The 72089-nt window shown below is 35.8% G+C and overlaps 1 protein-coding gene and 1 pseudogene across 1 annotated transcript; both read left to right on the forward strand.

Annotated features, from left to right (window-relative positions):
- Positions 1–17443: 17443 nt before the first annotated feature.
- On the forward strand, positions 17444–29087 carry LOC149191194 (transcription factor TGAL1-like; annotated as a pseudogene).
- An 18324-nt stretch (positions 29088–47411) lies between these two features.
- On the forward strand, positions 47412–51256 carry LOC149191195 (anaerobic nitrite reductase Glb1-1-like). Its single transcript, XM_089412353.1, has 6 exons — positions 47412–47594; positions 47699–47863; positions 48643–48796; positions 48905–49019; positions 50269–50385; positions 50689–51256. The coding sequence occupies exons 1-6, from the start codon at positions 47531–47533 to the stop codon at positions 50965–50967; spliced, it is 894 nt and encodes a 297-aa protein (XP_089268479.1). The 5' UTR covers positions 47412–47530; the 3' UTR covers positions 50968–51256.
- The last annotated feature ends 20833 nt before the right edge of the window (positions 51257–72089 follow it).

Consider the following 72089-nt stretch of genomic DNA (forward strand, 5'->3'; position numbering starts at 1 on the left):
GTACTTCACTCTTCTTAAATGATAAATGAAATCCTCATCTACTACAGACTTCGCACTTTAGGGGGCAATCTGTTACACAAAAATATTGTCACCATGATTATTTGCAGTCAGTATGGGTCTATCATCACTTGTACTGTCCTCCTAAGCAAGCCTCAGACCTCAGCTCTTCAAGTCAATATTTGAAAATGGGAGAAAGACATTAAAAATCATCAAAGCTCTAGTTCCGCACTTTCTCTCACTATTGCCTGCGGTCCCGCACCCCCTGTTTACAAAACTGCGGACCTGCCCGCTCTGTCCCTAAAGGAGTGGGTACAGACCCATGTGAAAGTAAAAAAGGCACAAGTTTATTCTAGAAAACTCACTTTGGGTTAATTCTAGATGATTCTAGAAGGAATTTTGATGTGGATTGGTTGCTCTTAGGTGGCTCATGCATCCCAAAAGAGAAGGAGCTAATCCCTTGATGAGAGGAGCTATCCCTTTGAAGGAGGGCTTTATCCCTTTGAAGGAGGACCTAGTAACTTCCCTCCATTGCACTATAAATTAAGGCATTGGGCTGGTTGCTAAGGAGGTTAGAAGCTGAACATTTTTTAGGGTAAATGTTGGTGGAATTGAGACTTCCTAGTTAAGCTTGAGAGGAGAGATCACATACCTTTTTGGCTTCATTGGGAAGAGAGTGAAACTTGTCAAAGTAGAGGAGACTTCTTGTTGGACCCTGGGAGGATCTTGTACAACGTCAAGGCACAGGTTGTAAAGTTCTTCTTTGATTTGAATTAATACAATCAGATTCATTTTTCTCAACAAATTGTCTTATGTCATTTGTTTCATGAATTCCTTGATCTTCATGTTAAATATGTTTTATGATATTGGATTTTCAGGTGCTATTCAATTTGTTTGCTTGTTTGTGTTTGCATATTCGCAATGAGGGAGCTCATTTGGATCGAAGGAGCGAGGCTTCCACAAACTTGCATTGGACCCAAGGTAGGCCTAAATCACTTGTTTGCCTTTGTTTATAAATGCATATTTAGAGAAAGATAGTTTTTTATTGGCTTGCTTGTCACTAGGTCTCCTTAGATTCTAGGAAGGTCTATCTAGTCCGCAAGATCGACTCATTCCGTGTGACACAGCCCAATTAGTTATGGTTGCGTTTACGATTGCATCTAATAATGGCAGCCATTCTGGGGAAAATTTAGTGCTATCGGGCTTGAAAAACATCCTACATAGCATGGCTGCTGCAAAACTATGGGGAGGAGAAATAGATGCAGTAGAGTACATATCTGCTTTTTCCTTTTCGATTTTTCCCTCATTATTCGACCAAGTCCAGGTGACATCTGTTGGGTCTTCATTCTCTTTGGCAAACTTCTCAAGGAACTATTTTTTGTAGATGGCTTGTGGCTCTGGTAGGTGGTACATAAGCCATAGGTTGTCTAGCAAAAAAGATTCCATAACCTCTTGGCTTCTATTATTAAATTCTTTGTCTGACATGTCAGCCTGATCGATAATCCACTTGACCATATTTGTATAAGGGATTATCTTTGGGTGCGCGGCTATGCGATGCAGAAATGAGCATGCCATCTAAAAAATGATGGCACCTGAGAAAACACAACTATTACCTGTGACCTTTGTTTCCAGAGGTCTTGGTTCCTCTTCTTCTAAGAAATCATACATGGTTTCCCATGCAAAGGTCCCTCCTTCTATGCTACATGTGATATCTGTGAATAAAGGAAGCATTTCTGATTTCTCAAATGCAACTGCCTTGCCCTTCTTTGCCATTTCTCCCAAAGACTCCTTCTGTGGATTTTTCTTGAAAATGGAGAAAAAAAACACCTATCAGATATACAGAGTTAAGAATGAATGTAAGATGGAATAATACAGATAACTTGAAAAGATGATAAGAAAGGAGTTTTATTTGAACGCAAGTGAGAAGATATGGTCTCATGTTGGATGGCTTTTCACACATAAATGCCATTAACCTTCACTAAATGCCCACTAATGGTTTTTTATCTCTTATCTTTAATGCTCATTAATGTCTGTGTCGTAATTTGGGAAGAAATATTCTAGGGTGGAGAACTTTTAAATTGCGAAAATGCCAATTTTGTAATTTGCGAAGCAATATCGCAGATCACATTATTGCATTATGTTTGTATTCTTTCCTTATTGTTTCTTTTGTTTCCGTGAGATGTGAGATTCAGGCTGACTACTATTGTTTCCAAAACATAGCTCATTTGTCCGACTTTCTTGTGTAAAGCACTTTTTATTATGCAGCGAACCTAAATACTTGTCTGTAATGTATCTCAGGAGTGGGTCTAGGTTTCAATCACATTTCGCAATCTCGACGGATGGTAAGTTTGTGGTGTTCTTGTAAATGTTAGAAATTCGATGCGATAAGGGAAATGTTGTCATCACAATTTCGCATCTCGCACATTTTAAGGTAACTTGTTAGGGTGCACCTTCTAATAATAACGATATGCGATGCGGGCCTTAGTTTTAATAAAAATGCCTTAGGACTTAGTTTATATAAGAAACATACTAGTTTCGAAGTGTTATAGCACGGAGTCCTCTTTTGATCAATTTTCACTAGATTTGGTGGATTAGCAAGGCTTTCAATCACGTTTGATCGTGTGATATGCGGGAAAGGAAGTCATTTACTAGTTTTTTGAAAAGGTGTTTGATTGATATCTCATTTTATTTGTTGAATTTAACCTCCTGTGATCCATATCAGGTTTTTGAGAAGAATTTTTAGCGTAAATCACATTCGAATGCATTTGTCAACGCATTTCAAACCAACGAGTGTGGTTCATCATCATGACAAGTTGAAGAATCAGATCCAGGCTACATCTCGTTTTATTCCAAAATTTAATAAGAAAAATGCCTAAATGATAAACTTATTTTTGTAAGGCTTTTTTTAAAGGGTCCCCATTTATTAATGTAATATTGACTACTACTATTAATAAATGATGGGTTGTTGAATAGCACAACAAGAAGGAAGGAATATATACTCCTATGCCTACTCCTAGTCTACCTTGGGAATCCATCTCCATGGATTACATGTCAAGCCTTCCTTCTACTAACCATGGTAATGACTGCGTTTTCATGGTTGTCGATAAATTTTTTAAGATGGCCATTATGGCGGTCTGCAAGAAAAGTATCATAGAAAAATCCACTACTAAGCTCTTCTTTGAATGAGTGTGGGTGCACTTTGGGATCCCACAATCCATTATCTTAGACTGGTACAATAGGTTCTTGAGTACATTTTGGTCAATCTATGGCCGATGATCGATACGAAGATCACTAAGTCCAAGACCTTCCACCCCCAAACTGATGGCCAAACATAGGTCATCAATAGGATGATCATGCACATTCTTTGCATGTACAACTCGAAGCATACACATAGATGGGATGAAATCCTCCCCTATGTACGACACAATTACAATTGAGCCTCCATAGCTCAACTCGCCATAGTCCCTTTCAGGTGGGGTTGGGATTATAGCCATTATGTCCCATTAATGTGGTGATACCATTTGCAAATACTCAGGCAGATTCATCTCATGTCCAAGCTGAAGATGACAAGACTAACATTTTCATTGAGTGCATTCAACACGTCCACTAGTAGGTCCATGACGTATTGGACTGAGCCAATGCTAAGTACAAGTAGTGTCATGATCAACATCGGGTGCTAGACAAATTCCAGGTGGGCGAAAATGTTTGGTTACATTTGCAAAAGGAGTGCCACGTTGGGTCCCATTGCAAAATTAGCCCACTTCGATATGGGTCGTACACCATCACCAAGGTTTTAGGGGATAATGCCTTTGATCTCAGCATTTCACTGTTTCTTGGCCTCACCCAATATGCAATGTGGACTGATTACAACCATAATTTCCCCCATCGTTGGACACTTTGACATTTTTGAGCAGCTAACACCAACAAAGATCAACCAAAGCTACATCGAATAAGCCACACTTGATAGGCTCATGGACACACATATTAATAACACTCTCCAGTAGAGGATCTAGCTATATCGAGTTGTCAAAGTAGGACAACTCCTTCACTAGTGCAAGTGGTTCACCAAGGTTTAGTTTCAATATAATTTTCCTCACCTCATAGAGGCTCTACACACTATGGAGACCATTGCTTCTTAAGGGGGGATGACTAATCCAGGTGGATATTGGTGGCCACCCACTTATTCTACCTAGACCTCCAGTCAGTTTCATATGTTTCCTTGATTATAACAACATTTACTATTTTTAGCAGCTTTTTTGGGTCCTCAACTTCTGGACTTTTTTTGAGGTAGGCAACGGGCCCACAGCCATAGGTAGGGACCTACCATAATTCCTATTGTACTTAGAGAGATATTTCTAACAAGGTATCATACATGCAAAATGGAGATCATATGACCAAAGTTACGACCCCATGAAGTTGGCTGCCCAACTAACCCCAACTGTGTCCACAAACACTTGGTGTTCCATCTCCTGGGGTTACGGTTTTGGTTTTTTATGGCTTTCCCTTATTTTAAAATAATCAAAAAGCTATTGAGCCTCATTGTAACATAGTTCAGAGGCATGTAGCCTCCACATCTCATCTCAGAGATAAGCTACCATCGCTCGATCTAGTTTATTTCCATTCTTTATGTAAGCATATTTCAGTTCTTTGATATTAATGAAATGAAGTTTGTTTCTAATGCATCTCCATGTTTATGTTTGTATCTGTATTATGTTGTGTTATTGTATAATTTTAGATCATAGAAATCATATATATTTTTGATCATTTAAATATATATGGTTGATTAAGGGGCTTCATTCCATGCTACACCTAATAGGAAACATTTTTATGACAATGTTCAAGGATACTTTGGACATGTTAATTTGGGTGATAATAAACCTTGTAAAATCATTGGAATGGGTAAGCTGTTTATAAAGAAACAAAATGGAAACCAATGGTTATTGAAGGAGGTAAGGCATGTTTCAAATCCAAAGAAAAATCTAATTTCAATGGGGTAGTTAGGTGGTGAATTATGTGTATATACATTCACAGAAAAACCTAGAAGGTCACTAAAGGAGCCTTGGTAATAACAAAAGTAGGAAGGGTTGGTACATGATATTTATGCAAAGGTATTCCTTATTATGTTAGTGGTTTTACGTCCATAGGAGAAGATATGACATTGTGGCATCATAAGCTCGGGTAGATGAGTGAGAAAGAGATGCAGATTATTCACTCAAGAAATTTGTTGTCAGGTTTGAAGCATGTTGAATTGGATTTCTGTGAAAATTGTGTTTACATAGAACATAAGAGAGTCAAATTTATCATAGTTGGGAAGGAAAAAAGGAGAGAAAATTAGATCTTGTGCATACATATGTATGGGGACCCGCTCAAATATTATCTCTCGGTGTCTCTCACTATTATATTACTTTTATTTATGATGCAACTAGAAAAACATGGATTTATTATATTCAGAATAAATTTGATTTATATGATACTTTCAAGAAATGGAAAGCTTTGATTGAGAATGAGACATGAAATAATTTGAAGTGTCTCAGATAAGACAATGGAGGTAAATACTACAACAGAGAGTTTGAAAACTATTTTTCAGAGCATGGGATTCGTAGAGAGAAGATAGTTCGAGGAACACCACATGAAAATGGTGTGTCAAAAAAGATCAACAGGGCAATATGATGGAGCGTGCAAGGTGCATGAGATTGCATGTAGGATTGTCCTTACAATTTTGGGCAGATGTTGTAGATAGTTTTTTTTATCTAATAAATAGAGGGCCTTCAAGTCCCTTAGATGGTGGTATTCGAGAGGATGCATGGACAGGTAAAAAGGTAAACTACTCATGTTTAAAGACTTCCGGTTCTAAAGCCTTTATTCACATTAATAAAGAAAATAGAACAAAACTTCAGGGAAAATCAAAGAAATGTACCTTTATTGGATATGATGTTAATGTTTTTTGTTATTGCTTATATGATTATTAAAATAAAAAAATAATTAGGAGCAGAGATTTCATATTCAATGAAAAGGCCTTGTATAAGGATGAGATGGAGGGAAATAAATATGAAAAATAAAACAAAAAACACACGGTACTTGATGAGATCACAAAAAAAGTAAAGTTGCCTGAAAATCATCATGATCAACAACCACAACCACAACAACAATAGACACCTCAAACACTTGAAAGTGGTGTTACAAGATCTAGCAGGATAACCAGACCCCCTGAACGATACTCTCCTTCATTATATTATATGTTGTTGAATTATTCTAGTGAACCGAAAAGATATGAAGAAGCAATGTAGGTAGAAACCAGGAAGAAGTGGGAGCAAGCCTTGGAAGAAGAGATGGACTCCTTGATGCATAACCAGACTTGGGACCTAGTCAAGTTGCTTGTAGGTAAAACAACATTGCAGAATAAATTGGTTTACAGGTTGAAAGAAGAGTATGGAGGTAAACGCAGGTATAGGGCTAGACTTGTGGTAAAGGGTTTTGCACAAAATAACGGTACAGACATTGATGAATTTTTTTTCCTGATGTTAAAATGACTTCAATTATAACTATTTTAAGTCTAGTGGCAGCAGAATATTTGCATCTTGAGCAGTTATATGTAAAGACAATCTTACTCCATGGGTATTTGGAGGAAGAAGTATTTATGCAACAACCACAAGGGTATGATGTCAAAGGCAGGGAGAAATTAGTGTGCGTCTTGAAGAAGATCTTGTATGGCTTAAAACAAGCTCCAAGGCAATGGTTTTTAAATTTTGACAGGTTTACGTCTAAAGAAGGTTATACTAGATGTCATTCTAGTCATTGTGTTTATCCTAAGAAACAAAATGATGGAAGCTATATTATATTTATATTGTATGTAGATGACATGTTTGTTGGAGGGTAGAACCCACAGGAAATAAATGTGCTCAAAGGAAAATTGAAAAATTCATTTTCAATGAAGGATTTGGGTGTTGCAAAACAAATCCTTGGTATGAGAAATTATAACAAGAGGTAGGAAAAATCACAAATTAAAATTATCTCGGAGTGAGTACATAGAAAAGGTGTTAGAAATATTTGACATGCAGAATGCAAAAGTAGTTAGTACTCCTTTTTCTAGCCATTTCAAACTAAGGAAATGTGTGCTAAGACTCAGGAAAAGATGGATTATATGTGTAAATTTCCATATGCATCAATAGTTAGAAGCTTAATGTATGCAATGGTTTTCACAAGGCCCGATATTGCACATGCAGTGGGAGTTATAAGAAGGTATATGAACAATCTAGGAAAAGAGCATTGGATGGCAGTGAAATGGATTCTCAGGTACTTGAGAGGGACCAGAAATCAAGAATTATGTTTTGGTGGTTCAAGAATTTCTCTACAGGGATATGTTGATGCAGATATGGCAGGTGATAGAGATAACAAGAGGAGAACCACAGGGCATGTGTTTAATGTAGGTAGAACAACTGTCATTTGGGTTTCAAAGTTGTAAAACATTGTTTCACTTTCAACAACGGAAGTAGAGTTTGTTGTGGCAATAGAGGCTTTTAAAGAAATTATTTGGTTACAAAGGTTTATGGATGAGTTGGGTAAGAATAAGGAGATGGCCAGGTTATACAATGAAAAATAGAGTGTATTCATCTTGAAAAGAACTCATCATTTCATTCCAAGACTAAACATATACAACACAAGTACCATTTCATACAACGAGTGTTGGATTACGGATAGTTGAAGCTGGAAAAGATACACGCTAGCCATAATCTTACAGACATGTTAACGAAAGTTGTAACTTGGGAGAAACTGAGATCCTACTTAGTTTCAATTATTTTTCAAGTATGATGATGAATATGAGAAATGGACAAGTCAAAAGTGGAATCATTTTCTAACAAGTGAAGCAGTGGCAGAGTTGCTATAATCAGTCTCCAAGTGGGAGATTGTTGGGTGTGGAGCTTGATGATCTTCTTGATTGTTCAAATGTTTTTGTTTTAGTCACGTTGGATCTCTATTCCTAATGGGGAGGCATTGTTAGTAGTTTAATAATTATTAGGGGGGTCCATAGGGGGGTGAAAATGACTTTTATGAGCCCGCCCGGTAGGGGTTCGGGGGCAGCAACCCCAAAGCTAAAAATAGATGAAAATTTGCCTTGTAAAATATTGTAATTTTATAGTCAATCTGGTCTGTTTATTAAGTGGATGATATGACGATAGAAGTTATGTTAATTTAGGGTTTTTTCCCCAGAAGGCACCCCCTTGGTTTATATGAGGGGATTGTATTGCGACTGTGGATTATTATTCTCAGAGAGTGAGAGAGAGAATAATATGTGAGAGCAAAGAGGAACTTATAGCGGAACTATTATAGGTTGTATCTCTTCATTTTTTTGGATAATATAAAAAGAAGGATTGGTTGTTTCTCCGTGGACGTATCCCACATTGGGTGAACCACTGATGAGCACCAGAAAAGGGTAACTATATGGGCTCGTTCTGCATATTATTTTCATTTAATCCACCATTCTCCATAGTTTTGTGCATGTTTTTGAATATATTTATGTCAATAGAGTGAATGGGGATAGTCACTTTTCCACATAGTCTAATGAGTGTTTATTGCAGATTTTTGGACATTTTTGGACAAAGACTAGGAATTTATGAGTAGATTGGCAGCCAAACTCGAAGAAACAGGGCTGAGGACTTATAGGAGGGGTGTCTCCTTCATTAATTACCCCTTCCTCAAGTTCTCCATCAATAGCTCGGAGTACAACAGCCCACAAATGATGATTCCAAGGGGCAGTCGAGCAGGTCTAGTGAAGTTGTTGTTATCTGCAGTTTTAGGCAGCCGAGTTCCTAAAGTTTAGGAGGACTATTGGGATTCCTCACTTGTATAAATAAGAAGGCTTCAAGCCTCAATAGGTTAGCCATTTGATAGTCTATTTTCGCACTTTAGTGTAGCTTTGTACTTAGCTCATTTTCGAGCTCTTTTTGCAGACAATTTTGTGATGTAACTATTATTTTTTGATCAATGAAGATGAATCCAGCTTTGAACCAGCACTGATCTTTCCTAGGGGGCTGTAGCTCTTGGGTTTGGGCCCAACCCAAGTGCCCAGCACCTCCTTTGTGTATTTATATGCTTTTTCTTGCATTCATGAAATAATTTATGTTGTTTAGGTTAAATCTTATTTTGTTAATTAGGTTGCTTTTGATGATTAGAATAGTTGTTCTTGCTTCAGGTTGATTAGATAGTTTTCTGCAATAATAGAAAAAGATCCAAAAATTCTACCAAGCAAGCCTTGATCTCCTTTCTCCCTCCTTGGGACCATGAATTGAGACCAAGGCACTCTTACTACCACCAAAACATTATTTTTGCTTTCCAATATAATTGTCAGTGTGAGATCTCGAGTTGGAGAAGTTAATATCAGTCGTATTTACATGCTTCGATCTATTTTTGTTCAATTTCCATGGCTTTTCTTGCATAATTTCCTGTCCATAAAGTTTTTTTCAGCACATTTCTAGTTTTTAGGTTAGAATTAAGCTAAAATAGGTAAAACTCTGTTTTTTTAGTTTTTGCTTGGGTCAGTTTTGAAAAGTAAGTGTGCAGCTCACTTGTAGAACACTTTAGCTTATCATCCTTCCATCACACAACCTACTCTAGTTCATCTCCCAAGATTCCCCCACTTATTCGCCATACGTCCTCAAAATGCCCTAATTTCTACGTTTTTGTGTAAAATTGATTTTTTGGCCTTTGAACAAATCCAACCATCTCCTTCACTCCTGATCTCCATTTACAAGGTCTGAGACCCCTTAACATCTCCATCCAGCCTTCATTTCCCTTCTCTCACCATTTTTCCACCTCCAAACCTCCAAAAACCACTTTCGGCCTCCTCCTGTAGAACCTCCTGTGGATCCCCTGCAACCTCCTGTAGAAGTTCATGCGAGTGATTTTTCAAAGTCTGATCGCAATGAAGGTCTCTAGAAGGGTACTAGGGACTTCTTAGGACCTCTCCACACCTTCCACTCCTCCTGCAAATGCCAACTCCATTTCCCTTTGCCACCAAACCTCTGCAGAGTCACAAATAGTTAAAACACAAGCATAATAATTCTACACAAAATTGCTCAAAAGTATAAAAAGATGATTTCTTCTCATTTTCCTTTAGAAGTAGCTTGAATACACACATTTTACCTTTTCATTAGTCAATGGCATCCATTTTAGTAGTTTCCATCTCTTTTCTTGCAAAAGTAGAGTTAGTGGGTAAAATTAGGGTTTGCTAGGGTTTGCGTTTCCTTTCAGCTTTCATTATCATTCTGCAAATAAAATAGCCTCTTTTGGGTTAGCTTTCTTCCATCACAGTTAAAAGCTTCATCTGAGAACTCATCGAAGTTGGTTTAAGCTCCTAGCGAACTTGTGCCAGCTGATCAAGTGACAGCCTGCAGTAAGAGCTAGTACTTGTGCATATAGCACCATCGCTTCCAAGTTTGTTACGAACTACCGGGTTGATAAAAGTAAAGTAGGGAGCCTCAGGAGTTGTAGCGTCATTGCTGCAATAGTGAAGCTCACAATCTTTTTGGCACCGTTGCCGGGGAAGCATCGGAGTATTTTTTGATTTCTACTTTTCTTCTATTTTCTATTGCAACCTTCTACTAAGTAGTTTATTTCAGCAAGAGTAGAGTAGTTCTTTCATTCCAATTCTGCAGTTTCAATTCTGCAACTTCATTTCAACAAGCGTAAATTAGACATTTCCTGCTTTCATTTCCATTCTGCAATTTCATTTCAGCAAGCTTAAATTAGACATTTCCTGCTTTCATTTCAATTTTGCAATTTCATTTCAGCAAAATATATTAGTCATTTCCTGCTTTCATTTCAATTCTGCAATCTCCATTCCTGCAAAATAGATTAGTTGTTTCCTGCTTTCATTTCAATTCTGCAATTTTCATTTCAGCGAGGTTTATTTTAGTTAGTTGCAATTTGCTATTCAATTCATTTCAGTTTTTGCGGGTATAAGCAGAAAAAGAAACACAAAAATCACCCAAAAAGAGATTTCCTTTCATGCCTCGTAGGAACAGAGATAATTCAGGAAAATTCCTACCCAACACCCCCACCACATCACTAAGTCACCCTTCTCTCTTCTTTGGTGGCAGTGATTCAGAAGAACCTATAGGTGAACCTCTAGAGATATACGGAGATCCTAGAACAGAAGAAGAGCAAGAGACCATTCCTCCTGAGACCATGGCTGAAAACATAAACGTTAGAGGAAATGGGGAGAGAATAGAAGGTTCCTTTCCTATCCAAGATTCCAATGGGGGTATAAATATGAAAAACATAAGTCCCTTAGCCTTACCTCACTTCCATGGATTGACTACTGAAGACCGTGATACCTTCTTTTTTGAGTTCGATGTTCTTTGTTGAACCTATGACTATGCAGAAGACGAGAAAAAGTTGAAACTCTTTCCCTCTACCCTCAAGGATGCAGCATTATGCTGGTTCATGGGGTTACCTAGAAACATTATCACAACTTGGGCTCAGATGCAGCAAGCCTTTAACAACAAATACTAGGACTACTATAGGTCAAAGGATACAAAGGAAGAAATATTTCGAATGACCATGGGAAGTGATGAATCTTTAGAAGACAATGTAGAGAGGTTTCAACTTAGTTATAAAAGGGCCAAGTGCACACTTGACCCCAAATCTCTAAAGTTGCCTTTGCTCAGAGGAGTCCCTAACGACCTTCTAGATACCCTCCATTTACTAGCTGGGGGAGACATTTACCAGCTACCTTATGATGACATAAAGATTGTGTTTAAAAACCATTCTAGGGCAACCAGAAAGAGAGGTATGGAAAGTCAACCTTTAGCCAATACCCCCTTATCTAGTTCATTCCTTAAAAACGAATTTACAAATCAAATGGAAGATTTCAAAAGTGAGATGAGACAGACTATTGCCATGCAAATGGATACCTTGCAAATCCAAAATAAGCAAGAAGAAGCCGAGAGGGTTTTGGCCCTCTTTTGTCCCAGGTGCACTAGAAAGCATCCTAGGAACAAATTTCCATTGCACTCTGTAGAAGTGTGTTTTTTATGTGAAGAAGACCATCCTAAAAATCAGTGCCCTTCCTTACTCGGATTTAAAGCTATGTACCAAGGGGCTGAAGGAGCCACTGAACCACTCTACCTCATGAACCAAAGGAGGCCACATGGACCTAGACCTTACCAGCAGGGAATGCAAGGGACATCCCAGACTTATTACAACCCCAATCAAGCCACTTCCATGCCTTCTTGGGGTCCCGCTGCTCATCCTTCCTGGTCCACACCCGCTCCTTGGTCGTATCCATCTCAATACCATACTCAACCAGTTGCTCATTTGTTTCATTCTCACGCTCAGCCACAACCTCAGTGGAATGCACCTAATCAGGGGTGGAGGCCCCAACACAAATCTCCTTCCACTCTTTTGCCTCCACCACTTGCTCAACCACAACCATTACCTTCTGCTCCTCCAAGACAACCCCAAATACCTACTCAACTGAACCTGAAACCCAATAAAAAATAGGCCCAAAGAGTATATACTGGAGAAACAAAATGCCCTACCTATGTTGTGGAGATTCAGGAGATCAACCTACAATCTGGGAAGGTCCTCCCAGATAGCCAACCTCCTCCTAAGGAGGATGAGGAAGAGAAATAGAAAAGTGAACCAAAATCCATTCCACCCTTTCCTAAGAGACTAATTGGAACCACACAACCAACTCTAGAGGAAACTGAACTTCTGGGAGAACTAAAATAGTTATGTGTAAAAATACCACTTCTCCAGGCCATAAAAGATGTACCAATCTACAACAAGTTGATTAAAGAGAAGTGCTTCAGGCACCCAGGCAGGCGCAAGAGAGATGCCCCAACTATCAATGTCATAGGACAACTGTCCGACCTGATGTTGGGATAGGTAATCTGTCCAAAATATATGGACCCTGGGAGTCCTGTAGTTGATGTCCACATCAGTGGCACCATAATTTTGCACACCTTGATTGATCTAGGGGCTTCCATTAACGTAATGACCAAGGATACTATGCTCAAACTCAACCTTCAGGGTTCCCTAAGAAAGACCTCAACAGTACTGCAGTTGGCAAACCGCTCCACCGTGACTCTTGAGGGGATTGTGGAAGATGTCATGGTATCCATTGATTCTTGGGAGTACCTTGTTGACTTCTTGGTTCTTCACCCAAAGGAAAAGCTCACTGGGTATCCTCTCATCCTGGGAAGGCCTTGGTTAGCTACTGCAGATGCTTACATCAATTGTCGAGCTGGGAGTATGACCATCAAGAATGGGAATATGTCCAAACAATTAGTCCTATATCCTCCTACCCAACCTCTGCTAGAACATGACTTACCTATCTGGTTGGAGGAGGAATATGAGGATGAAGTCTACTCTGCACCATTGTGCATAGTGGAAGCTACCAATGGGGGTCCTCAAACTGAAGTGATCTTATTGAGAATTTGATTCAAAATCCGCCCCCTAGTGTGTTGCCATTAGAAGAGTTGGTGGAAGAAACCTAAGCTAATGATTTATTTGATATCTGTATGGCTGATCCGACCTCTCTTCGAGTTAAGAATGTGGAATTTGGCCCAGAAAGAACCTTGAAGATCAACTCATCCCTATCCACCTCTCAGGAGAAAGAACTGTGTAGCTTATTGAACAACCATTTGGATGCTTTTGCTTGAAGCTATAAGGAGATGAAGGGAGTCCAACCTTCAGTCTGTACTCATCAAATTTGCATTAAAGAAGATTGTAAACCAGTCAGGCAACCTCAAAGGAGGATGAATCCAGCCCTTAAGGACATTGTCAAAGAAGAACTGCAAAAGTTGTTGGATGCAGGATTCATCTACCCCATCTCTGACAGTGGATGGGTTTCTCCTTTGGTGCTAGTGCCAAAGAAAAATGAGAAGTGGAGTATCTATGTAGATTATCGAGAACTTAACAAGGCCACCAAGAAAGACCATTTCCCTTTGCCTTTCATAGATCAAGTGTTACATGGCCTGGCAGGGAAGAAATTATTTTCCTTCCTAGATGGGTTTAGCGGGTACAACTAGATCCAAATCAACTCGGAAGACCAAGATAAGACCACTTTCACTTGTCCATGGGGTACCTTTGCCTACCAGGTCCTTCCCTTTGGGTTGTGCAATGCTCCTGCCACTTTCCAGAGAGCAGTACTGAGCATATTTGCTGAACTGGTTCATGATTCAGTGGAAATCTATATGGATGACTTTACCCCTTATGGTTCTAACTTCCAAGAAGCTTTGACTAACCTGAGGAAAGTTTTAGCCAAGTGTATCGAAATGAGCCTGCCCCTCAGTCCTAGTAAATGTGAATTCTTAATGATTGAAGGGACCTTGCTAGGTCATACAAATTCTTAGCAAGGATTACAGGTGGATTCCAACAAGATTGCTATTATCCAAAGGGTCCCACCTCCTCAAAAGGTAAGAGATGTTCAAAGTTTTCTAGGCTTAGCAGGGTACTATAGAATATTCATTAAGGATTTTAGTAAGTTAGCCTCTCCATTGTTTGGTCTTTTGGGAAACGATGTTGAGTTCATATGGACTGACAACTGTTAAGAGGCTCTAGATGCCTTGAAAGGTAAGTTGATAACTGCCCCAATTTTGAGAGGTCCAAATTGGGCCCTATCTTTCCACATTCTCACATATGCCTCGAACAAAGCTATAGGAGCAGCCTTAGGACAAGTTGAAGAGAAGCTACCATATGCCATATATTTTGTCATTAAAAACCTATCCAAGGTAGAATTAAACTACACTGTAACCGAAAAATAGCTCGTGGTTGTAGTCCATTCCCTAAACAAGTTCAGACACTACATCACTGGCTATCAAACATTCGTACACACTGACCATGGTGCAATTAGGTATTTGATGAATAAACTGGATGTAAATGCTCGTATCATTAGATGGTTACTTTTATTGTAACAATTTTATTTTACCATTGTTGATAAGCCAAGTACGGAGAATGTTGTTGTTGATTTTCTGTCTAGAGTAGATCTACCTACGGGTGAAGAAGGAATGGTGGATGATAAAATGTGAGATGAACACCTATTTTCTATTTCATTACTCTCTCCATGGTTTGCTGATATAGTAAATTATTTGGTTTCAGCACAGTTTTCGCCACACCTGTCTTCAAAAGAAAAGAGCAAGATCGTGAGGAAAAGTGCCCTGTTCACTGGGATTAGGGGCAATCTTTTTAAACTTGGCCCGGGTCAGATTTTGAGGCAATGTGTCAGGGAGGAGAAATTTTTTGACATCCTCCTAATCTGTCATGATGGGCCTTGTGAGGGCCACTTTGCAGCAAAGAGAACTAACTTCAAAATTCTACAGGCAGGTTACTATTGGCCCACTCTTCATTAAGATGTCAGGGGATACATCAGCCAATGTGATCGATGTCAAAGGGAAACCTACTCCAAGGGATGAGATGCCCCTGCAACCTTAAGTGACTTTCGAGCCATTTGAGAAGTGGGGCATGGACTTTGTGGGTCCTATCAACCCTCCTTCAAAATATAAGTCTTACATCATTGTGTGCACGGATTACCTGACAAAATGGGCAGAAACATAGGAAATCAAAGCAGCAACAGAAGAAAAAGTAGCTGAGTTTTTGAGAGAAAATATCTTCTACAAGTTTGGCTATCTAAGAGAATTAGTCATAGATCAAGGAAGTCAGTTTACCTCCAGTCTGATTGAAGACCTGCTCACACATCACAAGATTAAGCACATAACTTCCACCCCTTATCATCCGCAAGAAAATGGATAGGTGGAAGTCACTAACAGAGATTTGGAAGGGATTTTGACTAAGGTAGTGAGCAGCCACAGAAAATATTGGGCAGACCAATTGGTTGAAGCTGCCTGGGCCTATAACACTACTTGGAAAACCACCACAGGTTTCACACCCTATGAACTGGTCTATTGGAAGAAGGATTTGCTGTCTATAGAATTTGAATATAACACATTAAGGATGGTAGCTCAACTGGACCTAGATCTCAACCATGCGTAAAAGGAAAGATTGCTTCAGCTAAATGGATTAGATGAACAAAGAATGCAGGCCCTTCTCCACTTAGAGGTAGTCCAACTTCAAAGAAAAATATGGCATGACAGACACCTCAAAGAAAAAAAAATTAGTCAGGAGATTGGACACTACTGTATGATTTGAGATACAAGGATTTGAAGGGCAAGCTGAGAACAAGATGGCTGGGACCATATGCAGTAGAAAATGCAATGACAATGGTTCAGTCCTTATCCAAACCATTGATGAAGAAGCCATCCCGATGCTCGTCAATGGGCATAGATTGAAGATCTATAGAAATCCCCTTTCCAAGGAGGAGTTCATTGAGAATCTGGATAAATTAGTGTTGGTAGTGGAGCAGGGCCCTGTCTCCACTCCACCCACACCCTGAAAAAATAAAAAAATAAAAAAAAAGAGAAAAAGAAAAGAAAAAGAAAAGGAAAAAAAAACAGAGAAAAAAGGAAAATGGAATAAAAGGTCCCTGGGTGAAAACCTCTTGGAGGTGCCTAGGGCAGGAAATGAGGGTGAAAACCTCCTGGAGGTGCCCCAACTGTCTCAAAAAAGAAAAAAGAGAAAAAAGAGAAGAGAAGAAAAGAAAAACCTAACTTCTTTTGAATAAATTGTAGGTTGCAGGAAGGTCATTGCAGGTTGCAGGAGGGTTGCAAAAGAGGAAAAACACATGGCCAGGCTGCATGCACCCTTCACAGTCCATCACCCCATCATCGTTATCCTTTCCCAAGTTTTGGTCTCATTTGTTCTGAAATTTCGCATCCTACAGGAAACTCTGTGTATTCTACAGGAGGATCCTGTAGAAACTACAGAAAGGCCAAAATCAATCTCAAAGAAGGACCCGAGGGTTGAAAATTTGTCTATGAGGCCTGTGAACCTCCTTGCCACCATCCATCTTCCTATTTCGCTATTCCATCCCTGTACACCCACATTTCCACACTTTTTTTTTGTCCCTGCACAACCACATACAGAAATTCTGTTTCTTTCATTCTGAAAACCCAAAAAATGATGACAAATAAAAGCAGCAACATTTTTACTCATTCCTACTTGATACCTTCTAGCTATTATTTCTTTTCAGTCAAGACCTTCTTCAGCAGTTTTAGCCCTACTCAAATATTAGCTTGAATTTCAGAAGGAGAAGCAGTTACAGGAAATCCTACAGGATTTCTGTAGCAATCGATCCCTTTGAAAAACATACTCTAGAGATAGGGTCAGCACAGCAGGATGTATGGAACATGCAAGGAGCAATGTTTGAATGAGAGATCATCAACAAAAGCCCAAGGCTGAGCATGCAGAGCGCTAACAACAACATCAATGAGGAAATGAAGCGCCAAAGTCCAAAGCATGCATAACACAACAACGACTGAGCAGGTAAGTGCCTAAACCTATTCCTCGATCGCGTGAATATTATTTCAAAACTGCATGAACTGTGGGAATGGTCATGATTAAATGGACTCGGTGGCCAGCTAACTGGCCACCCTCATTCAGTTACACACCCTCATGGAATTCAAATGAGCCCTGTCAAATTCAAACTGCCGATCAGATATGCAAACAGCACGTGTGGTATGTCAACTCGGGAAGAAAACATTCGGGACAGGTAGTGGTGGCAGCGTATAATGGGAGTAAGGTAGCTGATCACGGTCAGCCGGCATGCAAAAGCATTATGTCTGTGATGTAGGACCAACTGTCCGGATGGGGATAATGTACCCATTCGGCCACCTCACCTCCTCACCACGGATTATGCCAACAGTTAAAGGACAGTGCGGTCTAAGCCTCCGCCACCATTTTCTTCATTCTTCATTCATGATGTTCTCGACTGCAGTACTCACCTACGACTTCCAAAACAACAAACTAGTCATCTTCCGCCAGTTTTTCAAAACCCTCCCACCTATCAGGCTCTACAGGAGCACTGATGCATTCTACAGGAGCTGGAAGATTTCTACAGGAAGGGAAGAGAGCAGCTCTACAGAAGGAAAACCTGAGATTTTTGTCAAAATTCGAGCTTGAAATGAGGTAGGCTTGGGAAGCCTCTCTACATATGACTTATTTGTATAAGGTGGTGGATTAAAAACACAACATTAGGTTGAAAGAAAGGAGAGTGAAGCTTAAAAGTCTTCCTGCATATTTTCTTTGAGTTCTACGCAGTTCTCTGTTTTTTTCTCTGCATTCGAAGTCCATCTTCTTCTTTCTCACATTCTACTATAAATAAAACACATGCAACCGTAGAAACCAGCCTGTGAAAAGAAACCAAATTTTCATATCTGTCTACTCTCTGAAAAAACCCTGTGTTATTTATCCTCTGTTCTGTCAAAAAAAATTCTTTCCAAAAGCAGAGAATCAAATTTAGGATAAAAGAAGTTTGAAACAAGGGAAATATTGTCATTTGATGTTGTAAGGAGAAAGCACACGGGAAAATTCTCTATCTGGTTCTAGAAAAAGATAAAATTCAGCTATCCCTCTATTTTCAGTTTTTCCTGCTTTCTCACCTGAGGATTTTTAGAAATCACTCAACACCATGCCAAGAGGTTTCATGAGAAAAGAACCTTCAAAATCCAGCAAATTGTATGAACACCCTTAGGTGGTGGCCCTCTTCACTAGGGAAAATTGGATACCCTTCTTTGAAATAATTCATGGATATGATGAGGAGGTGACCGAAGAATTTTTGATGTCCCTAAGACCCCATTTGAAAACACATGCTACAGTCTGTTTTAGGGGTCTGACCCTAGAGCTTACAACTGATTTTATCATTAGAATCATAGGTCTTCCACTTCGGCTCCCTTGGAGCAAGGAGGAGAAAACATTGGGATAGGTTGCTAAGAAGACATTTTTTCAGCCTAAGGAGCATCCTGTAGAGGATAAAAATGGGGTCCGAAGGACAAGCTTGCCTCCTCCATGGAGTGAAGTTAGCTACCAAATAATGAAGTATATCACATGTGAAGGGAGGTTCAGCATAATTTATGGTTATCACTTCAGGTTGTTGCATGAATTGAGATATGGGATGGACCTACCTCCAGCTAGAAAACTCAGTCTCCCATATTTCCTCCTCCAGTCTTTGATAGAATGTGGCACCAAGCTAAATGCAGGGGTCCCAAACCAACTGGCCCAACGTGGGCTCATCAAACTATTGGTAGAAGATGCCTTACACACATATACCATCCCCATAGCTTGGGAAATTTTTCAGGAATATGTCCAGAGAAGATGACATCAAAACTTTGACTGAGGACATTAGCCCATCCAGCAGCGAAGAGGAGGAGCAAACTGAGGAACTTGAGAAGAAAAGTAATGAGGAAACACAAGACATTCAAACAGAAGGAAAAACAGAGGAGAAATAGAAAGAAGAAGGGAAACTTGACAAAACTATTGCTAAGCCTAAGGCAAAAAAGAAGACAGCCTCAAAAACAGAGAAGAGAAAAAGGACAAAGGTTGAGAAGAAAAAGCCCAAGAAAGCCCAAAAGAAGACTGCCATAGGCAAGGCAGGGACCCAACAAGAAAAAGAGAAGACACCACCAGAGATAGCAGAGACACAAGCAAAAACAACAGACATAGGAAAGGATGCAAGAGATGAAGGAAAAGAACAACAAAAAGAAACATCCCCTGAAACATTGGCAAGGGAAGTAGCAGCTATGCTTGCTGCATTAAGCACTCCAGAAAAACAAAATGGATAAAGAAAAAGGAAAACCTCTATATTTTAAAGCCAGAAGGAGCATCAGGATTAAGGTGGGCAAGCCCCAGCCACCATCAAAGGAACCAATTGTCATTGAGGATGCACCAACTGAAAAGAAGGCAGAATCTCCCTCCAAGATCTCTATCACCTATGAGAGAGGAAGTCCCAAACATCCACCTGGAAGGAAAGAATCAAGTTGATGGACTCCAAAGCAGTCCTACAGGAAGCTGAAACGTCTCTACAAGAAACACCAGCCAAGCTTAAAGAAACTAAAAAATTAGAAGAGAAAGTAGCAGAACAGGCATAAGGGGAAGGCAAATCCAAAGAAATACCTGAACCAAGCCCTCAAACTAATTTAGGCTCTTATTACAATCTACTAGAAAGTGGGAATATCATCCCACAAAAATTCGCTATGCCTCTATTCTTTGAATTAGAAAAAGAAAGGGTCAGAACCCACACCTGGATGCAAATTGCTAAATCTAAATGAGTTGAATACATAGGGCACATGGAGGACAAGCTGAACGAATTGAGAGGGGAGTTGGCCATGGTAAGGCACATAGAGAGGAGTAAAAGAGCCCAACTACAGGAAGAAAATGAACTGCTGAAAAAGCAGTTACAACAACGAGAAATTTAAAAGGGAGACAGGTTGCCAATCCTGGGAGGGAAGCAATAGCAAGAAGGTCCCCTAATAGACAATGAAGCAAAAGAGAAACAATAGCAAGGGAAGAGCCACAGACTGATGTTGAAATTCTAATGAAACAGCTGCAAGAAAAAGAGTCTCAGGAAGCAGATGAAGTGCAGATTTTGAAACAGCAGTTACAGGAAAAAGAAGCCCAAATGGCCTGCATGGCCAGCTGGGAAATGGAAGCCTTGCAATGTAGACAACCAACTAAACCTTATGCACTATATCTTAGAGACCAATGGCTCCAATTCCATATTAAAACATTGGCCCAAAGGGACACAATCCCATTCTAGAATTATAACTAGTTTATGCATTTATGTGATAGTAGCTCAGCTGAAGATAAAGCCAAGTTAGCAAAATTCTATTTACACAACCTGGAACTTCCTAATATGAATCTATGGGATCCAAACGCTGCATTAGGAGACCTACAACTCATGGCTATGGCTTCTTGTTTGAGCCATGAGGAAAAGAGAGTAGTAGAAATTCAGAAGATTATGACCAGGGAGCTAAGTGAGCCCCTCATGATAAGGGCAGAACCAGAAGATCCCTCAACTCTCATATATTCCCACTAGCACCTTGAAAACAATCCTTAGGTTGCCCCTGACTATGTTGAAAGGCAAGCACAAGTTATTGCTCACTTTGAAGATATGGAGAGACCGTTTGGTGATAACTGCCTTCGTGCTTGCACAAGAAGATGGAATACCTTGTCCCATAGCCTAAAGATCAGGGAGTATCACTCCCCAACTAGAATGAGGGAATCTATGAGGAGATTGCCCTTATATAAAAAATTAATGGAGAACTTGAAAGCTAACTAGATTGGTCTAAAATACAGTCCTCCACTATTTCTAGCATTGTTGGAAGGAATTAAGGAGGAAGAAGAACAAAAGCAATGGGAGGAAGTCGATAGGAAAGTAGGTTTTCATGACGAAGAAGAGGACATCACCTCAGAGGCCTGGGATGTTAGGGAAGTTGTTAAAGCTATCAAAGATGAAAGAACTGGATTAGTTGCCCAGAGGATGAGCAACACATTCAGCAGGGGGTGATGATGAGTCCGAGAAATGGGTAACTATATGGGCTCATTCTACCTATTATTTTTATTTAATCCACCATTCTCCATAGTTTTGTGCATGTTTTTGAATATATTTATGTCAATATAGTGAATGGGGATAGTCACTTTGTCACATAGTCTAATGAGTGTTTATTGCAGATTTTTGGACATTTTTGGACAAAGACCAAGCATTTATGAGCAGATTGGCAGCCAAACTCGAAGAAACATGGCTGAGGACTTATAACAGGGGTGTCTCCTTCATTAATTACCCCTTCCTCGATTTCTCCATCGATAGCTCGGAGTACAACAACCCACAAATGATGATTCCAAGGGGCAGCCGAGCAGGTCTAGTGAAGTTGTTGTTATCTGCAGTTTTAGGCAGCTGAGTTCCTAAAGTTTAAGAGGATTGTTGGGAGTCCTCACTTATATAAATAATAATGCTTCAAGCTTCAGTAGGTTAGCCATTTGATAGTCTATTTTCACACTTTAGTGCTGCTTCATACTTAGCTCATTTTTTAACTCTTTTTGCAGGCAGTTTTGTAATGTAACTATTATTTTTTTATCAATGAAGATGAATCCAGCTTTGAACCAACATTGATCTTTCCTAGGGGGCTGCAGCTCTTGGGTTTGGGCCCAACCCAAGTTCCCAACACCTGCTTTGTGTATTTATATGTTTTTTCTTGCATTCATGAAATAATTTATGTTGTTTATGTTAAACCTTGTTTTGTTAATTAGGTTGCTTTCGATGATTAGAATAGTTGTTCTTTATTCAGTTTGATTAGATAGTTTGCTGCAATAATAGAAAAAGATCCAAAAAGGCTACCAAACAGGTCTTAATCTCCTTTCTCCCTCCTTGGGACCATGAATTGAGACCAAGGCACTTTTTCTGCCACCAAAACATTGTTTTTGCTTTCTAATGAAATTGCTAGTGTGAGATCGCGAGTTGGAGAATTTGATATCAGTTGTATTTATATGCTTAGATATATTCTTGTTCAGTTTCCATGGCTTTCTTTCATAACTTCCTGTCCGTAAAGTTCTGTTCAACAATTTTCTGGTTTTTAGGTCAGAATTAGGTTAAAATAGGTAAAACTCTGTTTTTTTAGTTCTTGCTTGGGTCAGTTTTGAAAACTAAGTGTGCAACTCACTTGTAGAACACTTCAGCTTATCATCCTTCCATCACAAAACCTGCTCCAGTTCATCTCCCAAGATTCCCCCACTTATTCGCCATACTTCCCCAAAATGCCCTAATTTCTACGTTTTTGTGTAAAATTGCTTTCTTGGCCTTTGAACAAATCCAACCATCTCCTTCACTCCTAATCTTCATTTACAAGTTTCTAGACCCCTTAAAATATCCATCCAGCCTTTATTTCCCTTCTCCCACTGTTTTTCCATCTCCAAACCTCCAAAAACCACTTTCGGCCTCCTCTTGTATAACCTCCTGTAGATCCCCTGCAGCCTCCTGTAGAAGTTCATGCGAGTGATTTTTCGAAGTCTGACCTTAATGGAAGTCTCCAGAAGGGTACTAGGGACTTCTTAGGACCACTCCACACATTCCAAACCTCCTGCAAATGCCAACTCCATCTCCCTTCGCCACCAAACCTCTGCACAATCACAAATAGTTAAAACACAAGCATAATAATTCTACACAAAATTGCTCAAAAGTACAAAAATATGATTTCTTCCCATTTTCCTTCAGAAGTAGCTTGAATACATGCATTTTACCTTTTCAATAGTAAATGGCATCCATTTCAGTAGTTTCCATCTCTTTTCTTACAAAAGTAGGGTTAGTGGGTAAAACTAGGGTTTGCTAGCGTTTGCGTTTCCTTTCAGCTTTCATTATCTTTCTGCAAATAGAATAGCCTTTTGGGTTAGCTTTATTCCATCACAGTTAAAATCTTCTTCTGAGAACTCATAAAAGTTGTCTTAAGCTCCTAGCGAACTTGTGCCAGCTGATCAAGTGACAGCCTGCAGTAAGAGCTAGTACTTGTGCATATAGCACTGTCGCTTCCAAGTCTGTTATGAACTACAGGGTTGATAAAAGTAAAGTAGGGAGCCCTAGGAGTTGCAGCATCATTGCTGCAATATTGGAACTCACCAACCACGTATATCTGTGTCTCTTTTTTTTATCCATTTATGTATTTGTGTTTCCGCAATATTTTGTATATTTCATTGCTCTGTTAATTAATTTCTAACATTTTGGTCAAGCTTTGAAAGGCCATTTGTTATCTTGTTCACGTCCCTCTATATGTAAGACTAAAAAGTGTGTGTAAAAGCTCACATATGCAATTGTGTATTATCATAAATGATATATAAGTCTAAATTTTTTATTTGATATTTTTTTTTATCCATTTTATGACCAACAAAGAGTTAACAAACATTTGTATTTGTTGAACCCCATGTTGTTGGGCTAGCTAAAGAAGTAATTTAGATGTCATTAATCAAGAAGCATTATTAGTTTTAGAGTAAAAAATTCATTAGAAGGATATTGTCAATGAAGTGGAGATAAAATTCTTCGTACACCACTTTTGGGTCGATTTCCTTGCAAAAATCCATCAAAGCATTCCCAAGGAAGATCCTTGATTATTACCTTTTCTCTAGTTTCATGTTTAATTTTTTTCTTCCTCCTATGGGTAAGAATTTGACATATTTAGTGGTTGAATCACACATTTGAAGGATAGGGTTTCCTTTTCTTTAAATAATCTCATACTCCTAGGTATCCACAATCCCCAAAATATGCTAAGGGGAAGGGCGTTGATCTTCTTAGCGTCCTTTCTGGAATAACAAGATTTGAAGGCTTCTTTTGTCTCTCCTCCTTTTCATTAATTTTTTGGTCCCATCACTTTTTCAATTTCTTTCCAAACCTACATAGTAAAGGGATGTGTCATAATTGAATATTAAATGGTTACATTTTCTTATTTGCATAATTTGCAACAACCTAGGCCATTAAATTTCCTATGTTGAAGAAGCTCACTTGTAGGGGCTTATTATTTAAAATTAGCCACATTAAGATTTTTATTTTTGGAGGGAAACTTTAGTTTTGAAATAATTCTCCACTAGCACGCCTATTATCCTCTACAACTTCCTTAATTGGTCAGCTATAACCTAGCTTAGGTTTTTATATTCATGGGGATTAAGTGACTAAATCAGCTAATCAATATCCTCTCATATTATGGAATTATTACCTTTTAATATCTTTATATATCCCTTATAGTATGTAATAAATTATTCTCTCAATCACAAATCTTCCTAAATGAGCCATTGTCATTGCTAATTTATAGAACTCCCTCATTTTATAATTTTTCTAAATGTATAAAATTATTTACTTATAAGATCTCAAATCAACGTAGGAGCTAATCTATCCAAACCTTTAATACCTATCAAAGCAATAAAACCAATTTTAATTGTCTCACCTCTATCCTCCTTCTAGATTAGCCAACTGCCTACCAAATGAAAGGATGAATACATGAGTTTCCAAATGATAGGAGAATTATGTAATTTTTCATCGAAGTTTTTTACAAAATAGTTTATTGTAATGACAACACACTAATTATTTGGACCCACAATATTTTTTCGGTATATGAATAACCATAATGAAACATTTAGATATAGAAATATCACATAAGAATAGAAATATACTTTATAGTACTAATTTACAATAATGATATATGACACTCTCACTTACATCAATACAATTCCTGAGGCCTTGTATATGGCATTTAGGTTCCCATAACAAAATTTCTAATATGATTAATTGGTTTAACCATATCGATAATTATCTTCATGAACATTTCCATAGGTCTCTTAGTTGATTTTATGTGATCTCCATGTTGTAACATCCCAGGTGAAAAATTCCATGTAAAAATATATAAGGCCACAGGGATGGGACACGTATTCCAAGCTGAATGGTGGGAAAGATATCCTAGTGTGGGTGTTCATTTCGTTTAATATGGTTAAGGAAATTGGCAAAGGCAATGGCAAATGCTTTGGAAATTCATATACAATAATTGACATTTTATTTATGAAAATGAAAGAAATTAGGAGAAAAGGAAGGTGAAAGGTCACAGGTTGCATGTGATGAGGAAAATGAAAGAAAATAATGGAAAATGAACAAAATAGAGGCCTCATTGGTAAAAAGGATTTTGAGGATTAGTTGGGAATATTTTGACATGTTTTGGTGGAGCTCTCTTCTATTCTCTCTCTCTCTCTCTCTCTCATACTCTTGGACAGTTAGAGTTTTCTTAGAGCACTCTCTCTATCTCATATTCTAATTTGTAGCCTGCCAAATGTGCTTTGGGATTGAACTTGGCCCCATCAACATGAAAGTTAAAACAACTCCCTACAGAGCCAAACTGGCCCAATGAGGGGCAAGCATGTCATTATTGGGAGTTGAACCTAAGTGGATAAAATATAATCACTTTGATTTAACCACCCATGCTAGCCCTTTAGTTGGGCCATACAATTCTAAAAATCTAATTATATGTTGATGTTATTCGTGAGACATAGAGGTTTGAATGCAGCTATAAACAAATTATGATGTATTCTTTATTATAAGCCTCAATGTAGGTCCTTAGGAAGTAGATATGTTGTTCTCCAAGCTATTGCATGGAACCAAGAGAACTACCATGTCCAAAAACATTGCAAAATGGACCAATCTATTGGCTTATTATGTAGACCTAACAATATATTCCTTATTGATGGTGGGTTATACTAAGAGCATGGAAGGAATGATATTTCTAACTAATTCATTCCTTTGTTAGTTCTTGTGAAAATGGATCATCTAGGCAAAGTACAAAGAGTAATTTCAGCATGTTACTTGGTTTTGTGGGAAATTCAAAAGTTGAGTCTACATTGTACACTTTGTTGATATTCTTACTCAACTAGAAATAAGTCTTTTACAAATATATGTAGATAGCTAAACAATGAAACAAATGTTAGTGAAGGAAAATATTATTTGAATTTCACTTCGAAGGATAAGAGCATCTAGGAAAGTTAGGCTTGAATTATAAAAGGTTTTAGTCGAGACAGGGCATAAGGAAGTCACAGTTCAAGAACACTCTAATTTCTATATAAAGAGTTATTTTTTTATTTAAGATTGTGATTTTTGGTTATATGGTTGATATTATTAGACTGATGAATTCACTAGGATCTGTGGAAGTTGAATGCAATAACATCTTGGTTGGTTTTGGGATATATGGTTGATTTTAAGGTTTACAATTGTTGGTTATATCGTTGAGATTGGTGGATATATGAATTGACTCTAAATCAAGAAAGTAATTTATTAAATATTTCATGGTGAATAAGAGGTATCATCGACTTATTTATGGTTTTGGACATGCATATGTTCAACGGCTAGAAAGTAGACTAAAGCTGACTCAACTAGAGGAAGATATTCAACATGCAAGGCAAAAAGCTTGAAGCTTCATTTTTGTAATAATTTTTGTTTTATCGTCACCGGTGGTTCAACCTTTTGGAAATTTAATGTTTATGGAAAGTTTGCATATTAAAAAGCATTATAGAAACAAATGACATGTATTTACACATATTGTTTTCTTTATGTAGAGAATTTTCACTAGAGGAAGTTGGGTTGGGGATCAAAGTCATTCAATGAGTGGAAATTGTATCCCTTGTCTCTAAACTAATGATTTTGAAAGGAAAAAGTAAACTATTTTGGATGGTTGTTACTGATTGGAATAAAAAAAATCATGGAGTTTTTACTATCTCATATTTGTATGAACTATTAAGATAGAAATTACTAGTGTATTTTAGGTGTGGGGAAAATGAGATATAGATTTTCCACACTTCTTGTGTGACACCATAATTTTGCACATATAGATACTTGTACTGAAATAAAGTTGTCTTCCAAATTTTTTATTTATTCTAGCACACCTTTAACCTTTGTTTGGCAACAATGGTGACTTTTCATGGATCATATGAACTTCTTGATTCTCGTGATTTGGAGAAGCAATTAAGGGAGGATATGCTAGAGTTGATGAAGACATATTTTCAACGAATCCTTCTTGTTTTACCTTATATGAACACCAGAACCTTTAATAACCATAAGTATATAGGATAACTTAACTTTGTGCCTGTGGTAGAAGGAAGTTTATTTAATGACCTTCAATGCTAATGGAATTCCATTCCATGGGATTCATTGGTTTGGGGCACCCAATGTTATTAAAAATATGACATGTCTAATTGATTTTTTCTTAAAATATTAAAAATAAAGTAACTATGTTAAAGAGGCTAATAGAGTTATTGTCATTTACATTTCCTCTATTGTATGAAATGATTTGGTACAAAACATGATTTAATGTGATAAACACTTACTTGTGTATTATTTTTCCCCCACATTTGTGGATGACATCACTAGTAAGAAAGTTGATGTAGACTAGTTTGCCTGAGCTGAAGGGATTGAAACTGGGAACTTGTTAGCATGGAAACAACCGAATGCCCAAGAACATTGGTGAATATCCAATCAACTAAACTCTTAGAGGCTTAAATGTTTTGAAACCTCTTGTCACACCCTTAATCACTTAAGCAAGAGTAAGATTGTTGGTACCTTACTTGCACAAATTAGCCTACAAGGGACAAACATGTCACAAGAAAGATTTGAACGTGGGTGTGGAGGATAAAAACTTCTCGTATTAACCACACAAGCTAGACGCAAATTGACAACAATGTTTGTCTTTTTAGCCTTCATGCATTAATTTTTATGGGAATTTAGTAGTATTAAGTTTGGAAACATTCTGACATAAAAAATGTACTGTTGTTAAAGGATTTTTCTTGTGGCTGCATATTTTTTTTCCATCCTGAATGAATGTAGTAGTTTTGTACATATACAGAAGTAATTTTTTCCTTTTGCATTACACCATGTCTTCCGATGACATGATAATCACAATATTTTTGCAAGTAAGTTTATGATTTATTTCAACCTTCTTAGGAGATCTAGCGTTTGATATGGAGTATGCCTTCTGGTTGGAAGAGCATGATCGATAGATAAATTATTTGAGCTCAACAGTGAATTCACATGTGGGGGACAATAAGTTACATGTTTCGGTTGAAGGTGTCATGGGACATTACAATGTTTCGTTTGAAGAGTGTAGTTGCAAAAGTTGATGTCTTTCATCTAATCTCAGGCATGTGGAATATGCCTACAAAAAGGTGCTTTATGTGGATGGGAGAATTTCATCCTTCTGAACTTCTAAAGGTATGCTCTGAAACTATAAACTAAAGGTAATCTATTTACAACTAATTTTTTATTTTTACAAACATTCCTTGCTTTCATTTGTATACTAAGCATGTTTTAAATCTTTGAATGAGAGATCTTATTAGAGGATACATAAGTTGTAACCATTATTATTTCTGAAGGTTGGATGCATGTGCGAAATAGAGGAATATTACATTTCTCTAATAAAGTTTTCATTGTATATCTGCAGATACTTGTCACTCATCTGTAACCATTAACAGAGCACCAGTTTATGGGCATCAACAATTTGTAGCATTCATCACAATAGGCTAAAGATATATTATCACAGGGAATGGATGCCCTGCAACAACATCCACCATAAACTCTTTCTTCTAGGTCCCTTGGACCACCTAGCACTTTCGGAAATGTAGAGAACTATATCTGACAAATGGAAATGGAAATGGGAAATTTAGGTACCCTTGAAGGTTTTGTTCACTAGGTACTTTGGCAAGCATCTTCCTAAAGATATCATACTTTTTTATGTGAAATATGATCTTGAAAGGTGTCTACCACTATTGACCTGCATGACAAAAATGACAAGTTGAACATGTGAGTTATATTGCTAACTGAGATTCCATATAATTATTGAGCTAGATGGTTTGTGAACCAATAGTGTAGTTATCAATGTTGCATTATGCATCACAACAATATCTGCAAAAATTCTCTATGAATACTGAATTGTGATTTAATGTATCAGGCATAGGTCATGTCTGAGTGGTCCTGTGTGAGGTACTTGATCTTGTTTGGTGGTGTAGTTTTTTGTAAAATTCTATAATACAATGGGTACTAGATATTTTCATATCCTATTTTATTTCATATAATATATCGAGTAGTCCTTTTGGATATTTTTTATTCCTTGTTATAGTGGCTTTGGTGCAAACTAATACTTTGTCTTTATGGGTTATCGATTATTTGATATGATTCTTTCTTGATTGTGTGGAATTTGGTAGGTGAGTCGGAGGAGAATATTCATGCTTTATTTTCCAAAACATAAAATACATCACTCTCCATCATATATATAAATGAGATTGATGATACTAGTGCTAAGAGAGAAACATTGCAATGGGAGATGTAATTTCGTATTGTGACACAACTTTTAACTTGTATGGATGAATCACATCAGATAGTGAGATCTGGTGACTAAGGCTCTTATACAGAAATATCTAAAAAGAAGAATTTTCGCCATCTTCTTATGATTGGGGCTACAAATAGACCTGGCTATCTACATCCTACACTTCAGAAGCCTCACTGCTTTGATCATGAAATTTTTCTAGGTGTTCCATATGAAAATGCAAGTGCAAAGATATTTTCAGTACTTTCAAATGAATTAATATTAGAAGGCTCATTTGATTTTAAAAAGGTTGCAAAATGAAAACTTGGTTCTTTAGGTGCAGATTTGGCAGCATTAACTAGAGAAGAAGCTTCAATTGTAATAAAGAGAACAATATCAAGCAAGAATTCTCAAAATTTTGTAGAATGTGAGCGTACAAAAATATGTGAAGAGGTGTAGTGGAAGAAGGCCTATACATAGGAGGAAATGATGAATCTTAAGTATTATAGTGGAAGATTTTAAGGTAAGGTATTATTCTTGTATACAGTTTTGGTTGACCATTTTTTTGTGTGATGTTTGGAAACTGTGTTTTTGTGACACTTGTATTGCTTTAGTATAGTGATAAGATAGGCTTGTGCACCATAAGTTTTCTTTGTGGGGTTCTTTGGGCACGAGATTTACCATATAAATTAGATCTTTATTTGGTTTTGATACAATGTTTGTTTTAATCTATATTTCAAATGAAATTGGATACAAGTGCCTTGTGTATTACTAATTTAATTCCACTGCTACCTGGTGAAAGGTTACATCCCTTAGGTTGTGTCTCTCACCTAATTAAATTAATGTCATCATCATCATCATCGTATTGGTTACAATTTCTTAAGATTTTTCATCATCTTTGTAAAATGTATTCTGGGTTTTTGCAAATTAGCATTCATGTCACTAGAAAGATAAACTTTGTAGAGATACATACGTTTTGGCACATCTTTTGAAGTTTTGATCGAATTTCGTCATTCTACATTATAGCATTGTAGGTACGGATTCAAGCAATCCTATATATAGTTCTCATTACTGTAACAATATATAGTTCTCGTTGTTGTAACCAATTTTCATCATTATATCATACCTTGAGTAAAATAAAACTTGTTTGTATTTTTCATGAAATGGTTATTGTTGCTTAGAATGGATTTGGTTCTCTAATGGATATTTTTCAAAAGGACCCTTTTGAGGAGGCCTTGAGTATATTCAGTACAACAACAATACTTCGTCTTATTCATGCTAAACATATCAAACTGAGCCTAAGAGTTTGCTCCTAAAGTTCCAATCTTCAACATTGTTTAACAAGAAGAAATGATTCTAGAATTCCAAAAGATTATATACATTTGTACTAAGCTATCCTATTTCAGTATTATCTAATATTTACTTTCATAGATTTTACATAGATCAAGGTTAATGCATTTTCACAACTTTTCTCTATCAAATGAGTAGATTATGTTTTATTGGATTTTTCATCATCACAATTGCTTCTATTGTTAACTTGTAAAATAATAAACATTCTAAAAATTTAAGCATCACGTGGTTAAAAGTCTTAAGGTAATCATCTGCATATTTTTTACAATAATTTGTTTACTTGGACCCCACACAATTTAGAGTTTCCTACACTAATATTTCTTTAAATTCTCAGGTGTCTTTGATATTATTCTCAACTTTAAAGCTTATCATAGCACGAGACCATTTGATATGTTCAAGAACTTTCTAAAGCTACTTGTTGCTATTGCAGGGGTTATTATCCTTTTGACATGTTATATGCATACTTGGGAAAAGTCATTTGGGATAATCAAGACTATCAAGTTGTGGCTTGGGAAAATAGGAAAGATGCCTTCATTGTATATATTTTTTGTTGTTATATATTTCCTCCCAAATATACTAGTTTCTACATATTTTCTATTTCCATTGTTAAGGCGATCGATTGAATTTTGGGAGTGGCTCATTATAAGGTTTCTCCTCTTGTGGTCCCATGTATCCTTAAACTCCATGAATTCATACATGCAATATGAAAGCATCTTTGTTTTATAGAAATTTTGTCATAATCTATGTTCTTATGAGAGATTTTAAAAATAAATTTACTTATACGGTATATACAATAACTATCAACCTTAGTTTTAAAGATGGCTTTGTTTAGAAACATGTATTTTATGTTAGTAAGTTATTTTTGAGGTGACTAACCTAGAAGAGGATGTGACATGTAGCCAATATTATACATTGGAAGAGGGATGCATGAGATTCAATTCACATTCTTAAGGTGAGTTCCCATGTTGCCTTTGGGGTATTTCAGTAACTGTAGGAAGAACTTTTTAATCTTGCATTCACTTATTATCTTGAAAGTGCTTCCTTTACTCTGGAGGGAAGCATTAAAATTTTCCCATAAGATGTATAACCCCTTAAGGAGGTATGGAACCATGAGTGGACCCCTTAAACAAGAAAAATAGCCTTCAAGGGGAAATCCAATTGTCACAAGCACTTCTATGCAACTAAGCTTCCATGAGAGGGCATGCACTATTTTGTCAAATTCACCCAGAATTTGCACATAGCCCCAATTGTTTATATGTATTTTCGGGGAATAAAATTTTGATGGATTCCCTGACATGCCACCAACTTCACTGCTGAATTATGAACACATTGAAAAGTTCACATTTATTAATATAATAGTCAAGGTACTCATGTGAAAATGAAATTAACTGAATATGCACATGAAAGATAATTATTTCTTCCTATGTACTTCTAGGTATATTGTATTTTGGGTGCTTCTACTCATCAAAAATTTGACTTTTAGATATTTTTAACAATTAATTGGAAAGATACTAATACATTTAATCTCTTGGAAAAGTATTGTAATAATATATCTTTTGAGAAAACAACTATTAAGTTTTAACCCTTTTAGAGCATTTTAGCAATGTAGATAAAACCTCTTGTACAACCAACAAAGGACATCATGAACGTAATAGATGTTCATTACCTATGGCATGAGTTATTCCCAAATGGTATTGGATTGGAAGTTTGAAAGATTTTCCATTACATTTCTACCTGTTTTATATTTATGCATTAGTTCTGATTTTCTACTAGATAATGATTAAAAGTTTTTTTCACTTGTGGTACCAAGAAATGTGGGTGAATTTATATATCTCCGAGCTCCTGTAATATTGGTACATGGAATTTAATGAATCACACTACTTGAAGTATCATAGAATTTGTTCCCTCTCGATACAAATACTACCCTCCAAAACTTTTGTTAGTAGTTGCAATAGTTGCAACCTTGGAGAAAACGAAGTAATTATATTCTCTCTGAAATGTAATCTAGAAGCTAGAGGCATATTTGACATTTTTGGTGGCTATGTGGAGATAGCATGTGAAAATGATACTATGGAGTGCAACTAGTTAAGGATGGACTTATTTTTATTTTTGGACTCACAAAGGAGAGGTAAGGCTAAGATGCAACCAATCAATCATTATGGGTAACCATAGGAGAAATTTTTTTCTTCTATGATCTAATTTTCCAGCCAAATTTGATACATTATTATTATATCTTATATTTTTATTTCCATTTCTTTTCACAACTTATCTACAACCTAAACGTTTTAGCATATGTAACACATATGTAAATTAGTTTCCATGATTATGCCTAAACTTTCCTGAAATTTGAATACTAAGTTCCTTAGAAAGGTGTTCTTTTTTATGGTGACGTTTTATTTTCTTTGTTTATATAGGTCATCTAACCATAGATTGGCCACTATTGCTCAACTGAATAAAACCTGTTCGATTTTCTTTCTTTTCTAGGGGAAAAATGATATTGACATTGCTCATGTTGAGGTATGTGTCTTATAAAACCTTTATAGTCTACTTTACTTTATATTCCAATGTTTATCATCTTTTATGACTTATACTCTTCATTGTATCTTCTTTCATTTTCATAAGAGGAATTCAATATTGATGGTAAGAAGCAGGAATTAGAGAAAGAGGATAACAATAACACTAGAGCAACAAATTCAGAAAGAAAGGGAGAAGAAAGAACTCGTCTAGTGATACCTATCCTACATGAGACACACACATATAGACTCGTGGTTAACTCTTTAGAGTTGGTGAATTCAGTTGCAATGCCTTGGCAACACAATGATAATGTTTTAAAGTGATGAAACAATATTTCACGTGTAAATTATAGTCCAACCAATATTAAGTTGGAAACTCATATTGTAATACTTGACATTTCATATAATATAATTTATGTGGTTGAAATTATTTATAGTTGTACTTGATATTATTTAGTATTATATTTAACATATGTAACTTTGCGTTTTCATATTAGATGAACGTGCACATTAATGTATGACATTTTTTTTTTATTTAGTCACAAAACCATACTAGTTGATTTATGTTGATTAATAATGAACATATAAAATCAATCTAAACTACTAAAATAGTATTTTATATTGATTAATTATGAATACAAATAAAATGAATATATGACTTAATTTGTTGTTTATAATGATTATTAACGAAAGTAAACAAAATGAATATAAATTAACAAATTAGTCGTTTATATAATGAATATGAAACTACAAGAAAAAATATAAATGACTACTATAAATCATAAATTTGTGACTACAAATGACTACTAAATTTTTCATATATACGACTATTAGTAGCTAATTTACAATATCTTATAATACAACCAAATTTTAGTCATATTTCTTTGGTCATTAATTAGTTTCGAACAATGACTAAGTTTGCACATATATGACTGTTAATAGCTAATTTACAATATCTTATAACACAACCAACAAATTGGTCATATTTATTTGGTCATTAATTGGTTTTCTTGGATGATCACATAGTAGTATATTTTTTTCCTATGTGGTCATTAATTGTGACAATTAATAACTAAATCAATGACTAAATTAATGACCAAATCTATGACTAAATTTACTACTAGATGATAAAATTGAGACAAAAAATTAATGAATAAGCTAAATATGACTAAAAGTTGGTTGCGTTATAAAATATTGTAGATTAGCCACTATTAGTCACCAACTGAAATTAGTCGTTTATATGCAGATTTTAGTTATTTTTTTAGTAATTAATTAGCCATTTTGTACTAGTGGAAACCATGTAGTGTGGCTTCTTCTGTTACCTCCTATGGAGTACGATTTCCATGATAGGTTTTGGACTCACCATTCTCCTGGTTCAGTGGGGTCTTGCTTGCAATAGCACTATCAAGCCATTTCCCCCTTACTGCTTCTTGGTGTACCAAATCTGCTATCAAACACGATTTTAACCCCTCATTGCCTTGAACGCTGCTACTGATGAAAACATCTTCAAGCCCTCCAGAAAACAGACCTGATGAATGAAAATAAGCAGGGTTTTTTATACTTACTTGACTTCCCATGGCTGCCTCTGCTACACAGCCCACTGAGAAAGCCACTGGCTCTTACCTCTCTTCAAGTTCCTTGTGAGAAACCTAGACCTCTGGTTTTGAATCAGAAAGTGTATCCTCCAGAAACCCTAATCTACCTTTTGGGCTCTAGTCCACTATCAAGCCTCTCTTTTTCCCTACCGGAAGCCTACTTGGATGAATAACCTTCTCTATATTCTACTCAGTAATATCCAACCCCAAAACCGACAGGATATCCTCTAGTTCAGGCTCTAGGTTGACAAAATCTCATTGTTTGACCATTCTACCTGTCCTTGTTTGTAGGGTAAAACTCCACCATAAAGAATAGTTGCTAAAACCCTTCATGGGGTGTGTGCAACTGAGGGATGAAAACAAGAGTAGTACTAGAAATAGTAACATTAAACCCCTCTCTTGAAATGATGCTACCCTATAACACCGTTCACTACCTTCATCATTCCCGAGGCATGCTTCTATGGTGTCAAGTACAAGCCATGTGTCTGTTGCTTATTGCCTCCTACTGCCAGACGTCATGACCTCCCTGAAGCACATCCTCCTTCCCTCTGATATCCTCCTGCTCAGGCTTTTTCATCATTGTCGAAGCATTTTATTACTTAAAACCTTAAAATGAAATAATATATTTCTCATAGAAGTGAGTCTTCCTCCATTGTGAGCATGGCTATGACCAGGTTCCTAATGTATAAGAATAAAATAAAGAATATGGAAGAGAAGAGTATTATTTCCTCAAACTCTAACAAAAATGATCTAGGTGGCTCTTGAGAGGCTCAATAATTGAAATCTTTGGATTTTATCAAAGAATACCTCATGATCCTGATTCCAATAGAGTGGAAAATTCTCAAATCTAACTGCGTATGTGCAAGTTATTAACAGTTAAAGTCCAAGTCAAAAGGAGCAGGAATTTGTCACCAGCTAAATTTGGAGCACAAGTAAATATGACATACCAACTAAATCTAACATAACCAATAAATTTTGTGCCCACTAACTAATAAATTTTGCACTGACTAGCTGAGAGAGAAATTGTGCACTTATTGGCAGCCAATAATGCACTTATGACCCCTAAAATTCCAGCTCACAATTTACGGTTTATTTTTAAAATGAAAAAAAATATTTAAAAAAATGGTGGTGGGCCACCAACCCCACCAACCCAGTCAAAACATGTTAATACACCATTTATTAGGGGTCAGTAGGTATCGATACTGCTCGACCAGCTGGTAGGCTCGCCCAATCGATGACCCCTTCATATAAAAACCAACGAAACCAACCACAGAACAAAACGATGCCCATATTTAACATACCCCAACCCAAATTTGATAAAATTAATGAACCATTTTTAAAGGAAATGGGTGTGCCATGGTTCGGAATCCAAGCTACCCCCAACTAATAAGATCTTTTTACCAGCGTGCTAGCTCATAGGGCTTTGGAAAATCTGTCTATGGGCTTATATAAAAACCCAACGTTACCATTCAGCTAGGGCAACGAAGGAACCACGAGGGAGTTGAGAACTTGTAGAAGAGTAACAAATAGTGGAACCTTGACATGCCAACTGAACCAATTATTCACCAAGAGTCTGATGATGCTGACAAATTTATAATATGAGCAACCAATTTTCTAGAGGAAGAATGTTGAGAAGTGGAACCTTGATGCAATAATCTACGAGGAATCTTTTAGATTCTGTCGAGGCCCAGATTTGACAGCTTAAGAATAGGGTAAACTTTATAAGTTTTACAATTCTTTACAAGGAACACAATGGAGCAACCCATTTTAGCATTTGACCAACCAATTTTTAGGCCATCGCCAAATTGGGAGGTATATTGATGCATTTCACCACTTACTTTTATTTTGGCAAAAGGATGGATGTGTGTTACAGGTTCATGTGATATTTATATGTTGTAGTAGTATAATGAGATCTAGACCTATGAAGAAAATTCATATTTTTATTTGTTGCAAAAAAACGGAGAGGGTGCAGTGATGAAATAGGGCCAAGTGGAAATGTTTCCCAAAAGTAGTTGAGTTTACAATAATTGGTCTTAGCATTTCGAGACAATCATGATAATGAGGAGTATGTCCTGGATCTGATTACCAGATTGAGGAGGACCATTTCAAGCCACTTATATGTGAGTCCATTTATGCCACTTCTATGAGAAGTCATTCCTTTTTCATGCCGAAGGAGAATGTCTTGTGAGTTAAAGTTATTTGTAGGAGAACGTCTCTTTGGAGAGACATGCCACTCTAGATAAGAGTTTCATCCTTGTGTTGGTAGATATTTTTCCATTTACTCATCATGTTTTGTAGAGAATAATGAAGTGGCCTCCCCACTATTGATCCATGGCCCAGAGAGGTTGTCCACACTAGAGGAAATCTGTTATCAAGTGTTGTGTTATGTGTTCTTCATGGTTATTTACTTCTTGCTTATGTTGTTGGATTGTTGAAGTTTTGTTTAGAAAATGAAATGTTCATGTTTCACGTGCAAATATAAGTGTCAATAAAAGGTCTTGTATATGCATATGTTTGTTTGAATGTGTTCACAAAAATTATCTAAATCAAGTGGTAATAGAGTGGTCTGACCTTTTTTCCAGGGATTTTGAATGACATCATGGGAAAAGGATTCAAGCGAGAAATATTTCAAGAGTTGGAAGAGATTAATCCTTGAATTTAAGTAGAGAATGAAAAACTTATAAGGCTTCTACAAGATGTAGAGGAAGAGAAGTAGAAATTGTGGCTCATGTTCGAGCATGTGGTGGAGGAACAAATGGGAGAATGTTCCACTATAAAAAGAGAGTTGGCCAAAGAAGATGATCAAGCATCACCAACTGAATCGAAGGTAAAGGAAATTTATTCCTCTCATGATGTTATTTCTATTGGAAGCATTTAGATACCTCTTCCAAGAACTAGCATGAGACTCCTCACCAAGATGGTGTATAAAGGAGGAGGACTTAGTATTAATGGCCAAGGAATTACCCAACCTTTGGAGGTTGTACAAAGGCCTTGATTTTCAAGAATGTGGTACAATGAAGGAGAATGTTCAAAGGCAGCGAAAGTAATGGATTCCTTAAATAAAGAATCCAAGCCATTGCCAAATCCATCAAGGAAAGAGTATTTTGAAAACACATCACAATCTTCTCGTGATAGTTAGTATTGTACGGGAAGAGCTAAGGTAAGATCTTCTCACTTGATTTTCACCAAAGACAACCAAGTAAGGTATAAAAGGTCTTGGTATTCTAATATTCCTTTTGATTACAAGTAGATTAATAATGATGAGCAGAAGTTCCGGCATAGAAAACCATGTACTTATTGTGGCTTGCATAAACATGTTGTTGCCAAATGTTGGAAAATAATTGAAAATAGGAAGAGGCCAAGACGTGAAGAGTCTTCTCCACTTCAAGTAGGAAAAATGTCATGAAATTTTGGAGGAAGAAGAATTTTTTCCACCATTGCAATTGATCTAGGTGGCTCCAAAGAGACACACAGGACAAAGATGGCTTAAAAATTAAAGTTTTTGGATTATGCTTGAATTAGGACTAGATCATAGATCTTGTCGTCCTGATCATGGAGGTGCGAACGGTTCGTCAAACCGAGCTCATATGAAAAATATGGAGCTCTTCAAAGTTTGAAATGATAGGGGAAAAGAGGGGCCCACAGTGTGCCACATGGCATCCCAATAAGCACGTGGGACCCACATGGCAGCCCATCAAGCATTGACACTTGGCGTTCTTTCATTGGTTCCTTATCCCTACAAAAAGACAATATATATTTTCGGGTTGGCGGCCATAACTCCCCGCTGGCCAAATCGCAACAAAAATCCACATATATTGTTTCGGGTTGATGGCCATAACCCTTGCCGAATCCTTCTCAACAACCATCGCATGTATTTTAAGGCCGATGGGCCACATCCTCCTGCCAACCAAATCACAATCGCAATCAAATCATAACAATAAACAATATATATATATATATATATATATATATATATATATATATATATATATATATATATATATATATATATATATATATATATTACATTGTATTATGGGTTGGGTGCGGGCCATCGACAGAGGACCCAAACCACACCCCATCACCCTAACCCATAATATATCATTGATATATATATATATATATATAGATATATATATATATATATATATATATATATATATATATATATATATATATATATATATATATATATTAGCGCAACCACCATATATTGCGCAGATATGTGTGCCGACACAAGCGTCGATCGCTGATATTCATATACACCGACACCCCGAAATGCTATCGTCGATCGCCAATATATGCACCGTTGATACATATTAGCGAAATCCCTTAAATCGCATTGATTAATACGTCAACTGCCATGTATATCGCCGATAACATACATCGATCGTCATTTTGGAAAAGCGTCGATATTTACTACACCGACACCAGTTAAGAGGTGATAAAGTGTTAGTGCGGGGTTTTAGGGGTGGGCCGCCCAATACGGACCCGACCCCCATTAATATATCATTGTGGTTTATTAAAATATATATATAGAGGGGCAGGATTTGATCCCCCAACCCCTCATCAACTGATTGCCTCTTTTGCCAATGCACTAACCAATTAAACTGGTAAATTCGACGAAGTTCTTCTTTATAAACTCAGAATTTGAATTTTGGACAGTCGATTCAGCACTACTCAACGCCACAAAGCTGATTGTTTCTTCAGATTTCTTATTCTCTCATTTCTTCTTCTAGTCACTTTTCTAAGTGTCAGTGCAAATGTCCACATTCATGTGCGAGCAGCCATTTTCATACGATCGATGCCTTGAGATCAGTGGTCCAAGCAACTTCAGTAGTGAGACATCCACTTCTTCAGATGGCCCTTGGTTGTGAGGTATATGATGTTTTCATGTATTTATTCTTTTTACATTATGTTGTACGGATCCTTGATTGATGTTGATGCAGGATCTTGTTTATTACATGTTGTCACGATTCCTTTCTTCATGTTATGCAAAATCTTTTATGTGATGTACTTGTTGTCATAAATCATCATGTTATGCTTTGAGATCCCTTGTTGTATGTTGTTGGGACACTCTTGTTGTCAACATCCATGTGTTTTGGCATTGAGATCCATTTTGTGCCATGTTGGCAGGATGCTCACCATGCATGTTTTAGTGTCATACTGATAAGAGTCTTTTGACTGAGAGTTACAGTAGTGGAATATCTCTTAGAGCCACTCCTGTGTGAGGGAATTTTTCCTTGTATGATCGCGACATCATCTCTTCTGTACATCCTCATTATTGACAATAATTAATGCAGCGGCCTACACCATCTTGACACTGGGGCCCGGAGACGTAGTCCCTCTTAGACGAAATCCGTTATCAACGCTTATGTTTTCATGTGTTGATGACTGTTATGTTCCTCTTATTTTAGAAGATGTAGATGTATTCATTAATATTCTTTTAAAATGAAATTTTAACACATCACGAAAGTAAAAGGTCTTGGAAGGGTCCTTCTTCACACCAGGACCTGGATCAAGTGGTATCAGAGCGGTCTTTGCATTGATGTGAATTGCAGCGTGAACAACAGAACGTGCAGCGAAAGAGAATGAAAGAGCGATGTACGAGACCATGGTCAACATTTCCAAGAAAGTGGAAATCGTGTATGAAACTCTATAGAAAGAGACAAAGGAAAAGGAGCAATTACAGCTTCACAGAGGAGGCCATGGAAGAACTAAAGCAAAACAAGAATAATGTTCAAACAAAGAATGATGAATTGAGGATGCGCCTACATGAAGAGAAAGAGGAGATACAAAGTTTGCTACGATAGTTGCAAGCAAAGGATGAGGTCTTGGAAAAGTTGCAGCAAGACCCATGTGAGGTAAAAAGTAGTTCTCCATTTTCATGTATGTTTCCTGATGATGATTTTGATGTTTTTGAAAATCATACCATAGGAATTGGCTCCAAACTGTTGAAGAGGATAGGGTTTTAAGGAAAAGGCTTGGGCGTTAATGGCCAAGGCATTGTAAATCCCATAAAAGTAGAGGAATTACCTCATCAAGCAAGACTTGGATATGTCAGGAAAGAAGTTGGGGAATGCGCTGAGACAATGCGTGAACCACCAACAACGGATGATGAGAAAACCTCATCAGATCTTTCCAAATTGGAAAAGAAGGTAAAATATGTTGATTTCCTTTCGATTTCATCTTCTCATAGTATGATTTCTGTTGGAGATTTGGAGATCCCAATTATAGGGACAAACATGAGGCTCCTTACAAGGATGAGGCACGAGGAGAAAGAAGAACTTAGTGTCAATAACCAAGGCATAACTCAACCTTTGGAGGTTGTGCATGAACATCGATTTGCAGGCTTGAGATACACTAAAGGAGAGTGCTCGAAGGTGTTAGATTCATCCGAGACATCGTTGAGGAAAGAGAATTATGGGAAAACATCCCCATCATCCCATGGCAGTTTCCATTGCAAGGAAAGAGCTGAGGTAAGCTCTCATCGCCATACTGACATCAGAGACAACAAAGGAAGGTATAACCATTTTCAATCTTCGAATGTTCATTTTGATTATGATCATGTTGTTAATAATGAACGAAGATCAAGGCATTGAAAAACATGTACTTTTTGTGGTTTACCTAACCATACCTTTTCCAAGTGTTGGAAAAGAATGGAAGCACTCATGAGGCATGAAAGACCCTCTCAATAGCATGAAAAGAAACAAGTTAAGTAGATATGGAGGAAGAAAACCTACTGCAGTCATTGTGACAGAAATGGCCATCAAAGAGCCACTTGTTGGAGGCTCCATCCAGAGCAGCGCCTTAAAGACAAAGCGTCGGTGCATGAACCAAGAAGAGCAGTTGTTTGACAAGAAAAACCACCTCAAGGAGGTGACCCATTCACATTGATAAGTGAAAAATGGTTTCTAGACATGTTGTCATTTCATGGTCATTCTTTTGTAAATCGTTTGTTGATTTTTAAAGTTTAAAAATGATGATGTGCTTTCCATCACTTGGTCAACAACAATGATGTCTGGTCATGTTTTGAGTCGTATTTTACACTCTGAAAGTCATGTTATCTTTCCATCACTTGTAGAAACAATAGTGTTTGGCCTTATGTATGTAAATCATGTGTTGCAGTGATGATGTGTTTTCCATCACTTTTTGAAGCAACGATGATAGGTTGGTCTTGTTGTCATAGCTGGATTATTTCATCCATATTAATGTAAACTTGACCACCGAGTATGTGTTGTAAACTTGTGGCAACTATGGGACGTTTGGGCCTTTAGTTGGTCCTCTCATTCTAGCATGTAATTTGCAAAACAATGTACTATAGGTTGCAGAAGTAGCAGGTGTCGGCTCGTCGCTTAAGGCTCCGAAGAAAAAAGGTGAAGGAGATGGAAGCGAGACCTTTTTAGGATGCTTGTGATGCAAATAGGGTATAGAGAAAGTTGCAGATTATTTTTCATGCTTTTGGAGGACCAAAAGCTCCTCAGTGGGGAGGATTGATCCAGGTGGCTCCAGAGAGACACACAGGACAAAGATGGCTCAAAAATCAAAGTTTTTGGATTATGCTCGAACTAGGACCAGATCTTAGATCTTGTTGTCCTAATCGCGGCGGTGCGAACAGTTTGTCAAACCGAGCTCGTATGCAAAAGATGGAGCTCTTCAAAGTTTGACATGACAGGGGAAAAGAGGGGCCCACAATGTGCCACATGGCATCCCAATAAGCACGTAGGACCCTACGAAAAGACAATATATATTTTTGGGTCGGCGGCCATAACCCCCACCGAACCCTTCTCAACAACCATCGCATGTATTTTAAGGCCGATGGGCCACAACCTCCCACCGACCAAATTGCAATCGCAATAACATCGTAACAATAATATATATATATATATATATATATATATAGGGTTTTGCGGCCTTAACTTCCGCCGAACCCTCCGAAGGCTTGCCGCATATATATATATATATATATATATATATATATATATATATATATATATATATATATATATATATATATATATATCTATTACATTGTATTATGGGGTGGGTGCAGGCCATCGGCGGTGGACCCAACCCACACCCCATCGCCCTGACCCATAATATATCGCCGATATATATATCGGCGCAACCACATATATCATGCCGATATGCGTGCTGACACAAGCACCGATCACTGATATTCATATACACCGACACCCCGAAATGCGATCGCTAATTTAATTAGTGCCGATCAGCGCCGATTGTCGATATATGCGCCGCCGATATATATCGGCGAAATCCCTTAAATTGTGGCGATTAATATGCCAACTACCTTGTATATCACTGATACTATACATTGATCATTGATTTTGGAAAAGTGCCGATATTCACTGCGCCGATAACCGTTAAAAGGTGTTAAAGTGTTAGTGTGGGGTTTTAGTGGCGGGCCACCCAATGCGGACCCGACCCCCATTAATATATCATTGTGGTTGATATATATATATACATATATATACATATACATATACACACATATACATATATACATATACATATATATATATATATATATATATATATATATATGGGCGGGATTTGATCCCCCGACCCCTCTTCAACCGGTTACCTCTTTTGCCAATGCGCTAACCAATTACATTGGTAAATTTGCCGAAGTTCTTCTTTATAAACTCAAAGTTTTACCTGTGCACACAGTTTGAGACAGAGGAGAGAGACTGCAGGCATAGATTTCGAGGCAAAAGGCGGGCATGCTTTTCGAGACAGTTAATTAATATTTTAATGTAGGAACCATGAATTTTGCAGGAGGGAAAAATTTTCACTTTATCAGAAATTGACAATTTTATATGGTTTTTACACCTCTCATTGCCACAAACACAATGGTGTTGTTCGTTTCTTCATCAGACTTTTGCATTTTTCGGGCATTTCCAGAATGCATGTGGAACCATGATCTTGGCGAAAACAAGGAGTGGAACCATGAGCCATGAATTTTTCCCAAGGAGATTTACAGTCCATCCATGGAAAAGAGTCTTTGAGGAATCCTGAGAGAATCTAAAAGATTCCTTGAGCCCAGAATTCTCAACTTCTCAGAATTCAGATTTTGGACAGTTGATTCAGCACTACTCGACGCTACAAAGCTGATGGTGTCTTCAGATTTCTTATTCTCTCATTTCTTCTTCTAGTCACTTTTCTAAGTGCTAGTGCAAATTTCCACATTCATGTGCAAGCAACCATTTTCGTATGATCGATGCCTTGAGATCGATGGTCTGAGCAGCTTCAGTAGTGAGACATCCACTTCTTCAGATGGCCCTTGGTTGTGAGGTATATGATGTGTTCATGTACTTCTTCTTTCTTCATTATGTTGTACAGATCCTTGATTGATATTGATGTAGGATCTTGTTTATTACATGTTGTCATGATTCCTTGTTTCATGTTATGTGGAATATCTTATGTGATGTACTTGTTGTCATAAATCATCATGTTATGCTTTGAGATCCCTTGTTGTATGTTGTTGGGATACTCTTGTTGTCAACATGCATGCGTTTTGGCATTGAGATCCATTTTGTGCCATGTTGGTGGGATGCTTACCATGCATGTTTTTGTGTCATAATGATACGAGTCTTTTGCCTGAGAGTTCCGGTAGTGGAATATCTCTTAGAGACACTCCTGCGTGAGGGAATTTTTCCTTGTATGATCGTGACATCATCTCTTGTGTAAATCACCATTATTGATAACACTTAATGCAGCGGCCTACACCATCTTGACACCAGGGATAGGAGATGTAGTCCCTCGTGGATGAACTCTGTTATTAACACTTATCTTTTCATGTGTTGATGATTGTTATGTTCCTCTTCTTTTACAGCGTGTAGATGTATTCATTAATGTTCTTTTAAAATGCAATTTTAACACATCACGAAACTAAAAGGTCTTACAAGGGTCCTTCTTCACACCTAGACCTGGATCAGCAACAAAGGTGGATTTCAGAGAGCCACATATTGGGAAGTCCATGACCAGAAAGAACCTGTGAAGGAACCAACGTGAGGAGTTGTTAGAGAGAATTAGCTAAACGAAGAAGACACATTCGCTTAGTTGGGTGAGAGATGGTGGAAATAAACATTTTTAATTAGTTAAGCATGGCCACATTTCTAAATCACATGTTGCGAAAATTATTGTAAAAGTGGTGAAGCATTTTTCATCAATTATAAATGAAACATGGTGATAGTTTTCATGTTTTAGTTGATAGCTTGGGAAATTATTTTTGATGTAAAATTGAACATGAGTGTGTTATAAAATCTTGAAAAGTATGGGGTTTTCTTGGGTCATGATTGGTCTTTTAATTGATCATGTATTAGCAGTTATGGGTTTGCATATGATACATAAGTCGACTTCATCATTATGAGTTCTAAAGTACAATTGTGAAGGAAAGGGAATATGGTATGTCAGAGATAATTGTTATGTAGATTGATATTGAAGTCATGATTATACTTTTGGAGGACCAAAAACTCCTCATTAGGGAGGAATGATCTAGGTGGCTCTGGAGAGGCTAAAAAATTGATGTCTTTAGATTTCATTGAAACTAGGAGTCGAATTGGAGATCTTGTCATCCTAATTCCAACGACAAAGATGATACTCGAATCTGACTTCGTATGTGTAAGTTATTAGTAGTCAAAGTTCAAGTAAAAAAGAGCAAGACTTTTGTCGACAGCTAAATTTAGAGCATAACTAAATATGGTAGCTCAACTAAATTTGGTGGAAGCGCTAAATTTGGTACCCACTAACCAAGTGACAATTTAGCACTTATCGGCAAACGGACCTAGAAAAAACATCATCTATTTAATTTTCACAATGACCCGTAAAAATCTAGTGGATAATTTATGGTTTGTTTTTAAAACGATTTAAAAAAAGAAAGAAAGGTGGTAGGCCATCAACCTCGCCACCTTAGTTAACATATATTAATATTTTAGGGCATGTCACCATTGGTCGACCCGCTGCTGAACATCACACCATGTATTGGGGGTTGACGATGATTGAACCCACCCAGCCAACTAGCTGACCTACCCAACAGGTGGCCCCATCACAAAAAAAAATATATGGAACCAACCACAAAACAAAACGATGCCCCATATTTAGCATAACATCGAACACATTTTACACCATACACACCATTTTTAGAAGGAAACGGGTGGGTCGTTGGTTGGAACCTGGGCCACCCCCAACCAATCACTAATTTTTAGCAACGCGCCAACATATGGGACTTTGGAAAATTCGTCGATGGGTTTATATAAAACCCAACCTTACCATTCGACCAGGGCAAGAGAGGAATCATGAGGGAACCGAGAGCCAACAGAACAACGATGGGTAGTGGAACCTCGACTCACCAATAGAACCATGATCCAGAGGTGTAACCATGATGTAGTGGAAACTGAGTAGAGGAATCTTGTGATGAATATTTTAAATTCCCTAAGACTAAATTTTGATAGTATGAGAAATACGTCAAGTTTATAATCACTTGAATCGATTTTTCACCAGGAGTTTCATGGTGCAAATGGATTTTTAATCTGAGCAGTCGAGTTTCCAGAGGATGAAAGTTGAGAAGTGGAACCTTGAAGGTGGGACCTTGATGCATGAATCTTCAAGGAATATTTTAGATTCTGTGGAGGCCCAGATTTGACATTTTTAGAACAGGGTCAAATTTATAGTCAAATTTCATGATTTTTTACAAGAAAACGTAATGTTACAACCCATTTTGGCATTTGAGCAGTCGATGTTGAGGTCATGGGGCCTCTATGAAGCAGATCTAAATACACACGACTCTATGAAGGGATACTATTAAGTTACAACACAACTACTGTGTGTTTACTTTGAAATCGAGAGAAATGAAAGAGCGGTCAAACGACCTTTCCAAATTGTTGTAACTCGAAGATGAGTTTTAATTGAAGTCACCTTCAACTCAATTCGGACTTTGTTTAACAAAAAAACGCTCGTGCTGGGATGGGAATGTCCGGTGCGACAATCCTTAACCCAATTGTAATTGTAGGGAAACCATCATCAACCCTTAACCCGATTGTAGAGTCGTAATCCTTAACCCGATTGGGGAGTCGAACCTTACGACGACCCTTAACCCGATTGTAGATTCGTAACCCTTAACCCGATTGGGGAGTCGAACCTTCCGACGACCCTTTACGCGATTGTAGAGTCGTAACCCTTAACCCGATTGAAGAGTCGAACCTTACGATGACCCTTAATGAGCCGACTCTACAATCGGGCGGGCGGGCGGATGCCCATCTATTTTCACCGCATACTCTATATATAGTCGACGATGCCGTGAATAACACAATATTCAGTTTCACCCTGTAAGCAAGCAGAAACTTGGAGCATAATGGCTGCACTTTACTCTATTGCTGTCTTGCCCAATGGCACCAATATATCAGCATCTCATAATGGTAAGTTTGATATATTGTAATATTCGAATTCGGCATTTTATTAAAACGTTTTCTGTTGTAGGCGCTCTCATTTTATGCAAATAATTTTGGAAATGGTTCTTTAGATGGAACAATCAAAGGGCAACTTCTTTTGGTTGCGAGGCACAAGGATTTATGTAGCTTGAAAGCCAATTGTGATGGAGGAAAAATATTTGGCGTCCGGTGGAATAAAACCCAAAGAACCGGAGACACCTCAATGATGTTACGAAAATCTCCCTTCACATTCACAAGTGAGTGCTCTGCTGCTTTCCTCTATTTTGAACTCCAACTGTGTAGCTTTGGCATTATTATTTATTTATTTATGATGGAATAAGTTCGTGAGAGGATAAAAGGTGAATCCGTATTGTTAAACCTCAGCAGTCTAATGTTTGATTTTCATGTATTCGTTTTTTCAAAAAATATATATATATATATATATATATATATATATATATTTAACAATAATTTCTGAATATTTTTTAGCTAATTAAAAAAGAATACATATTGAATATGGTTTTTTATTTGTCAATTTATTTTATGAAGATATTAAAGACGCTATTTTTATCTAAGTAATTTTTATATTTCACAGGAAGTATATAAATAAATATAAAAGGGAGAAAATTTAAAATCATATATATATATATTTTAAATTAATAAATTCAACTTTAAATACTTTCATATTTTTTAAATTTCAATTTAAACCTATCAATGATCTTTTGACTCTTTTAATCAATACACTTAAAATATAGATAATTTTATACTATTTTTTTCGTTTACATTTTAATTAATTATAAGATCGAGTGAATTGATATCAATTTTAGGCGCAGTAATAAATCTAGACTCATCGATTTCGTGTCTCTTGATCTTTGTCTTTACTTAAAGGTATTATTTCCTTATGTCGTTTCTGCAACTATTTCTCGTGAATACATCATTGCCTGCAATTGGATTTTCGGAATCTGTAATGATTTCTTCGACAACATTTATATGGGCTGAATTTTCTCAACAAAACAACCATATTGATTGAATGTAGGTGGTAACTGGACCCGTGTTATAAGCGGTAGGAGCAGCAGAATTGCAAACGTCCAGGCGAGGGCATTTACAGAGGAGCAAGAAGCCCTAGTTAAGAAATCATGGAATGCCATGAAATCAAATGCTGCCGAACTAGGGTTTAAGTTCTTTCTGAGGTAATTTTGTATTAGCAATCGCGCAATCTGTGTGTTTCCTTCAACAAATCTTCTTCCATAAAACAATAAAAAGCCATTGAGTAATGCAAAACGTTTATTTGGTTACAGAGTGTTTGAGATTGCGCCTTCAGCCAAACGGCTATTCTCGTTTTTACATGATACTGACGTCCCAATCGAAAAGAATGCAAAGCTCAAGGCGCATGCTATCACAGTTTTCAAAATGGTAAGACTTATTCCAGTTTTCAAAATAGTAAGTTTATTAAGATTATTGTCAATGAGTGTAGCCAGAATTATTTATATAAAGTTTAGATTTGCTTCTGTTAAAAAAACAAAACAGCAGCCCACTTTCATACCGGATTACAATATGTAACAGAACTAAGGAAACAAATATCCAAGCTATATGCATTCTAGACGAGGCCAGACTGGCATTATAACGAAATAGACAGGGGTATTGGTGGATATGTGTTGCTTCTAATTCTATAACACATTGTATTCTCATATTCGAATGGATTTCTGACCGTGTCGAAAAAACCACAATTCCAACACAGGCAAGTGTCTATCGCACAGACAATATTAAAGAACCAAATCTAGAGACCAAAACAATTATGGCAAGAAGAACTATCTGTTCGGCAGGGGTTCTCGTATTCAGGGATTAAATACTCTGTCTTTGCATTTGAGAATCACTGCTGAACAGATATTAATTGTTGCTGTAATTTATTTTTGGCTCTAGTTTTGCTTTTTACTACTATGTCTGTGCAATAGATTCTTGCCTGTGTTGGGATTTTGGCTTTTTTGTAAATGGTCTATCTTTCACAGACACAGAAGTAAAGAAACATGATATGCAGAGACAGAAACAGTTACAGCAAGAAGTATTATATGTTCAATAGTGCTTCTTAGATGCAGTGACAAAGACTCTTTCTGCATCGAAGAAGCACTCCTAAACATATATTAATTATTGTTGTAACTGTTTCTGTTTTGCATATGTTTTTCACTACAGTACCTGTGCAATATATACACTGTACAAAAAAAATTATCGCATGGATCTATTGCACAGACACAGCAGTAAAGAAATAAAACCACAAACGAAAAGTTCAGGAGGGCTTCTTACATGCAGAGACAAATTCTTTCTTTGCATCTAAGAAGCACTGCAGCAAGAACAAATATATGTTCAACAGTGCTTCAGAGTCTGTCACTGCACCTAAGAAGCTTTGTTGAAAGGATGCTAATTCTTAGTAATTGTTTATGTCTCTGCATTTGTTTCTTGACTACTGTATCCTTGTATTATATCTTTACCTTTGTTGGGATCGTGTTTCTTTTTTTTCACACTTCAGTCATCGCATATGACTGGCTTTGATCAATTTAAGTAGATATAGACCCGAATGTAGAATACAACAACATGTACTCTTCTCTCTGGTATAAAGTAGGGATAACAACATAAAATCTTCATGAATCTTACTGTTATGATATTGCAGACTTGTGAATCTGCCGTTGCACTACGAGAGAAAGGAACGGCAACATTCTCAGAATCAAATGTCAAGGACATGGGGAAGCTTCATTTTAAATATGGAGTACTTGATGAACATTTTGATGTAAGTGCAGAGCAAAATCTCATGAAGGGTTTTTTCGTTAATTTGATTTAAAAATTAAGCCCATTTCGTAAAGAATGATATTTTTGTTAAGTTAGAGTAAAGACTAAGAGAAACTTAAATTATAGCAACAAATTTGTCTCTTAAGGTACGTCCCTAGAATGCTTAGAATATACTGAAATTTGCAAGATTTCGTGAAGTTTAATGACATCAGCGTTCGACTCTGCATGAAATGGACAAATTTTGGCCGTGCAGCTAAATGGCCTCTAAATGCTGATGATTTGTTTTGATCTCAATCTTTTGCAGGTTGTTAAATTCTGCTTGCTCGAGACTATTAAGGATGCTGTTCCGGACATGTGGTCTCTAGAAATGAAAACTGCCTGGGATGAAGCCTATACCCAATTGGCTGAAGCTATCAAAAGCGAAATGAGTGCCCTGAGTTTGTTGCTGAGTATTGACAAAGTCTTGGCAACTAATCCCTCGGCGGTATTTAAGATATTGGATTATGACGTTAAAAGAGATGATATAAGTCTATTTCTTGATAACCTGAAGACCTTGTGGAAAGATATTATTAGTTGTTCATAACCAGTAATAGACCTGAATGTCTGAAGATGGTTGTCATTGAGATCTATGAGAAGTATTTAAGAACCCTAATAACCATAATTGGCTCCTATCAGCTATACATAACGCCCTCGGTCATTGTTCTAAGATCCCTTCGTAGATTTTACACCTGTTATACAGTCCTGAAAATAAGGAGGTACATTTGCACCCAGATTTCCATAAATTGCATCAGATTCAATTTTTGGGGAAAACCCCTGCAGATTGTAAAGAGTTTTGCTCATATAGATTGGGTTAATAATCTTATTGTCCTTAATTACAGTTCTTTGAACAATCATGTCACGGAATATTGGGTTGGTAATGCTATGGTTCTTAGTTATTTGAATTATTTTCCATCTTATGAATTTACTTGCAATTCCATCTCATGAATCTATATGCAATTTAGTAAAAGTTGATTTCTTAATACACTTAAAACCTGGTTGTCAACCATTTTAGTAAATAATTTAACGTCTATTGTAACCACAATATACTTGAGAATTGATTATTTATCATTTAACTAAATCAACTAATAAATTATGGTCCATAATCAATTCTATTATTATTCTTCATAATTAATAATCAAAAAAAATCTTCCATTTTTCTTAAAGTTAAATTTGAATTCTTTTAATCGCATTACACATATTTAATTTTAAATATTAAAATTATATCTTCACCATAAAAACATTCATTTTCCAGTGCATAAGTGAATTTTTCCTTTACTTTATTAAATTTAGCAGTTGCATCTTTGATCGGTCTCAAATGAAAACCATTAGTAAAAAATACTTAAAACGCTTATAAAAAAAATGTAATTTTATAATTTTTTTTAAATAAGGAAATTACAATTTTGTTTTCCAGCAAAAGTGGGAGAAAACATTAACGATGAAAATCTCTCATACATGCTTTTATTACAATGTTTAAAGAAAGTAGAATGTGCTGAGAAGAAATGACCAATAATCAACAAAAATGAATTAGGGACCTACTGTTATATTGAAAGGGACCTACAGTTATGCTGTGATTACGCATAGTTTAGTACCAAAAGCTAAAATATTAGGGTAAAAGTTTACGATGCAAGAATGTCTATTATATGCAGAGAAGAAATGTCCGATAAGCAATAAAAACAAGCGCCGGAGGCAGCGGTAGTCCATGCCGGCCATGTCAAAGGAGAAACCTTGTCGGCGAACTCAAAGTTAAATTTGTGTTAAATTTGTGTCATATGGGTATATTCGTAAATTAGATTTAGAGTTTTTTTCCATCATAACATCGCTTCTCTCTGTGCTCTGATCCCTGTGAAAAACAGCTCTGACGTTTCAAAATTGCGGCGCTAACTTTCAAACGATAACCATAGCTTTTAAAAGTTGATATAATGTTGGTTTTATCATCCAAGTCTGAATTTGTTTCAGCGATTAAATGATTAACCTGGAATTTAACCTTCATCATCATTAATCAAATTTCGTGAATTATTTTAATGTATCGATATTCTTGGAATGAAAAAAATATAAAATAGAAAACGTCACACAATAAAATATTCATAGGAGAAAGAAGAATTTTTGTCTAGATTATTGCTATCATCTACTAAAACAGAATATGGCAAAACGTGTGAAATGACATCCACTAAATACATATTCTCTTTTGGGTATTCGTGGGAAGAAAATTTCTCATTCTCTGTGTGCTGTAAAAGGCATAACTGAGTAAATTGCGCGGGGGAGTAAATTGCGCAGTATATGGTGCTATATTCTTCCTATATTCTTTTGGGATATCTGCAGATGGAGGGACAATATTATTTTCGAAGACTATAAAGAAAACTGTTCGTAGGTATTGGAAAGAATCAGAAGCATAATCTCATCTGAATTACAATGGGGGCAAATCCACTACAAAGTTTAAAAAATCGAAACAGGTCCAGAGATCATATACCCTGCGGGGTCCTTTGATGGCGCATCACAGTGTAGCACATGCGGATGCAGTTTCATAAAAAAAATTTCACCTGAGCAAACATAAGTCCTTTGATGGCGAATCACAGTGTAGCACATGCGGATGCAGTTTCATAATTTTCTTTTCACCTGAGCAGACATATCATGTTCACTGTGTGAGGACACAAAGGCGGAGACAATGGTATTATGGGGTCTTCTCTGGTTTGCTCTTTTTCTGGATATTTTATCTATTCACATTTTAGGCGACTCAGAAATCCGCCACAAGGCTACCATATGCAAATTCTCACTACAAGGCTGGTTACAACAGATCACAACACTCTGGAGTTCACTCCAACACTCCTCAATTCAACATATTAGTAGGGAGTTCAATATAGATGCAGACAATCTCTCCAAAAAAGGCGTCATGGACAAACTGGATAACCCTCACATAAAGATCAAGATGGGTGACACTTGGTTGGAGGCCCGCAGGCTGCCACTACCAGGAGAACATTTCTAATCTAGATATACTTCTTTTCTTGATTATCAGATAGATCTTCTCTAGTATTCTCTGTTTTCTATTAACTACCTATACATGCCATAACTGTTATATTAGATCTTTCTGAAAAACCGCTATTATTATAGGTCAGAATATGATCGATGATATGCACCTATACTATCTCTCCTGCCATCCATCTAGGAAGAGGCGAGAGCAAGCACCTAACCCAAGAAGGGAGGTGATTCTACCTTGTTCATATGTATAAGGGCATCATAAATGAGTGATTCTCGATATTTTTTACTAGAATTAAACTTTCAGGTAGAAATGCGCGACACTGTTAACTACTTCCCTATTCCTTTCCACTAGACAGGGACTAAAGATGGCTCACTACCGCGGAATAAGCAACAGAGTCTAAGGCGCTTTTGGGTTAGTTTGGTGTGAAAGTTGTGTAGATGTGCATGAGGCACTTGGGTTTGCTAAGAAAAACACATCCGCAATAGAAAGACAAGCATGTTCTACCTTTGAATATAACAATAAATTGTTTGGATACAAAGATTTGAGCACGAGGAGGATAGAGTTTCATTTGTGTATCTTACCGTTGGATATGTGCCTGAACTCACTCAAAATACGTAAGCATCAACGTAAGCTACAATTAAGACAATTAGCTATTGGAAATGACCTTATGTCCCTGAATTGTCTTATTGTGCAAGTCTGATATGTGAGGCACTCTATGTGATATGCAGCAGGAGTAGGTATCTCATATTTCCAGGGCAGGTGCCTTTTTGGGCAGACTTCTTGTGCCTTACGCATTCTGTTACTGTGCATCAACACAAACAGAGGTTTTTGAATCAACATAAATAACAGATTCCACTTCTGTTGCATCAACAACTTCATTAGCAATGGACGGATTGCCCCTAATCTATTATCTAACTTTACAAGTTTGTCTTACATATTTGTCATTAATTAAATGGTTTTTCTGTAGGTTTTTCTGAGTTTAGTTGATATGTACCAACCAACCTAATCCATATCTAGTCATAGTGCTATGTTTAGATCAAAATCCAATTTTAACCCTATCAGATAGAAACATTAAGAAACAAATTTAGTCATAGTGCTATGTTTAGATCAAAATCCAATTTTAACCCTATCAGATAGAAACATTAAGAAACAAATTTCCTGAAAATTCAGGGTGTGTATGCTATGATTAACAACCCTATCAGATAGAAACCTTAAGAAACAATTTTCTTGACAATTCAAGCTGTGTATGTTTTGATTAACAAATAATTTTTAAGAATGTGAAAGCTACATAAATTCTTCAAAACATGACCGATTTTAAAAAATGTGACAACTGCAATTCTATATGCAGTAAGTGCTATCCAAGAGTAGATTCCGTATGCAGTGATTCGTGTATTTGAAATTAAATTTTGATGAATTTTATCATATTTGAAAATTTTGATTTTTTTGACAAAACTTTCCTACACTATCATTTTTTGATGTTGAAATAGATCTCTGGCACTGTTGTTGATCCTTGAAACAGATTTGTAAGATTTGGGTGTTCACAAGTGAAACTCCATATGCAGAGAGGTAATGATGATATGCAGAGAGGTGGTGACCCAGATTGTCATTGATTTATTTTCTCATTCTCTCTAACACAGTTCAAATCTATTTTTATGAAGAATTTTCGGGGAAAATCACATAGAAAAACTTATGTCGATGAGTTTCGAACCTTCCAGTGCGGTTCATCATGAGGACAAGTTGAATGAGCAGATGTCATTTAGCACATTAAATAGACAGGGCAGAGAATCCATGACTCAAAGGCTAAAAAATAACAACTAGAAAATGATAAGCTTAATTTGACGTAGATGGAAATTAATAATAATAATAATAATAATAATAATAATAATATTAAAAATATTTTCTTTTAAAATAAAATTGATAATCAAAATTAATAATTTTAAATAGGTTGAATTTAAAAGTTAGTTATACATAACAAACCTATTATTATTATTATTATTATTATTATTATTTTCTTTTAAAATTAAAATTACTAATAAGAAAATCAATAAATTCAAATATGTTGAAAAATAAAATGAATTAAAATAAAAATTACTAAAAAAAAATAATAAAATAAATAATAATAATAAATAATAATAAATCAAAAAAATCAAAAATTAAAAAAAAATAAAATAAAAAAATATTAAATTTAAATAAAAATAATAACAAATAAATAAATAAATAAACGAAAATGAAAATAAAAATAAAAATAAAAATAAAAATAAAAAATAAATAAGAAATTATAGTTAGTTATAAACGTCAAACATGGTATAAAAAAATAATAAAATAAAAATAAATAAATAAATAAAATAAAGTAAAAAAAAATAAAAATAAAAAACAAAAAAAATAAATAAAAATAAATAAATAAATAAACAAAAATAAAAATAAAAATATTTCAAATTAATTTTATTAAAAAAAGACAATAAAATAAAATTATTACAGTAATACCAATTCCTTTAAGGAACCAAAAGTATATTAGTTTTAAATTAAATTTAGATTAATTTTAAAATTAATTTTTATAAATTAAAATAAAATTAATACGTAAAAAAATACATAATTATAAATAAAACCAAAAGTATATTAGTTTTAAATTAAATTTAGATTAATTTTAAAATTAATTTTTATAAATTAAAATAAAATTAATACGTAAAAAAATACATAATTATAAATAAAACTAAATATATTAAGAATCATTAATACTTTAAATAAATTAACTAATATAAAATTAATTTTAGTGAATAAATTATAAATAATAATAATAAATAAATAAATAAATAATAAATAATAATAATAATAATAAACAAATAAATTAATAGAAATCGCAAACAATTTATGATGCTACTGTAATCTCATAGAAAATTATGATGCTACTGTAATTATTAGCTAAGCAGTGGAGAGAGGCACTGAAGCTATGGTCTATAGCCATGGTAGGTGGAAAAAACTGAAGCGGTGGCACCTATAACAATGGCAAGTGGAAAAAATTGATATAGCGATGTCAGGCACAAAGGGCACAAGTGGTATAGTTTTTTCAATTTATATGTATACCCTTTCATACTTTACCCCTTCATACTTTGGATAAAAGGTGAATCCAGATTTTTCCAACTTAGAAAAAAAGTTTTTTCAGTGTATAGGTATGTTGCAGTTCCAAAATTTTCGAACTTTGCTTAAAAGTTTTTGTTGGGTGTGCAAAGTTGAAAACCTTGCACTATGGCCTCGAAAGTAATGCATTTTTTAAATTTCACACTAGTTATCCTAAGTTTTATCAAAATCATACTATCTCCTTGGAAATAAGAGTTACAAACAGAAAGTTTGGATGAAAATTGGGTTGACAGAGTAATTTTTTTTAAACCTTGGTTAAATCATGGAATGTATTACTTGATGAAAGACATTTAATACTACGTGAGCATCGATCGATTACTATAGTACCTGTTATGCCGAAGGCAGAGACTAATAAATTAGGGACTTGATATTATGTTGGAAGAGATGTTTGCAAAGGCATTATAAACAATTTAGTATGAGAAGCTAAAATATTAAAAGTAAAGTTTACCATGCGAAACATTTTATATTCTATGGTAAAGATAAATAAACTCGATTGGAAATGTGAGCTATAAAGTAAGTTCTTCAGATAGAACACCAAAGGAGACCGCTCACAAATAGATCACAGATCAATACACCAATATTCTTGATGTGGTTAAAACCCTCAAAGAGTGAAATAGTCCACGACCTGAGCCAACATGGCCACTTTAGACAATTTATTAATAAAAGAAAGAAAATTTACATAAGCTTCTCTCATGAATGATCACCCTACAAATGATCCTCCATGCACTTTAAATAGAGATCATGGATCAATCGAGTGTTAAATCACGGATCAAATGTCGGTAATACCGAGAAGAGAATGAACCGTCAGATCACTTCATGTCTAGAACATATCGTGACCGTCGGATTGTAAGTTACAAATGTACATAGTAAAGAAACATACTTTACTTAAATTGAGAATAGACCAAGTTATACTTAACTATTTCTTATGTGTTGGAATATCCTAACATCATCCCTTAAGAACAACTTGGGATAGGATTGAAGGATGTACAAATATGACACAATAGGAGAAGGAAGGAGGCATTAGAGCCTATCCCCCCTTAGTGACAACTTATTCTATTCCAACCATAAATTGAAGTTTAGTAAACCTTGTCTCTGAGAGCCTTTGTAAAGATGTCTGCAACTTGATCATCTGTTGAACAATATTGTACTTCAAGAACATGGTCATGAATGAGATTTCTGATGAAGTGCATGTGTAGTTCAATGTGTTTGCTACACTGATGTTGTACTGAATCTTTTCATAGTTGAATGAAACTTTGATTATCACACCAAAGTGTAGTCGGATGCTCCTACTGAAAGCCAAACTCTGACAGGATGTAACGAAGCCACAAGGCTTCCTTACTAGGTTCTACGACACCACAATACTCTGCTTTAGCTAAATAAAGAGAAATGACACTTTGTTTCTTACAGGCCCATGTAATAGGTCCAAAACCAAGAGTGAACACATAACCTGTAGTAGACTTCTGATCATCAGGGTCACTAGCCCAATCAGAATCAATGAAACCAACCAATACAGGAGATGCTTCTGCACTGTAATAAATTTGAAACTAAACTATACCTCGAACATAACGAAGAATTCTTTTAGCTTCTTTCCAATGACTTTCATGCGGGTTTTTCATAAACCGGGAAATAAGGCCAACAACAAAGGAAAGGTTAGGACAAGTATGGGTTAGATACAAAAGTTTTCCTACAAGCTGACGGTATAAGGTAGAATCAACTTTAGGGGAAGTACAAGTGTCTGAAAATTTGGCTCCAGACTAAAAGGGAGAAGGGGATGGCTTACAGTCTTCCATGTGAAAGTGGCATAGAAGATCACAAGCGTACTTGGACTAGGAAAGGGAAATACCTTCCTTGGATTGCAAGACTTAAAGACCAAGAAAATAATGCAAGTGTCCTAAGTCTGTCATTTCAAAATTCTTTTTAAGGCTGGACTTCACATGGTTTATGAGGTTGGAATCACTACTAGTAAGGATAAGATCATCAACATAAAGAACAAGAATGATAAGAGACTTACCCACTTTCTTGGTGTAGACAGTATTGTCAGAATGACACCTAGAAAAGTCAATATCTAAGAGAAAGCTATCCATTTTGGCATACCAAGCCCGAGAGGCTTGCTTGAGACCATAAAGGGATTTCTTAAGCTGGCATATAAGGTTGGAGTCTATTTGTATATAGCGAGGAGGTTGTTCCATATAGATTTCTTCATGCGAGTCCCCATGTAAGAAGGCAGATTTAACATCCATCTGATGGACTTCCCATTTGAAAGAGGTAGCAAGGGAAAGAACAAGGCGGATAGAGTTCATTTTGGCAACAAGGGAGAAGGTTTCAGTATAGTCAATGCCTTCAACTTGTGAAAAACCCTTAGCAACAAGATGAGCTTTATGTTTATCAACTTTTCCATCTGGTCCATACTTGGTTGTGTAAACCCATTCGCATCTAACAAGTTTTCGTCCCTTTGGAAAAGGAACAAGATCCCATGTATCATTTGCCAATAATGAACGATATTCTTCATTCATAGCTGCATCCCAATCTGGATGGCCTGAAGCTTCTGCAAAGGTGTCAAGGTCATAATTCGTTGAAGCTTGAGCCAGTAAAGAAGAGGGTCTATCAAACTGTGAACATGTACACCGCTAATCTGTAGGATCACCTGCAAGAGCACCTGCTACATCCTGAGTAGCACAAACCCATTTTGGAAGTTGAGGAGCTGAAGGAGGATGTTGAGAAGGTGGGGGAGGATTGTCATCCTTGTTTTCATGATCTGAAGAAGAAATATTTTTAGAAGTAGAAGGGATAGAGAGAGGTGGCACATCCGCTGAACTAGGCTCATAGGCCAATATATTTTCAACAAACTTTACATCTCTTTTAATGATAACATTTTTGGACTTAAGTGGAATAAGTCTATATCATTTGACATCTTTTGAATATCCAACAAAAATACATTTTTCACTCTTAGGTTCTAAAAATTTATGTTTTTCATCTGGAATATGGGCCCATGCTTCACTTCCCAAAACACGAAAGTGACTTACATCTGGTTTAATTGAGCTCCATGCTTCTTCTGGAGTGATATTCCTTAAAACCTTAGTAGTAGTGCAATTTACTATGCAATATGCACAATTAATTGCTTCTGCCTAAATATTAAGACTATATCCTTTAGATTGAAGCATACAATTAGCCATTTCTTTTAAGGTGCGATTCTTCCTTTCAGCTACACCATTTTGTTGTGGAGTATATGGAACAACATGTTGCAATTGAATTCCATGCTCAGTGCAAAAGTTGATGAATTTGTTGTTAACATATTCTCCTCCATTATCAGATCTTATCTTAAGAATTTGATGTCCAGATTGTTTCTCAACAAAGGCCTTAAAGGCCAAGAACATGTTAAAGACTTCACTCTTGAGTTTTAAGAAGTATAGCCAAGTGCGTTTGGAGAAATCATCAATGGAAGTTAAGAAATACTTGTAGCCAGAGAATGAAACAACTGGAAGTGGACCACATAAATCACTATGCACAAGCTGTAAATGGGTTGAGGCATGCCAAGAGGCACATTTTTCAGAACTATCCCGATGATTTTTTTCGAGTACACATCCAGAACAAACACCATCTCTGCAAGATACCATAGGGAGACCTGTCACCATATTTTCTTTACATAGATTTTTAAGGGAGTAATAGTTTAAGTGACCAAATTGCTCATGCCAAAGTTTGCTCACTTCATCATTATGAGCAAAAAATATCGAGGGAAGAGTTGATGACCCAAAGTTGTTAAACTTATACAACCTTGTAGAATCATCAACAATGCTAGTAGCTAAACTTTGTTTAGGATCTCTTAGGTACTTAATTACAACATCGTGAGGTGAAAATTCAACGATTTTAACTTCAACTGAATGAGTTATCTAATATACAGATAGACCGTTGCAGGATAAGGTTGGAACACATAATACATCATTGAGTTGACCATTGTCTAGATGAATAGTTCCAGTCCCTAGAACACTAAGAGATCTATCATCACCAACATATATATTTTTGGTGTTACAATCATTTAAATAAGAAAACATGGCTTTGTTTTTGGCCATGTGATAAGAAGCTCCATAATTAGTAAGCCACTCATCAGAATGAGAATAAGAAGATACATTTAGTGCATAACCAGAACGATATGCTTGATAACCACATGCAAAAAGTGCAATTCCTGAAGATGAAGTTGAAGTTGAAGAGTGCTCCAAATGGATGGTATGCTTCTTCATTGCTGCTTCTAAGGCTTCCATCTTCTTAAAGCATTTATATTCTAAGTGGTCATCTCGATTACAACAGTTGCAATGTCTATTAGTCTTCTTCCCTTTGTTTTTATTTGCCTTCTCATTTTTTGAAATGATTTTTCATTTTTAGACTGAAATTGCTTAGGACCCTTGTTTGGTTTAGGACCATTCATTTTAGGGTACTACTTCTTAGGATTCTTTGAATTTGGTTATTGCTAGATAGCTAAGGCTTTCTTAGAAGAGTTTACAAGATTAAGATGACCAAGATGTAAGAGTTTTTATTGTTCTCTTATTAAAGAATCACAAAAGGCATCAAAAGAAGGGGACTTGTAGCCTCGTCCTTGAGAAATAAAGGCTTCTCCAGTAGAATGGAAGGTGGAAACAAACACAGAGTAGGCTGGTCCCAACTTACTAAGAATGGAATAGATAAGGCTACCATCTTATTTCTTAACCTTAATGCCTTCCAAGAGAAGTCTAAGGGTCTCGAACTTGGACAAAAAATTTTCAATGGAAGAAAAATTATTGGGGTCCAACGTAAGCAACTCATTTTCAAGTTGATGGGCTCTAATTTCGTTTTTAATTCCAAAAACTTTAGTGATTTGTTTTATTACTTTATTAGGGGTATCAAGTTCTGCGATATGAAATCTAAGGTTTGGAGAAATAGAAATCCCTATCAACCCACATGCTTGATCTTGCCTATTTTCCTATTTGAATACCTTATCTTCATCTTTAGGTTTAGTTTCTTGGCGTGAGGCTATTCGGTAAAGACCTTTGCTTCTATGTGAATCCACAATGCAGGACCACCATTGGATGTAGCTGGTGCTGTCAAGAATAAATTGGCATTGAATTTCCATTTTAATAGAAACTAAAGTTGTAGATACTAAAATTAAGTGTTCCAATGGAAAAATCTTGGAAAATTAGGCTGATTAGAAAAAAACGGCTCTGAAAACGACTTTCGGATGAAGACGTTATGGCTTTTTGAAGAAAAGTTGTTGAAGATGCCGACAAAGTGTGTGAATGTGTGGAACTGAATGATAATGTTATATTTAAAAAAATGCCCCCCCTTTCCAAACATAATCTAATTAGCTCACTTTAAAAAATATTTTGTGTGACCCACTTTTATAAATAAGTGAAAGTCACTTTTACAGTGGTACTTTATGAGATACCCACTAAATTGTAACTTAAATAAAAGATAAAGAGACTTTAGAATTATAAGTGACTCACTTTTTATAATGGGTGAGAACACTTTTACATAAAGTAACTTTAAAACATAAGTTACATGTGCTTTTTGAAAAAATAACTCAACAAAAAGAAAGAATTAAACTCAAGACCTCTATTCTCATAAAGTAACTTTGGACCAAGTGAATTAGTTTAAAAAGTTAGTAATTGTTGGAAAAGAGGAAGTGTTTTTTTTTTAGTCACCAAAACATTGGGGTGCGTGCTTACTTGAAAAAACTTTTTTGCCTACAAAACAAAAAACCACACAACTCAACACAGACATACGAAAAAAACCAAACCTTGATGGCTTGAAGTTAGCTTTCGCCGGAACCATAAAGTAACTTTGGACCAAGTGAGCTAATTTAAAAGGTTAGTGATTTTTGGAAAAGAGGAAGGGGGTTTTTTTTTAGTCACCGAAGCGTTTGGATGTGTGCTTACTTGAAAATCTTTTTTTCCTATAAAACAAAAAACCACACAACCCAACACAAACATACGAAAAAAACCAAACCTTATGGCTTGAAGTTAGCTTTCGCTGGAACCTAAATATTTTCCTCAATGTTTCCGATTTTCCGAGATCACACTAAGGCGAGACGAGAAAGAGCATATGCATGAGAAAAATCCTTCCTTTCTGTTTCTGATTTTCCCAGATCGCACATAGTCGCGGGACAAAGAGCATACGCAGAAATGAAAGGTATAGATCCAGTAATAAAAAACAGAGAGATGAATAACTGAAACTGCAAATAAAGACTTTATACCTCTAGATCTTAAAAATGACGTAGCTAGGGCTACCGAAAACCTTTTCGCGTGAAATAAAAGGAGTTCCTCACTGGAACAGATGCTCATAACGTAATAGAGCAGTGCTCTCGGCTCGAAAGCAATCATAAATAATAGATCTAGGAAACGACAGGCATATGTAGTTGTACTGACTTCCAATTTGGATCACCAACGGATGCGGCCCTCAAATAGCTCTAATACCATGTAGGAATTTACAGGGTAAGTTCCCCAGACCGAAAACCAAAGGACACCACTCACAAACAAATCACAGATCAATACACTAGTATTATTGACGTGGTTAAAACCCTCAAAGAGGGGAACAATCCACGACTTGAGCCAACGCAACCACTTCAGGCAATTTATTAATAAAAGAAAGAAAATTTACATAAGCTCCTCTCATGAATGGTCACCCTACAAATGACCCTCCATGCTCTTTAAATATAGATCATGGACCAATCGGGTGTTAAGCCACGGATCAATTGTCGGTAATACCGAGGAGAGAATGAATCGTCAGATCAATTCATGTCTAGAACATATCGTGACCGTTGGATTGTAAGTTACAAATGTACATAGTAAAGAAACATACTTTACCTAACTTTACACTAGACCAAGTTATACTTAACTATTTCCTATGTGTCGGAATATCCTAACATTGATATCCAGAAGGGAGTTGAAGTTAATTGTCTTGCACTTTCTAGTTCTTTATAGTTTCTTGATGTTGTTATATTTCTACTATCATTTGAATTTCTTGTTAATTATAGATCTAAGGTTTACTATCCAAGCTTCTTAGTTTATAGATGCCTTTATAGTTTCTATTATAGTTGAATTTCCTATTGTCGTATTTTCCATTGCACATGTTTTTTTTATTATAGTTCCCACTGTGCATAGTTATTTACGGGTCTACCTCTCATCAAAATGGTGCCAATGCCTCTACTGACAATATAATTCATATCATGTTTTAGCTATAATGTCGTTTGAAAATTAGGCATATAATGGTGATACAAGAACCCCTAAATTTCGATAAAAAATTGAAGTGAGCTATTGGCGCACCAACAAATGGACACATAATGGGTGAAATAGTTATCTCTAGAAACATGAACTAAAGCTTTACAGATGCAAGGAACTAAAAGATAAGGACTGGCTACATAATGGGTGAATTAGTTATCTCTTGAAACATGACCTAAAGGTTTACAAATGCAAGGAACTCAAAGATAAGGACCTTCTTTCACTGCTTAATTCTTAATACCATGATTTCCATTTACTAATTGGTATTTTATGGCCACATAATGGGTGAATTAGTTATCTCTTTAAACATGACCTAAAGCATTACAAATGCAAGGAACTAAGAGATAAGGACTAGCCACATAATGGGTGAATTAGTTATCTCTTTAAACATGACCTAAAGCATTACAAATGCAAGGAACTAAAAGATAAGGACTAGCCACATAATGGGTGAATTAGTTATCTCTTGAAACATGACCTAAAGGTTTACAAATGCAAGGAACTCAAAGATAAGTACCTTCTTGCACTGCTTAATTCTCAATACCATGATTTCCATTTACTAATTGGTCTTTTAAAAGTTAACAGAACTAGTAAAAATGGTTAAATATTACCCAAATAGATTTGAAGAATAAGAAGGATTTTTTTTATAACAAGATACACTTTGCTAGGAATCAATTTAAAAATTACCAAATTGTCTAATGAATAACTAGCATGTAAGGATGACCCTAATACCACAAGTATGGTCTCTGCTACTAGTAGGCATCCATAGCCTCGACATGATACCTTTTAACCATAATTAGGCACTCAAATACCATTATGACAGTTATATACCCTTATTTAAGTGTCCTACCTTCTTTTTAATGGGAAAGTAGGTTCACAAGCGCCTTATAGGCGTGAGACCACATGTAGATTCTGAAATATTTGCACGTAAGAACATGTAGATTATGAAATATTTGCACATAAGTTTGTTTAATAATGATTTGGAATCCCATATGTCATAAAGAGAGCCACTACTACCAGCATGAATCCATAGCCTTGACACAGATGTCCCTTAAACCAATTTTACCAAAGTACTTTTATCCCATGAGGAAAAAGGTAAAGAGAAGCTAAAACCATGAGTTATGGTTGCTGATCTCAATTGAGATCATCTATTAAACATGAGATAAGTTCTCAAATATCCTTAAGAGACAAAATTTCATAAAAGCTTAAATGACTACTAGAATCATTTGTTTCCCTTGGTTTCTTGAAATAGACTAATTTTTTGGAAACTATTATTTATGGATAAAAAATGAAAATTATTACTTATTTCTTCTATTTAGAGAAAATAATATTGTATCATAGTAACCAGTTTTAATTGAAAAAGAATTTCCTTAAAAATATTTTCCTTAACATCCAACATTAGATTTATTATGATAGGGATATAAAAATAGGGCCAGTAGTAAAACCAAATGTCCACATTTAATTTTCAAAACCGCTCAAAATTCAAGAAAAAGAAGAACACAAAACAAAATCAAACTCATCCTTGAACAAACCGACATCTCAATGTGAAGCAAAAGAAAGAAATTAATGAATCGTTTAATTTTTTTTATATAGATAGGCTCTTTCCTTAAGATATTTATTATACATTATATGGAAATTTATTCAACCAAAAAAGAGAACAAATATGCAAAGTAAATTAAAAAGTAAAGGAAAACGCTAATTTACGAGTTGTGTGGTTATGTGCAGCGTTAAGCCAAATTTCATGTCAAGAAAAAGTTAATGTGAAACTTTAAAGATTGGTTTCCTTATCTATTTTTTTTTTTTTTAAATATTTTGCTTCATAATTTTTTAGACTAATTGCTTTCATAATTAATTTATAATCATGGTTTTAAGAGGAAATGTTTAACAATTAAAGACAAATATATGAACAACAAAGAGTGAGGAACTTTTGATGAACTTCCCTGAATGTATTAGATAATGCGTTACATTGTTCACATGTTATTAGCGCGTCTCCACAACTACATTATTCAAAAGGAAAAAGTGAAAATAAAGTGAAAACTAATCTACTTCTAATTCTACCCTAAACTACTATGAAAATCAAAAGCTAAGTGAAATGAAATTTCTAGTGTAACGCAACTCCAATCCTGCAATGACATAGAAATCTAAAATCAATAAGGTGGAGTGGAGCGTGTTAAAAATAAAAATAAACAAGTAACACTTACTTTTATGATTTCCATTTAGAAACAAAGAAAGTGCAACCTTACCACTCTTTGGGAACTTTGCTCGATAAAATTAGTCAAGCGAATCTCCAATCATATAATGGTTTGTACAAATATTATCATTGCATTATGTACATGAAAAATGATCTTGAAAAGAATTGTAATGAAAATAATCTTATAAAAGAATCTCAATATTGTTAATAGGGTACATTTTAGAGATTATATCAAGACAATTAGAATTTGTCATAGTGATTAGTTGAATATAATTTGTCATAGTTATTAATTGAATATAATTCTTACTGAACCTACATATTTCAAAATCAACCATTTGAGATAAAGTGACACGATTAACCGATATTTTTGAATCATCATTTCTTGATGTAAAGGTTTTGTGACTAATATGATAATAAGTATTAGGAATAACATTGTATTGATTATCATCTTCAAACCCAAATGATTTATTATGGAATAAAAGGGATTCTTTTCCAAACACATGTTGGGGGTAAATCAATATAAGACACAATTTGAGTACACATTTAAGTCAATTCCTAATCACCCTAGAGATCATTGAATATAAGAAGCAGTAGTAATGGGTTCAAAGAATGGAACATTCGTTTCTTCTTTATATTCTACACAAAAGTCGTTATCAATTTGTACTTGATTACAATTTAACAATAAAGAATTAGGTTCAGAAATGTGTGTCTGCATAGTATTATCAAATATGTCAGGATGCAATAAATAATGCAAAGAATAATAAAGAATATGGAATGCATCTCTTAAAATGGTATGTTGTAATGATTCCATTTGTAAGTTTGTTTCCTCTTCTTGCAGAAATAGATCACCTACGAATGCATGCTCTAGTGAATACTTTGAACATGAAATATCTTCTATGACAAAGTGATGTTCATTATCAGAAGGAGATTCAGTTAATAATGGGGAATAAACATCTTAACTAATAATAACATCCCTTTATAGTTGGTCATGAGCAAAAAAAATGGGAGAATATTTATCAATGGCATGATTACACGATTCAAATTCATTTTTTTTCACTTCTAAAGTAGTTGTAGTATCTTGAAGGGAATGGGAACTATCTTTATTTAAATTTTGTTTCTCATTAGAAGGATACATCAATGAAAAAGAATTATGAGGAATAATAGTTGTATCTTCTAAAGTGTCTTTCTCTTGATCTAATAAAATGAAAGAAGTTGACAAAAACTGTGGTGCTTCTACAACTTCTAAATCTCCAAGATTATTGTAAGATTGAAAGAAACTCATGAATGAGTATTACTATCGAATTTAAATTGGTTAACAATTGATTTATCTTGTTCATTTGAAAGAGAGACAAGACATTGAAACCATTCATTGATAGGAGGCATTTCTTCCAAATGAAATCTACTACAACAATGTATGAGCCTAATTGCGAACTCTTTTATTGATTCCCCATTTTAATTTCTTAAAGAATTCAAATTTTCATCTATTTCATCATAATAGAAATGTCAAAATCTGCTAAAAAATTAATTACAAAATTTTGCTAGGAATGAATGGAATTAATTAGAAAAAAATCAAACCAACACTTAACTTGGCCTTGAAAGATGTGAGAAAATACTCTGCAAACGACATTAAGATTAGTGATATCATTCTTTAAACACATATAAATAAACAAAGATAGATGATCATTTGCATATGTTCTCTCTCCACCATCAAAGGTGAGTCCTGACAAGAGGAAAAGTGTCTTATTGGAATATTAGGTAAGTGAAAATTGATAGCATGTTCCAACACACTGATGTGGGTAGGATCCATCGTACAAATGTGACAATAAAATAAATTGACTCCTAATAGGTCATCTTGTCTCCTAACCTACATGATATCACGTGTTGACATGACACAAAAAAGGGAAAAGACCTGTAAATAATATAGGATAAGTGTTTAATGATCTTATCATTTAATTTACTTTAGGCCCTCCTTCTAGTGTCATTTTGTTGACATGGGTTTTATGACATTTGTCAACAAGGGAGAAGTGACAAAAAATATAACTCTTTAAATAGTCCAAGCTATTTTGGATGGTCACTCTCAACAGGTTTCATGGCTCCATTAGCCTTTCGCCTATTCCTCTTTTTAAGGAAAAGGCAAGGGGGTTTATCCTATCACTATCCTACTGTTAATGTAAAGATTTTGTTTATGTTAATATATATATTCTATTAATTAAATGATCAATAGAATACTTTATAAATTAGCATGTGAGAACATATAATACAAAATATGCAAAGACACAATAAAAGAATAATAAGCACCAGAAAGCACTATAATTGGCGATGAATATGTCAAAGTGAATGTATATAATAATAAATGTTCAAATTTAAACAGATAAGTAACCTTAAGCTAAGAATGCAAATATAAATCAATGAAATGTTGATAGTTCTTGATGTTATATAGATAAAATATAAAAATTATGAACATGTAAGCCTTGAACTTTTGCAAGCAAAGATAGATCAGAACATACACATTTTAAATAATTAAACATCAAGAATTTTGATAGGATGTAATACTGAAAGCTTAACTAACAAATACTAGCTAGTATATTTCTTTTGTTCAAAATAAAATGGAAATATTACTGTAATGATTTCCAAATGTTTAATGATGCTTCAATTATCTATTTATGAATCAAATCAATAAATAAATAATGAAATATATTTACACATTATAAATCGTTATATAATATATGTTAATTAAATTCAGATGAAAATAACATTGTTTACAATCTAAACTCCTAGACACAATTCATAGGGATCCATATTGAACTAATGTTCATATCAAAATTAACCTTAGGAAGCAAGTCCCTGGAGAGTGGTGATCAAATAAGAACAGTTGAAATAGAACCAAAACAGATAAAAGGAAATGTGAAATGTTTCATTGTTCATTCACAAAATCAAATCACATTATCTTCCAAATATTCAAGAATCAAATCACAACATATAAAAGAAGACGATAAATAATCATGACAATGGGAAAGAGAATAAATAAAGTATAAATCGATTGAATCAAACCAAACTAACCACACTTACATAAAACTTTTCAAAAAACTCTACAGTTACTGTAATGTTAAACAACGTTTCATTTGCTATACTTCCCTCAAAAACCTACAAACTTTGGCCATCAAGAACAATGATGTCCCCTATTCTACATATCTCGATCCTCCTTTTCATTTACAATGGTTCCCTTTATATAATAATATATTTGTAATAAGATTAAGTTTTGTTTAACCATTTATATCCCAAAACAAAATTCGAATCTTAGATGAAACTAGGTGGACCGAGCAGATCTCCCTCATCGCTCTCTCGCCCTAATCCCCAAAAGTTGCGAATCCGAATTTCCATCGCTTCTTTCAATAAAACACCCAAAATAATCAGTAAATATAAACAATGAAATGAGCTGAATTAAAATAGAAGAGTGACTGCAAAATTTTAGATTTTGTAGTTACTCCAAATTTAAACTAGATAGAAGACAATAATAACAGTGACATAGTTTGAATCCTTGTGGTCGCAACTTCCAAAATATTTTTTCATGTCACATTCCTTCAACTGAACTGAATGGAGTTATGTGCATCTTGAGATTTAACAAATGGACTATCTTCGATAATGGCTTCCGTGTTGTGATGAGGTAAATTTCACGTGACCTAACAATAGACTCACTAACCCAGTGAAACAAATCAACACAACATAAATTTTAATTCAATATTTGGTATATAAATGGATTGAATCAAAACCCAATCTCGTAATCTTGTTGATATAGAAGTGATCTTAGAGTTATAATATTTGTGATCTTTAGCGATGACAAATTACTTCTCCTATGCAATTTGGAGTTGTAGTTGATAATGACATAGAACACAAGTCACGATAATAGTGGGTGAGTTTCAAAATAATTTGATCCCACATTAGTTGGGGAGAAAAAGCAACTTTTGATTGATATAATGCCTTGGTATTTTTAAAAGATATGAGCATCAAAATATAACAAATTCTATGATACACATTTATAATATTTATCTATTTTTATGATCAAATCTATAAGATATGTTGGCGGTCTTTATTTGAATGGTTTCTTTATGTGGTTGGTGGTGACAAGGCTCTAAACCTACTATCATGGAGAGTTTCCTTTTGTGAATTAGATCTCAGCTTATTGTGATGGCACAATTCGACAAATCAAGTCTTTAAGTTCGATGAGAGGCACGACTTGGAGCTTGGCAACAACGCTGATTAATATTGGCACATTAAAGTCAACATGGCGAATAACAATAGGAAAAATGATGATGTGGTGTTTAGTGGTATTCTACGGTGTCAAGTAGACTTACGGGGAATTGAATTAATAATGTAGTTTGATGATTTAAATCTCAATGTATATTATATCTCTTTGAATCATGAAATGCACATTTAAACATTTCTTTGGTATAAAAGTGTGTGTTGGCATCGTGTATATGTTTTGTTGACCGTGTTGGATACCACCAACGTTGTAAGGGGATCTTCTTGATGTGAAGTCCCAATTAGACCTCACACTATTTGGTGTCGGAGTCTCATCCAGTCATACGGCCTGACCACCGTTAGAATGGGTTTCCAAGAAATGCCTTGGTTACACTTGAACATAAGAGAACACAATGCCTCTTTGGGTTAGCAAGAATGTGAGCTTTGTGAGACTCCCAATGTAAGGTGTATAAGGGAGATTTACATAGCTAGAGAGATTAATGAGCCACCAATTAGAAAAGTAATAGTACTATCCTAATAGGGGACCCAGGGATAAGATAAAGATTTGTTAGGTTCCTGCAGATTAGTCCACATTGTAAGCAACAATTGTTAAAACATAAAAACATTCATTCATTAATAGTCATATCTAAGAAAAAAATATTTCATTAACTTAGTATGTGAATAGAGCAACATATACCATAGACATAACTAGAATAGTCCCACTACATCTATGCTGAATTTATGAAGGAATGTTGGCTCAATTCCCTCTCAGGTGGAGGTAATTGATTACAATGAGGCCTTTGCTCCAGTAGCAAGGTACTCTTCAATCAGATCTATTTTAGCACTATTAGTGTAGATGGGATGGAAGAAAATCATATGGATGTGAAGACAACATTCCTCAATGGCATGACTAAGGAAGAGGTGTATATTGTGCAACCTAAAGGATTTGAGACCTTCAACAGAGAGTCACATTTGTGAAATCTCAAGCGAGTGTTGTATGGACTAAAAAAATCACCCTGTGCTTGGTACACTAGAATTGACAGCTATTTCACTGGGTTGGGCTTCACCAAAAGTGAAGCAGGTGTGAACCTTTACCACATTGTGGTTGAAGGTAATGTTTTTATTATAGTATTATATGTCAATGATTTGATTCTAACAAGTGATGAGAAGTCGATAAAATAATTCAAAGAGGATCTTACAAGAGAATTAGAGATGAAGGACCTGGGGCTCATGCATTACTTTCTTGGTATGGAATTATGGTAAGGAGATGAGGAATTGTTTATCTCTCAGGGTAAGTATGCGAACGAGATACTGAGGAAGTTCCACATGGAGAGCAACAAACCCATGGAGACTCCTCTAGCAGGGGATTGGAGGAAGGAAGATGCTACTTTAGGTGAAGTAGTAGAGGCTACTATTTATAGGCAACTTGTGGGTTCACTTATGTATTTGGTGAACACATCATCAGACTTGTGTTTTTCATTTAACAACTTAGTAAATCCATGGTTAAACCAACCAAACTCTATTGGAAGGAAGTTAAACATGTATTGAGATACCTCAGAGGCACCACTAAGTTTGGTCTTTGGTACAGACGGACAGAGGGAGTGAATCTTCAAGGCTTCACAGATGTAGATTGTGTAGGGAGTCCATCTAAAAGATTGAGCACATCAAGGGGAATCTTCAATGTTAGGTCAACAATAGTTTCTTGGTACAATAGGAAGCAGAGATCAGTTGCACTCAGTTGAATAGAAGCAAAGTACATGGCTATTAGTCAAGCAGATTGTGAGGCCACCTTGCTAAGGAAGATCCTTGTGGGTTATTTGGTGAGCAGATGGATCCTATAATGATTTACTGTGACAAACAATGTTGTGTCAAACTCTCTGATAATC

This window comes from Pinus tabuliformis, chromosome 3_1 (assembly GCF_031772625.1).
Source record: "Pinus tabuliformis cultivar Carrire ecotype Pingquan chromosome 3_1, CPIR1, whole genome shotgun sequence".
In the NCBI taxonomy this organism is placed as follows: Eukaryota; Viridiplantae; Streptophyta; class Pinopsida; order Pinales; family Pinaceae; genus Pinus; species Pinus tabuliformis.

Excerpts from the sequence above, each read along its gene's own strand:
- LOC149191195 (XM_089412353.1), top strand. The coding sequence starts at position 47,531 with ATGGCTGCACTTTACTCTATTGCTGTCTTGCCCAATGGCACCAATATA. Across the intron at positions 47,864-48,642 it reads ATCTCCCTTCACATTCACAA|GTGGTAACTGGACCCGTGTT; the intron begins GTGAGTGCTCTG and ends GATTGAATGTAG. Across the intron at positions 49,020-50,268 it reads CTATCACAGTTTTCAAAATG|ACTTGTGAATCTGCCGTTGC; the intron begins GTAAGACTTATT and ends ATGATATTGCAG.